The following is a 72,089-nucleotide window of genomic DNA, read 5'->3' on the forward strand; positions in this document are numbered from 1 at the left end:
CACTTGTTCTTGTAATAGAAAGAGGCATAACTTATGATATATTTGCACAATGTTGTTAGTTGAGTTCATAGATTCTTCAAAGTAATCTAAAGAGGCTAGTTTAATCCTTGATTATACCAAGTTAGGAGGATAATCGAAAGAGGTTCTCCTAAAGACCAATCCATTACGAATTCTTGCATATCTTCACCGAGCTTTAATTGGTTCATATTGTGAGGTTGAAACTTAATTGAGAGAGCAATTTCTACTAAACATTTGTATTGATAATTAATTGAATTAAAGAGACTCACTTGAACATTAGAAGTGAATTATCTAGAGTTAGATCCAGAACAATTATCTTGTACCTATCATATCAACCCATATTTTCTCCCATTGATAACTTCCTTGCTTACCTTTGTTGAGATTGTCATTAGTCAATAGCAGTAGATTTAAGATTATTAATTATATAAACCTCAATTGTTGATTCTCCTAGATAGAAATCGAGCTACGAACTACGATAATACTGTTTAACTCCAATCCATGTCGATACGATAATTTTACTATACTATCTTTGACTAGTGAGCACAATTTAAGTGTGTGTTTTGCACTGGTCAGAGGCTAGGCTACTGGGTACTGATTTAGTTTAGGATGCTTTGAAAAAGGTTAAATTGATTCAGGATCGACTTCACACGGCGCAGTCTAGATAGTAGCGTTATGCCAACCGGAAGGTTAGCTAAGTTCATTACATGGTAGGAGAGAAGGTACTACTCCGAGTTTCGCCTATGAAGGGTGTTATGAGGTTTGAAAAGAAGCGCAAGTTGAGTCTTAGATATATTGGACCTTTTGAAATACTTAAAAAGATTGGAGGGGTGGCATATGAACTTGCATTGCCACCTAATATATCAAGTGTTCATCCAGTGTTCCATGTATCTATACTCGGGAAGTACGTCGAAGATCCGTCTCATGTTTTGGATTTCAGCACAGTGCAGTTGGATGGTAATTTGACTTATGATGTGGAGTCGGTGGCCATTTTGAACCGGCAAGTTCGAAAGTTGAGATCAAAGAAAATAGTTTCAGTGAAAGTATAGTGGAGAGGCCAACTAGTTGGAGAAGCTACTTGGGAGACTGAGCACGAGATGCGGAGCAAATATCCACACCTATTTGAAACTCCATGTATGATTCTAAACTCGTTCGGCGACGAACGTTTGTTTAAGAGGGGGAGAATATAACGACTCGGTCGGTCATTTTGAGTATTACAACAATGTTACCCTATTTACTACTCAATTTATGCTTTACAGTTGTTATGTGACTTGCCGAGGTAATTGATTCGGGTCCGGTGAGGTTTTGGAATGAATTGGAACACTTAGTTCCAAGGTTTAAAGCTTAAGTTGAAATAGTTGATCGGATGTTGACTTATGTGTAAACAACCCCGTAATAAAATTTTGATGATTCCAATAACACTATATGGTGATTTTGGACTTAGAGCATGTCCGAAAAATCTTTTGGATGCCCGTAGCTAAATTAGGCTTGAAATGGTAAAAATAGGATATTTAAGTTGGAAGTTTGACCAGGGAGTTGACTTTTTGATATCGGGGTCGGTATCTGATTCTGAAATTTAGAATAGGTCTGTTGTGCCATTTATGATTTGTGTACAAAATTTGAGGTCAATCGGACTTATTTTGATAGGTTTCGGTATCGAATGTAGAAGTTGAAAGTTCTTAGTTTTATTAAGCTTGAATTGAGGTATGATTCGTGGTTTAAGCATTGTTTGATGTGATTTGAGGTTTCGACTAAGTTCGTATGATGTTTTAGAACTTGCTGGTATGCTTGGTTGAGGTCCCAAGGGCCTCGGGTGAGTTTCGGATAGTTAACGGATTGAATTTTGGACTTTGAACTTTGCTGGAATTCTTCTGATGCACAGTCCGGTTTCCTTCTACGCGATCGCATGAAGAGGGATGCGATCGCATAGGCCTAGATGGGGCAGTGGAGAATTGTTCTTCGCGATCGTGTGAAGATGGATGCGATCGCGTAGCTATGGGATTTTGTGATTCGCGAACGCATGGCTAAGGCCGCATTCGCATAGAGGAAGTAGAGCAGAAGTGGAGGTCATGCATTTGTGCTTTGCGATCACGTGGATGAGTCCACGATCGCGTAGGTCTATGAGGTGGAGTTTCGCGATCGCGTGGACATGTCCGCACATTGTGTGCTACTGTGCCCTTTATTTCCTTGTGCTTAGACTGCTCCTTTTTTTAGTCGGATTTCATCTGGGGGGGGCCCAACTTCCAGCGTTCCTGCAATTTTTCACACTTTCATTAATTTCGGGAACACAATTCAATAATTTTAGACTAAAACAAAAGTTAAAAGGCGCTAATAAGTAGTCAAAATTCCCACTTAACAGGTTGTTACCGCCATTCCTTCAAAAACATTTGGCAAGGTCATCCTTACTCTGTTGAACCGCGCTAAGAAGTCCCTCAGCCCTTCCCCTGGGGATTGCCTGACGGCGAAGATGTCATTTACCCTCGTTTTGACCTTTTTGGCTTCGTCATGAGCCGTTACGAACTTGTCTGCCATCTCCTCGAATGTTTCTATGGAGTAGGCCGACAACTGCGAGTACTACGTCAAAGCTCCCATGTTGAGAGTTTTGCCGAACTTTTTTAACAAGATGGAGGACACCTGCTCTTTGGTGAGGTCGTTTCCCTTTACCGCGGTGAGGTAATGGGTCACATGGTCTTTAGGATCAGTCGTCCCTTCAGAGATTCTAAGGTACCGGGGCATCTTGAAAGTTTTGGTATGGCATGAGGAGCTGCTTCTTCCCTGAATGGATGCTCTACAAACCTGCCAGAGTCCCTTTTTGGTATTAGTTTGGGGACGCCTGGTATCTTGTCTACCCATTCTTGGTGCTCTTTCATTTGCTCCTTGAATGCCTTGTTCTTGTTCTCCATCTCTTCCATTCTTTTTAATACGGCAATGAGGGCATCATCACCTACACTGTTAGCAGGCATGTAGGTATTACCTGAAGTTAGAGCATTTAGTTGGTCATCATATCCACTCCTTTGCTGGGCTGCGGGGGTCTTTAGGGTTTTCATGGTCATGCAGGGGACCTGCTTACTCATCACACTGACCAAAGTGTCAGTTAGCCAAGCCTCTAGGATTTTTTATGGCAGGTGGTGCTCCTTCCTTCGTAGACGTGAAAACTTCTTTTTCGTTGTGTTTGGTCATACTACAGAAAGGTGCCGGCGACTTCCTTAGACTGGGGGGGTGGCATAGGGGTTATCTCTTCATCCTGAGTTTCGTACCCTTCGTCGATAGCACGCATTAGATTAAGCAAGATGTTATCCGTCGTTCCAGCTCCCTTTCCTCGGCCGATTCTTCCCTGGTTACCTACCATGGAGTCTTTGTATCAAATAAAAAAGGGATAGCCTTACAATATACTAGGTTATCAAGTTATAAATGTTGTCGATCTGAACGAAAACTAATACGTTTGACTATGAAATTCCCACATACGGCGCCGAACTGTATGAAGGTAACCCGACAATAAATGATAATAAATGACTTCTAAATAGTAAATGATACAAAGATAACCCAACAAGGATGAGATTTTCAGATGTATTTTCTGACGATGATGGATGATGATAAGCATTCGTATATTCCGATCCTTCTTGGATCAGGAGAGAGGGATAAAAGGAGGGAAGTATAAAGTCAAGCTTTGTTTCTATTCAATAAAGTCAGAATCTTGTACAGAGAATGTTGATGAATTTCTTTGCAAAAGATCCAATCCCCTTTTCTGATCTACGTCTCTTCCTATTTATAAGAGCACATGGGCCATAAAACCCTAGATAGTACAACATGAGGGAATATCTATTAGAATATTCTCTAAGGAATCTAATTCCTAAGACTAGTCATCACTTCGTACTGAGTATGGATGTCCGTCCTCGTCTCCATCTTATACCAAGCTATTTCGACTCGACACCGCTTTATCTTTCACATCTGACCTCGACCTTTTGGATTCATATTGACACAACACAGCCATAAAAGGCTTTATTACCGTTGACTAGGTCAAACACATAAAATGAAGTTTTCGCCCATACATTGTATGCTTCGATTAAAAGTAATGCCTTTGTTTTGACTTCTGCTTCTGGCTATTGAAACATGACTCTATTGTTGCTAAAATATTCTATTTTTGCTATTCAGGTATTCCCTCAACTGCCATTATAATTTTTGTCCAAGAATCAATAAGATAAAAGATGAAGATTTGAGCTCTCTTTAATTCGTTGTGCCTTTTAAAGCATTCCGCTCTTATATGATTCTGTATTTGGATAGTTGAAGTTTCAATTTTTCTTTATACTCTTACAATGCTTCTAGTTTGTTGTTTAAAAATTCATAGATTTACCTATTTGCATTTTATACTTATATCTCTTTTATAATTAGTCATTAATATTGTATAGTGACTTTTTAATCAAATTATTTAACATATTTTACATGTTATTACATAAAAGTAATTTATATCCTCTAGGTTAGTACTACGTCGGCAATTTTCCAAAAATCTTATTTTGATATGTGTTTAGTAACTAAATACTAGGATCTCGAAATACTAATTTAGCGTTATTTGACCATATTCATATTTTAATACTAGTAGCGAGTACTATTAATTTTAGAACTTAAAAAAAATATTAAAAAATTTAGCCGTATTTGCAAAACATATTATCTTTTGTCAAGTATATTTAATAAAACCATCTTTTGTATTTATCAAACGTGCATCACACGTGCAACTCGTGTCAAATAAAACGATGCAAGTCAAATAAAAAAAAGTAAGAATATCATGTACATTGTTAAAATATGTGTGTGAGTTATAAAATAAAAATTTAAGAAAAAGTGCTAGCTCAAAATAATGAAAGGTAAAGCTATTTATGTTATTTGTACTATTAAAACACGTATTTTTTCGAGTGATGAAATCGACAAACTCTATCAAGAAATTTTGATAGAATCTATCAGTAATTAAAAAAGTATCGCATATTAAGCAAGTTATCTAACTAGAGCATTAGTCTACAGTGGTATAGTTCATATGCTTTGAGATAGGGAAGCTGAGCTGAACATTTTCAATTCTTAAGCTAAGATAAGGGGGATGTTCATGGCTGCTGCTAAAAAACTCAATGCATGAGCAATAAGTTTATGCCCTTTTTTCCTCCACCTGAACCTTGTCATTCGTGGTCTGTAGATTGGCACAACAGACCATGGATGTATATGCAGCTAAGACATCCACGTAGTCCTCATAATCGTTAAATAATATTGCCACATTTTGGCACATTGCTGCATTTCCAAGGCCTCCCATGGATGTATTTGGATCCTTTGGTTCAGTCTTAGAAATGGTTGAGTTTGCCGTTGGTGTGCTTGACAAATCTATGGATGGGTTTGGTTTCAACTTCAGAAATATCAAAATTATAATGATGATCACTGCCGTTGTTATCATTATTTTTTTTGTCTACTATTTTTCTTTGCAAAGCTTTGAACTACAAAGAGACCTTTAATTTTTGGTTGACAAAGAGACGTTTTGGTTTCCAAAACCTTTTGGTTTATATAGAATTAAGTATCTTAATTTTCTAGGTTAATTATTCTTTCTCCAACAGATTTTGAATGAAACAAAGAGTAATTATCCTAGAAAATTAACACGCTTAACAAAAAAATTCTACTGCATGCAAATCCATGTGGCAACACATAATACATGCACACACACAAACCACAAATCTGATGCCATAATACTTGGTTTGTTGTTTCATGTACATAATTTCCAAATGATTGAACATAATGGCTGAATGTATATGTGCGTGTTTGTGTTTACATGGTAGTAGTGGTAGTAATTTAATTCTCTAGATAACTACAACGTGGGGGCATTTCCAGGAATCTTATTTTTAAGTGTAGTCTAGAAATTTACCAAAAGCCAATTCTATTCTCAAGTGCAAAATGGGTTACATTGTTATGGCATAAACCTCATTTCCTCTATCAATTCATTAATCAAAAGAAAATGATTTCAAAAATTCGGTTACGATAAGTAAATCAGTTTATTCTTTTGATGCTATCAAAACTAATAAATAAATTATGAAATCCACAATAGCAGTAAATACCTAATTTTTGCATGCTTTTAATTCTCCTACATTTTTAGTTTGAGTTGATATTTAGTTAATTTCTAGCTACTTTCCCTTAATATGTGCACTTTAATTGCATTTTTATTCCACAAATATAGCAAAATATTTTTCATTCTATGTATATTTTAGGATTAGTGGTTTATTATGATTTGGTTTTAATTAAGGCAAATTTAGAAAGATTAAGGGATTAGGCCTTTTCTCCCAGAATCTGGCTGGATTAGGCCAAAGTTGAAATGATTAAGGGACTAAAAATGCAATAGGCCACTCCATAAATGGGCTGCCAGGAGAGGAGCTCGGAACTACGTAGTTTCGCGATTAAACTACGTCATTTTGGTTGGTTGATTCAATACTTTCTTTGATCCAACGGCCCAAAATCGATGTCATTTGAGGTATATAACTTTAGAAATCAAATTTTAATTTTTGGCCATATTCTCACTCTCAAACCCTATAGCCATCTCCCTCTTCCTCTTCTCTCTCTTTTTCTCCTCTGCGACGTTGTTCCCTCCCCCCCCCCCTCCGAAAATCGCCATTGGCGGCGGCGAAGCTCCAATCGACCTCAAAACTTCACCATCTCCTCATCTCCCTCTCCTCTTTCTATATCTTCAACTCAAATCCTCCAAAACCTCACCAATCCCCACCAATAACCAAGAACGCAATAAAATCTCATAAGTGGGGTCTGAGGAGGGTAGTGTGTACGCAGACCTTACCCCTACCCCGAGGGAGTAGAGAGGTTATTTTCGATTGACCCTCGGCTCAAGAAGACGTAAAGAGACAATATATTAGTACCATCAACAGAAACCATAGAAATAATAACAACATCATAAGAACCAGGAAAAAGATGAAAAGCAAAAATAATAACCAGTAAATTAGGCCCAGCACTATGCAAATAAAAAAGTAGTATGAACACAATATTGACCACTAGCAGTCTAAGACAAAATCCTATCAGACTAGGGTCACACTGGTACAAATTAGAAATATGCTCAACTACATCTTAACCTACAACTTAATGCTCGACCACCACAACTTCCTGTCAAGAAACATGTCCTCGGATATCTGAAGCCACACTATAACCTGCCTTATCACCTCTCCCAAATACATCTTAGGCCGCCATCTACCTCTTCTCGTACCCACCAAAGCCAACCTCTCGCACCTCCTTACAGAGGCATCTGGGCTTCTCCTTTGTACGTGTCCGAACTATCTGAGCCTCGCTTCCCGCATCTTGTCAACCATGGGAGCCACGCCCACCTTCTCTCAAATATCTTCATTCCTAATATTATCCATCCTAGTGTACCCGCATATCCACCTCAACTTCCTCATTTCAGCTACTTTCATCTTCTAGATATGTAAGTTCTTAACTCGCCAACACTCAGCCTCATACCTCACCAGTCTCCACAAATAGGCAAAAATCTAAAACCCTAATCCCTTATATTTTCCCAAATTCGTGAGCTTTCATGCCACTTCACCCCATACCACTTACATGGACGTTTAGAACTTGCCTCAAATCAATCATTTGACGTTGGTCTTGGAGCCGAATTTTGATAGCCAATTTTCGGTGAACTTCTCCGGCGGCCAATCACTGCCCTACAGCCATCACCATTGTCCAAACATTCTCTATTTGCCTCCATTCCCACATCGAGCAAGGCTCTATTATTCATTAAAACTGAAACCAACCTTTGGATCATTGGATTTTTGGTTTCGTAGTATATCAATGATAAAGGTTTTTTCGAGCCTCTCGTCGTCACCCCGAGCAGTTGTAAATCTTGGTAGTTTCGTATCCCTTTTCTTTTCTTTTTCTTCTCTTGGCAGTTAGTTCCATTAACATTTTTGTTTTCGTTTATAATTACATCATTCGTTTCGTGACTGTTGCTAGTTATTAGTGTTTGAGTGTGATCGTTTGGTTGTTATACTCGTTGAATTATGAATTTGATTTCTCGACCTAGCAGGTCGAACGTTTAGTTAATTAGCTGTTGAATCTAGTTAATAGTTGTTGTAATCCTGTAATTCGCTTGCGACCTAGCCGGTCGATCATTTGTTCGTTCGTATTTGTTTAATCTAAATATTTGATTTGGTGCGACCTAGCCAGTCGATTGTTCTGGTTGATTGTTGAATGTACTTACGATTCAAAGTCTTGTTTTTGCCTTGTCAATTCACTGATTGGTTGAGTTTGAATGTTTGAGCTTTAAATTCAGTCACTTGTTGAATAAATCTAAAGTTAAAAGAGAAATAGTACAAGATTGGTAGTTTTTACTGTTTGTGCGCTATTAGGAGTACAATACTCCAAAAATTCTACTTATATGTCACACCCAAAATCCGCATGTCATGATGGCGCCTATCTCAATACTAGGCAAGCCGACAACCTCAATAAAACACAATATCTTTTAAGTGTAAATACATAATATTTAAATCCAGTGGAAAAATCGCACAAATACATATATAAAACACTCCCAAAATCTGGTATCACTGAGTACATGAGCATCTAAAAGATAACAAATTCTGACTGATAAAACACTGTCTGAAAATATAGAACAGTACAATAACTAAAAAGAAGAGAGTCAAGGTCAGCGGATGCTAGGCAACTACCTTGATAGTCTCCAACTGATAACACTCTGATATCTAACAACCGTTGTTTCCGGAAGCACCTGGATCTGCATACAAGGTGCAGAGTGTAGTATGAGTACAACCAACTCAATAAGTAACAAGACTAACCTCTGGGCTGAAAGTAATGACGAGCTCCGCAGGTACAGTCCAGTATAGAAATAATGGTACAGAAATGAAAGTATGCTTTCAAGTTCAACAGTTAAACTCAGTACAATTAAGATAAATCAATACTGCATGATATGAGGAATATGACATCTCAGTGGAAAACCTCGTGTACTCATGATCACTAATAGCTCGGTCACTCAGTATTGTTTATGGCCAATCTAGCCCAGGGATATTCCATATATATATATATATATATATATATATATATATATATATATATATATATATATATATATATATACACACACACACACACACACACACACACACACACACACACACACACACACACACACATTCAGTATCGTATGAGGCCAATCCAGCCCTGGGGCAATTTATCCCCAAATGTAAATGATTCGGACAAAATCCATGTCCAGGGATATTCATCACAATTATAAATAAGTAAGGCAAGTTCATGACTTGGGAAATCCATCCCGTATATATATCATCTACGCTCACTGTGGGTGGTGCAGACTCCGGAGGGGCTCCTTCAGCCCAAGCGTGATATAAAGTCGGTATGGCCTGCTGTAGGGGGCAGCCCCTACTCATACAATGATAAAACCTATAAGTCATGCTGCAGGCGGGTAGCCCTGATCCATAGAATAATAATATATATAAAGCCAATATGTCCTGCTACAGGCGGGCAGCCTCGATCTCATAAATATTCTCACAATGGATGAACATGGTTGAGTATGACATGTATATTTTTAAACAATTAAATTCAACAGCAACACGACCCTATGGGTCCCAAAATATCGGCACATAGCCTAAACATGATCTTTAATACGAGTCTCAGCTCAATTTCCCAAACACGTGCTGAATATTCGGATAATAACATGATTCTTTAATTTTACAACTCCACGAAATTTATTTAAGTCACAATTTCTATGGTGCATGCCCACACGCTCGTCACCTAGCATGTGCGTCACCTCCAACATTTGATATAACACAAAATTTGGGGATTCATACCCTCACAACCAAATTTAAAAATATTACTTACCTCAAACCGTGTAATTCTTTATTTCGCTATGCCTTTTCCTCGCGAATTGGCCTCTGAACACCTCGATTCTAGTCACAATTAATTTGATTCAGTCAATACGAATCATTGGAATTAATTCCATATGAAAATACAAATTTTCCAATAAAATCCAAAAATTAACTCAAAAATCGCCCGTGGGACCCACATCTCGGAACTCAACAAAAGTTATAAAATATGAACGCTCATTCAACCACGAGTCTAGCCATATAAATTTCACCAAATTCCGACATCAACTCGACCCTCAAATCCTAAATTAAAGTCTTTGAAGATTTCTACCATTTTCAACCCAATCTTTACCCATTTGAACTCAACAATCTTTCCACAAACCTTATTGGTACATGTATGAATAAATAATACTCTCACACCCAAGAATCATACTCCTAATCTCTCATCTTTACCCAAACTCGAAATTGAAGACTAGGGTTAGAACCTTACCTTTTGGGTGAAGATCTTGTGATATTTCTTGTTGGATTTCAAAGCTTGAACAAGATCTTGATGACCAAAGCACTTGAGCTTCTTCCTCTCTCTAGAACACTCTCACTTCTCTCTAAAATATCAGATTTTTTCCTTCAAAATGAGCCCCAAAGGCTATTTATCCCAATAGGGTCGGGTTATAAAAACCAGAAAATGAAGCTCCGGGACAGGATCTGCGGTCGCATATGCGACCACATAATGCATCTGCGGCCCACAAAATGGGCCGCAAAATGGACCTTGGGAACTGGGCACATACTGGGCATATTGTGCCCGAGTATGCGAGCATTCTACGGTCCACATACTGGACCGCACAACACTTTTGAGGCCGCATAATGGCCCAAAATTTTCTCGAGTTTTCTCTTCGTTCTGCGGTAAATCTACGATCCAAATAACGTTTCTGCGGTCGCAAAATAGACCGCAGAATATCCTTCTTTTGTCAAAAATTTTTCTCAACACTTAAGTGCATCCTACAACCTTTGTACTAATTAATCTACCTCGACACCATAAAACCTTAATTTCCTTAGCAAAAATTTTTCGGGGTCATTACACATAGGTCACCATCCAGCCAACCTTTTCAACTTAAGTTTTAAACTTTGGAACTAAGTGTTTCAATTCATTTCAAGACCTCACCGGACCTGAACCAATTACCCCGGCAAGTCATATAACAACTGTAAAGCATAAATTGAGCAATAAATGGGAGAGACGGGATTGTAATACTCGAAATGACCGGCCGGGTCGTTACATTATAGTTAGTAAAATACCGTCTATGGACAGATTTTTGGCCAGAGAACTGACCATTGAATAGTTTAGACAGATCTTTGGTTAAAAATCTGTCACTTGAACAGATTTTCATCATTAATTCAAGGCCCTCCTCTCCTATAAAGAAGAGTTCTTTCCTCACTTCAAAGGATCTTTTTTTAACTCTACTACACATCTTCCACATCAATTTTTTGATCACACAATTTGAGAGCGAAACAATCACCTGAATACATATTTCAAGCATCCTTTGGTAACTAAAAATTGAGAGAAAAAACCTTTCAAAAACATAAAGTTGGTAAGTCATTTCTGAGTTTTTTGTCCTTTAAGTTGCTGATTTTCAAGGTGTTGGTTTGTTGTTGTCTTTTGCTGAGTTTGTTTTCCACTTCGATTAAAAGTAATGCCTTTGTTTTGGCTTCTGCTCCTAGCTGTTGAAACATGACTCTAGAATAGCTGAAATGTTTTGTTTCTGCTATCCAGGTATTCTCTCAACTGCCATTGTAATTTTGGTCCAAAAATGAATAAGATAAAAGATGAAGATTTGAGTTCTCTTTAATTTGTTGTGCCTTTTAAAGCATTCTGCTCTTATATGACTTTGTATTTGGAAAGCTGAAGTTTCTATTTTTCTTTATATTTTTACAATGCTTCTAGTTTGTTGTTTAAAAATTCATGGATATACCTATTTGGATTTTATTCTTCTATCTCTTATATACTAAGTGATTAATATTGTATAGTGACTTTTTAATCAAATTATTTAACATATTTTACATGTTATTACATAAATGTAATTTATATCCTCTAGGTTAGTACTACGTCGGCGTTTTTCCAAAAAACTTATTTCGATATGTGTTTAGTAACTAAATACTAGGATTCTTAAATACTAATTGTAGCGTGATTTGACCATATCCATATTTTAATATGTAACGATCCGACTGGTCGTTTTGAGCATCTGCACTTCGCTCGGTAGTTTGAGGTCTTGGAATAGAGTTTCGTTAGTTCCGTTAGCTCCGTTGGGCGATTTTGGATTTAGGAGTGCGTATGGATTGTAATTTGGAGGTCCGTAGTCGAATTAGTCTTGAAATGGCAAAATTTGGATTTTTTTTTAAGTTTGACCGGGAGTGAACTTTTTGATATCGGAATCGGATTTCAATTTCGAAAGTTGAAGTAGGTCCGTAATGCCAAATGTGACTTGTGTAAAAGATTCGAGGTCAATTGGACGTGATTTGATAGGTTTCGGCATCGGTTGTAGAAGTTAAAGTTTCTAAGTTCATTGATTTTGACTTGAGGTGTGATTCGTCGTTTCGAGGTTTATATGCGTGATTTAAAGCTTCGAGTAGGTTCGTTTCGTCATATGGAACTTGTATTCAAAATTTGGTGCCATTTGGAGTTGATTTGATATGGTTCGGACGCTTGGTTGCGATTCTAGAAGTTCTTGAAGTTTCCTTTGATCTTCATGCGTTTTGGCATCCGATTCATGATTCTAGAGGTTATTTTGATGTTTTGAACGCTCAAGCAAGTTCGTGTTATATTTTTAGACTTATGTGCATATTTGTTTTAGAGCCCCGAGTGCTCGGGTGCGTTTCAGATTGGATCCGGAATGATTTTTTTCATGATTTTAAGTGCTGGTACTGGTATCATCGCAATTGCGATGTTTTTGTCGCAAATGCGACTATCGCAATTGCGCAGCAGCCTCACATTTGTGAACTTGGGTTGCTGGGGACTGGATCGCAATTGCGATGAAGTTGTCGCTTTTGCGAAGCCTGAAGAGTTTCCCATTTGCGAACTCTGTATCGCATTTGTGATGAAGGCATGGTCTGTCAGGAGTCACATTTGCGATGTTTTGTCCGCATTTGCGGAGGTCGCATTTGCGAACTCCCTGTCGTAAATGCGACATCTGCAACCTGTGAAATGCTGAGAATTCCGAGATTTTGCTTCATTTTGTTATATTTTGAAACCTAGCTTCGATGAGAGGCGATTTTATGAAGGGATCTTCATACCAAATCATTGGGTAAGTACCTCTAATCAATTCTCAACTACATTTCATGATTTTATATAAGATTTAACATCAAATTCATGAGAAATCTAGAAAAAAAATTGGGGATTTTGTCAATACTTTGAAAATAAAAATTTTGGATTTGAGAGTTGTGGACTCGGGTTTGGAAACAAAAGACGTATTTGGACTTGTGAGATTGTGGGTAGTCAAGACCTACCCTTGGACCCGTGTTTCAACCGGGCGGGCCAGGGAGTTGACTTTTTAGAAATTGAATAAAAATCACAGCTTTAATAATTAAAATTATTTTCTCTTGCATTGTGTGATGTATTTAAGTCGTCTTTGGCTAGATTGAGCCGAGCGGAGGCGAATTTGTAAAGGAAAAAGCTAAATTGAATATTGAGTTAGCCGAATTGAAGTAAGTGTCTTGCCTAACTTTGTTGAGGAAATTTTTTCTACTATTTGACATTGTTTGTTACATGCGGGGGTGGTACATATATGAGGTGACGAGCATATATGCATGTGCCAGGGTTAACCATGTTCGGGGGTAAATTATGTTATAAATTGTGTCTTGTAGAATTACTTGACCTTCTTGTTTCATGCCTTACTTGACTCCTAGATACTAAGATCATAGTATTAAATGTTAGGAACTAAGAGTTAGCTTGTTATAACTTGATCAAATTTGATGGACTTCTGAGAACACATTGATGTGTCTAATTCGGTCATCATTATGCATAATCATTAATACATTGCTACGACCGATATTCTTGAGATACTAGATTCTATACTTGTGTAGTGGATCATTTGTGAGATTTGTTGGAATACTTGAATAATAAAGTTCTAGCGGGTTTATTGAACTATTGTTGGCTTGGAAAGTTGTGATTAGGATTCATTTGGAATATTCGTTTAAATACTCTCCTTGATATTATTTATGCTTCCTGCCTTATTTGTCATTGATATACATATGCCTGGTAAGGAAGAGTGTAAAGCACGAAGGGTGATGCCGCGCCATTGTTTATACATTATCATGTGAGGGAGAGTGTAAAACATGAAGGGTGATGCCGTACCATATTATTGAGAGTAAAAACACGAAGGGTGATGTCGTGCCATGTTATGTGAGTAAAAGCACGAAGGGTGATGTCGTGCCATGACATTTATATTATCATGCTTTTGTGTTATTGCGAGTTCATGGCACGAAGGATGTTTCCGTGTAAGTGAGGACGAGGGACATGCATTATGTTGTGATATCCTTTTCTTGCAGATATCTTCATGTCTTTACCTTGAATTGTTATTGTCGTACTTACGGTTCTTATGTTCCTTTGTAAAGGAGGGAAAATCAAATTTTTATTTTTCCCTTCCATTCCCCATTCACCTCATTTTAAGCTAAATCAAGCTTAAACCCAACAAATATTAGTTCTGGTTATGTATCATTTCCCCGTTGAAGGCTTCATGCTCGCTTTGGGTCTGCAATAGCTTTCTTTCAAAATGGCAAATAAACTCACATGATGTTAACTAGCTTTAAGTTCTATATGTGATTGCTTGAAGTAACTTAGTTGGTAAATCATTCATTCACTTAACTGATTAATCTGCATAGCAATAACCAAAGTTGGTCCCCTTTAATTGCCATTTGAAAACCTTCAAATTTAATAATGGGCCAAATAAAAATAATTTCAGCAGGCCCAATGTTAATAAAGTTCATAAGTTGATTAATTCTTCTTCTTTTAAATAATGGTTGGCCCAATGACAATTAATAAGATGAGGCCCATAATTTCTTTTAACAAACTGCTGGCCCATTCTTTTCATTTAGCTATTAGCCCACTTCCTCTTTAGTATCAAAGCTGGCCCAATGCCATAATACCTAACTCAATACATATGTAGCAACCAATAAATATCTCCTTGGCCGTAATACCATAGTTGGCGCTAATTTTTAGTTACTAGTTTAGTCAAAATAATTACTAAGATTTAACTCTTTTGTACTAGTACTTATTTAAAAAAAAGATTTTTTTTTATAGTTAAAATAATTTAATCACTCAATCACAAATAATCATGACTAACTCAGAGGTAATACGCCACTCGAAGATAAATAATTTTGTCTTAACTGATGTCGGGAAGATTCGCTTCGGAATAGAGAATAAAACGAAAAGGTCGTGAAGACACATTTTGTTAAATTTTTTCAAATAAATAAAGTTTTTTATTTAATTAAGTTTAAGTAGGCTTTAATTTAAGTGTGGTACACAACCTAAGGTCGGAAATACTCATCTTGGTTAGTGTAGGCTAGGATCGGATATACTCGTCCTAGTTGAGATAGATAAAGTCTTCAAGAGTTAAAAGCGGACTTAGGCAGAATATGAAAATCAAATGAAACACAACTTATTTAAAATTAATTCAAGCCAAGTTTAAGTCATTAAAGCGATCGCGCTAGAACTATGGGATTCAGGGAGTGCCTCACACCTTTTCCCCCGTCAACAGAATTTCTTACCCGGTCTCATATTTTCGCAGACCAATAAAAGTAGAGTCAAACCTTCCTTTGACTAGGGATCAAATAAAAGGTGATTTGGAACACTCAAAAATCAATTTCAAGTGGCGACTCTGTAAATAAAATAATCTCTATTTAAATTTGTCACTTTAATTGAAAAAAATTTTAACCCACGTATCACACGTATAATATATCTTTTGGGGTAAAAAATGATATGACAGTAGCAAAATTATGTAATAAGAATTTTTCTAAGCATAAGAATTTTTCCCTTCCCTTTCCTTGTTTCGTTTTGGTTAATTCATTAGTTGGGGAAAGGAAAAATCTACATTTTGGTACCAAACGATTTATATCTTTGAATAGCCGCGTTCAATTACCAGCTAACTGAAATAAAAGAAACAAAAAAAATTAGCGTCTCTGAAATCAAGATCATATAATGATAATTTTCACTATGTTCGTATAGCTATGACGTCATGGAATATCTTTTAAAACATATTCTAATACATAAATGATACATGTGATAATATATGCATAAAGGTATTAAATTTTGCATTCCGTGACAGTAATGTCCATATGCGTTAAATAGTGAAGAAAATGTATCAATCAATATATTATAAGAAGAACATTTACGCATAATCAAATACTTCTAGATTTTTATGATTTTTATTTATTTTTGTTGAATCTATTACGATTGATCATAACTAATCAAAAAGGCATACCCCTATGAACAACAAAATTTTTATATATGCTAGTGAAATTATTCACTCTTCACGCTATTGTTAAAGAAATCGAAAAAAGAGAGCTGATATCTTTCATTTACTAGATTCTTCTTTGCGCATTTCTACTACTAATAATAACAAAAATAAAAAGAAGTGATGCACTGCTCATGAACTATTGTCATAAACAAAGGTAAAATTAGAAACTTACAAATAAAAATGTAAAATAAAATTCAACTAATAAGTTCCATTACCATCTAATTTAAGAATACAACATAAATTAATAGCTTAATTAGACATATTTTTTATAGTAAATATATGAGAGTAACGATAATCATTATCGTAAATGATCGCAATATTAAATTGAATCGAAAAGAAAGTTTATGTATGAAAATCCTTGTGACAATGTTTTTCTCATATTGATCCATCCCTAATTCCCGGGTAATCGCATACCAATTTAAGTTGATTATGCTAATTAATATTACGGAATTAAATTTTTTTCGCTTGTACTCTATCAACAATGCTTTTCCATGGAGATGCTTTAACAAAGCACAAAAATGTGAAATCGATCCACTAACAAAAGTCAAATAGAAAATGGCCGTAAGTTTATTTTTAGTTTCATTCCACATATTATCGATCCACTAACAAAAGTCAAATAGAAAATGGCCGTTACGGTTCCTTTTTCTGCAAAATTGCCACCCTTCTTCTTCTTTTTTGGTTAAAAAAATAACTATTTATATTATGTTAAGGGAATGAGTATAGGAAGCATGTAAACACAAAGAGAGTGATTGTCACGAACCGAAATTCCCACCTTCGAAATCATGATGGCGCCTAACATTTCACTTGCTAAACAAGCCAGCGTTATAATATAATTAATCATTTTAACAAAATTTTAAATTAATTAATAACAAGGGAACAAATGCGGAAATAAAGTCTGAAGTAAAGTAATTAATCCATAATAATCGTGATATCTAAATACCATCTCAGAACTGGAGTCACAAGTGCACGAGCTTCTAGAATAATACAAACAAGGGTCTGAACGAAATAAAGTTATCTGAAAGAAAGCACACAGCTAAAATAAAGTAGAAGGGGACTTCAGAACTGCGAACGTCGTGCAGTTATACCTCAAGTCTCCACTGGTAGCTGAATCCGAGCACACTCTACAGTACGCCGCTAGGACCAACTCTGAAATCTGCACAAAAAGTACAGAGTGCAGTATCAGTACAACCGACCTCATGTACTGGTAAGTGTCGAGCCTAACCTCGACGAAGTAGTGACGAGGCTAAGGCAAGGCACCTACAATCAACATATACGCAATAATAGTAATAACAACAATAATATAAATAAATCAGGTAACTCATTTTAATAGTTGAAGCCAACTCAGCAGTCATAACCAATTATTATTTCAATCAATTTTCGTTGCGGCGTGCAACCCGATCCCACAATATATTCATATTCAATTCTGTTGCGGCGTGCAACCCGATCCCAATATATCTTTTCAATATATTCTATTGCGGCGTGCAAACCGCTCATCCAATATATTCATTTCAATCAATTCTGTTGCGGCGTGCAATCCGCTCCTCCAATATATTCACTTTCATTTCCGTTGCGGCGTGCAACCCGCTCCTCCAATATATTCATTTACCAATTCTTATAAAAGAAATTACTCCAATAAATGCAATAATTAATATGAAATTATAAGACAATAAGCATACAATAATTATGATTTATTAGAAATAAGTGATGACAAGTAGCAATTAATTGAGGAAATTAAGGATGTAATAGGTATTTTAATAATTAGTATGCTAAACATCAAGTGGCAATCAAGTCACGTAAATCAAATAAGTATGTAGCAATTATATCATGGATTCAAGGCATGATATTGATCAAAGAACACGAGAGAAACAATTAATATAGTAATTAATTCATAATTTAAAACGATTTATGATTTTTTAAGTAATTATGCAAACAATTAATTTGATGACGTATAGACACTCGTCACCTCGCCTATACGTCATTCACATGCATTTCACATAACAATTAATTTAAGGGTTCTATTCTCTCAAGTCAAGGTTAACCACGACACTTACCTCGCTTTGCAACCAAATTCAAGAATCCAATAAACTTTTGCCTCGTGAATTCGTGTCCGAAATCCTCAAATCTAGTCATAAACAATTCAATATACTCAATACAAATCGTAGGAATTAATTCCATATGAACTTACTAATTTTCCGGATTAAAATCCGAAATTTATCTCAAAACTCATCAGTGGGGCCCACGTCTCGAATCTCGAAAAAATTTATAAAATCCGAACACCCATTCTGAGACGAGTCCAACCATACAAAAATTATCAAATTCCGATGTCAAATGGACTTTCAAATCTTAAATTTTCGTTTTTGAAAAGTTTTACAAAAATTCGAATTTCTCCCATCTAAATCCGAAATAAATGATGAATATAGACTTAGATTTATGAAATATAATTACTATATGATAAAGAACACTTACCCAGTTCGAAATCGTGAAAAACTCCTTTGAAATCGCCCCTAAACCAAGTTCTAATTGAGGGTTTGTGAAAAATAGGAAAAATCTCGTTTTGGTTCTGTTTTAAGGTCTCGGCGTCAGGCCTTCTTCGCGTTCGCGAAGGGCCTATCACGTTCCCGAAGGCTTCTCCCCCCTGGCCTTCGCGTTCGCGAGCCAATACTCGTGTTCGCGTAGAAGAAACAACGATCCCCCTCCCCAGATCACAAGCCTACGCATTCGCAGGAAGCTGGTCGCGTTCGCGAAGGGTAAGGCCCCCCGTTGCTTCACGTTCGCGATGAAAAAAATTCCTCTATCCCAAATTCATCTTCGCGTTCGCGATGAAGGCGTCACGTTCGCGAAGCACATGACACCAGAAACCATCAGAAGTCCCAAAAACCAGATTTTTCAAAGAATTAAGATCTATAGGCTATCCGAAACTCACCCGAACCCTCGGGACTCCAAACCAAATATGCACACAAGTCCAAAAATCTTGTACGAACTCGCTCGCACGAACAAAATACCAAAATAATGCCTAGAACTATGAATCGGATACCAAATCAAATGAAATTTTCAAGAAAACTTTAAAACTTCTACTTTCACAACAGAACGTCTGAATCAGGTCAAATCAACTCTGTTTATCACCAAATTTGACAGACAAGTCATAAATAACATAACTGTCCTATGAAAATTTTCAAAACTTAAATCTGACCCGGATATCAATAAAAGACAATTTGTGGTCAAACTTTAAAATTTTTAAGCCTTTAGGCTTCTAGTTTTCGCCAACTGGCGATAATTCAAGCTAGGGACCTCCAAATTAAATTTCGGGCATACGCCCATGTCCCAAATCACGATACGGATCTACCGTAACTATCAAAATACTGATCCGAGTCCATTTGCTCAAAATATTGACCAAAGTCAACTCAGTTGAGTTTTAATTCTTTATTTCATATTTTAATCAATTTTTCATATAAAAACTTTCCGAAAAATTATACGGACTGTGCACGCAAGTCGATAAATGATGAATAGTGTTTTTCGAGGTCTTAAAACATAGAAATAATTATTAAATTTAAAGATAACCTAGGGGGTTGACCACTTGGGGGTCATTACGTAGGGGGGTTCGGGGTAACTAAAACTACTACTAGTGGTTCCCGTATCACGGGATAAACAAAAAGATGGTCCAAGAGGACTTTGCAAACTGAGTGATTGTGGTACGGTTTGTGAGGGAAACCTTCTGACAAAAAGTTTGCATGAGCGGTCGTCCTCCAAAGCTATTTGGATAAAGGATGGAGGTTGTGCAAAAACACTTTCCGAAAAAATTTACGGATTACATACGCAAGTCGAGGAATGATTAATAGTGCTTTTTGAGGTCTTAGAACATAGAAATAATTATTAAATTTAAAGATGATATTTTGGGTCATCACATTCTCCACCTCTAAAACAAATATTCGTCCTTGAACAGAATTAGAAAAGTACCTGATGTCACGACCCAATTTCACCTATAGGTCGTGAAAGAGGACTTTGCAAACTGAGTGATTGTGGTACGGTTTGTGAGGGAAACTTTCTGACAAAAAGTTTGCATGAGCGGTCGTGCTCCAAAGCTGTTTGGATAAAGGATAGAGGTTGTGCAAAAATAGTGATGTCAGTTATGGTGTCCATGTTTCATCAAGACTTAAGTAGTATATCAGCTACTTGGTTTTGCTCCCTATAAGTGGAACATACAGTAGGATCATCCAGTCTCGCGAGGAGCCACTAGTACGATCCGGCCGGACGTTTTAAGAGTTATAGTCCCGATTTCCTGTTTACTGCTTTCCCCATATCTCTTTCTGCTTATGTGAATTGCCGGGAGGTTGTTGTTGTAGTTTCGGAGTGAATTGAGACACTTAGTCCCTAAACGGAAGCTTAAGTTTGAAGATTTTGATCATAGTTGGAACTGTGTGAAGATGACTCCGGAATAGAGTTTCGTCGGTTTCATTAGCTCCGTTGGGTGATTCTGGACTTAGGAGCATGTCCGGACTGTGAATTGGATGTCCATAGCTGATTTAGGCTTGAATTGGCGAAAGTCGATTATTTGGAGATTTTGACCGGTAGTGGACTTTTTGATATCGGGGTCGGATTCCTATTCCGGAAGTTGGAGTAGGTCCGTAAGGTTGAATATGACTTTTGTACAAAATTTGAGGTCAATCGGACTTGGTTTGATAGGTTTCGGCATTGATTTTAGAAGTTTGAAGTTTCAAAGTTCATTATATTTGAATCGGAGGGTGATTCGTGTTTTTAGCATTATTTGATGTGATTTGAGGGCTCGACTAAGTTCGTATGGTGTTTTAGAACTGGTTGGTATGTTTGGTTGAGATCTCGGGGGTATCAGGTGTGTTTCAGATGCTTAACGGATTGAATTTGGACTTAGGCTAGTTGCTGAAGATTTTCTGGTTTCTGGTGTTTTCGCACCTGCGGAGGGGAGACCGCAGGTGCGGAAGGAAGAGCGTAGGTTCGGTTTGGTAAATCTTGGTCTGTGAGCACAGGTGTGAAATGGGAGCCGCATCTGCGCATTCGCAGATGTGGAGGATTGACCGTAGGAGCAAAAAGGGGCGGCATGGCTAGAGTCGCAGATGCGGAAGGTCATCCGCAGAAGCGGGCCCGCAGGTACGTGCCCTGGTCCGCATAAGCGGATCTTTGGACATTAATCCATCTCCGCACCTACGATGGAAATTCCGCAGGTGCGACAGTAGGTCCGCAGATGTAAAATCGCTGGGCTGAAAAGATCAAGTTCGAGGGTTTGTTTTCCATTTTCATCTTTGGGACCTTGAGAGCTCGGTGTGAGGCGATATTTTGAGGTTTCTTCTAGGAAATTATTGGGGTAAGTGATTCTAACCCAGATTGTACTATATTTCATGAATCTATTACTATTTTCATCATCTAATTAGGGATTTGATTTGGAAATTCGAGGAAAAATGGTATAAACTTCCTAGACTGAAAGTTTGAGTTTTGAAAGGCGATTTGAGGTCGGATTCGAGTAATTCTTATATGGATGGACTCGTGAGTGAATGGGTGTTCATATTTTGTGACTTTTACCCCATTTCGAGACGTGGGTCCGGGTCAACTTTTTGGGGCGATTTTCTAATTTCTTGCTTTAGCTTTGATTCATTAATTAGATTAGTTTCTTATAGTTGTATTTATGGTATGTAATTGATTTTGGCTAGATTTGGGCCATTCCGAGTAGGATATTCGTGGAAAAGGCATTGTTACCGATTGATTAAGCTTGGTTCGAGGTAAGTGACTTATCTAACCTTGTGTGGGGGAAATCCCCTTAGGATTTGGTACTGTTGTGATATGTGAGCGTCGTGTACGTGAGGTGACGAGTACGTACACGGGCTATTTGTTATAAAACCCGATTTATTTTACTGAGAGTACCAAATATTTTTCCTTTAATTTGAGTTATACCGTTTGAATAAGTATTAGTATGTTATCATTCTTAATTGAGTTATTCCAATATGTGTAGTTATCCTGTTTAGCCTAATATCGCATGTCTACGTGCTTTATTAGACTTCTTTTATTAGACTCTGGTGTATATAAATACTAGTTTCCTCCTGTAGCTTGTGACTTACGATGTTCCGGATTTTGGGAAGACTGTGAATTTATAGAGTATTGGTTATGTTTATTCTTGCTTTAGCTTTGATTCATTAATTAGATTAGTTTCTTATAGTTGTATTTATAGTATGTAATTAATTTTGGCTTGATTTGGGCCATTCGGAGTAGGATATTCGTGGAAAAGGCATTGTTACCGATTGATTGAGCTTGGTTCGAGGTAAGTGGCTTGCCTAACCTTGTGTGGGGGAAATTTCCTTAAGATTTGGTACTGTTGTGATATGTGAGCGTCGTGTACGTGAGGTGACGAGTACGTACACGGGCTATTTGTTATAAATCCCGATTTATTTTACTAAGAGTACCAACTGTTTTTCCTTTAATTTGAGTTATACCGTTTAAATGAGTATTAGTCTGTTTTCATTCTTAATTGAACTATTCCAATACGTGTAGTTATCTTGTTTAGCCTAATATCGTATGTCTATGTGCTTTAACTGCTTATTTGAACTCTGTGAAGTATGCCCAGTTGATTTCCTGCATTTCCTTGTTCTTTACTAGTATAACTGTAGAAATCTTGTTGTTAACTATTGTATTTATCAGTTTGAGTTGTGTGTTTACTTTTGAGACTACGAGGCGGTTCCTCGGGAGTTCTCCCTGCACATTTACTTTTGAGACTACAAGGCGGTTCCTTAGGAGTTCTCCCTGCATATTTACTTTTGAGACTACGAGGCGGTTCCTCGAGAGTTCTCCTTGCACATTTACTTTTGAGACTACGAGACGGTACCTCGGGAATTCTCCCTGCACATTTACTTTTGAGACTACAAGGCGGTACCTCGGGAGTTCTCCCTGCACATTTGCACATTTACTTTTGAGACTACGAGGCGGTACCTCGAGATTTCTTCCTGTATATTTACTTTTGAGACTACGAGCCGGTACCTCGAGAATTCTCCCTGTATATTTATTTTGGGACTACGAGACGGTATCTCGGGAGATCCCTTTCTTCTTGCCCCTGTGTGTCGTATTGTTGCCTTGCTGTATTTCCTTTTGTTAAATTTTAGTCTCTTATTATACTGTATATTTTCCTGCATTATTTATTATTTACCAGTGGGCCTGACCTGACCTCGTCACTAATCGACCGAGATTAGGCTTGGCACTTACTAGGTACCATTGTGGTATACTCATGCTACTCTTCTGCACATGTTTTCATGTACAAATCCAGGTTCATCATACCAGCCTCGCTTGTTGTGTATTTGCGGCTGTTCCGGAGACTTCAAGGTACATCTGCTCTCGTCCGCAGACCTAGCAGTCCCCTTTTATTCTCCCCTGTGTCCATTACCTTCTATACTTCTTTTATTAGACTCTGGTGTATAGAGATACTAGTTTTCTCCTGTAGCTTGTGACTTACGATGTTCTGGATTTTGGGAAGACTGTGAATTTATAGAGTATTAGTTATTGTACATGCCGAGCGGCATTGTTACTAGTTATTTAGTTATCCACTGTTGTTAGTTGTCAAGTTTTACTTTCGTTTTTGTTATTTTCCGCAATTTGTTAAGCTTACCTAGTCGTAGAGATTAGGTGTCGTCACGACATTATATGGAGGGAGTTTGGGTCGTGACAGCCACCCTTCTTCACGCATATTCATTCCCATCTCCCATCCAAAATCGTCAAATCCCCATATTTTTACTTTTTCTTAAAATAGTTTTTTCTACTTTTTCAGCACCTCATTACAGTATCCAGGAAAGAGGAGCAGAGAAGGAGAGGAAACTGTTCACTGAACTTCTACAGAAACAGATTGAGGAAGAGAGGTCTAGAGTTCCCAAAGCAATTCCATATCCTTACACAACTGACTACCCTGTGGTATGTAAAACACCAACTATTGTAATATCCATTTTGTGGGAAGACTTTATGTGCACTCAATTTCTTATGTTTTATTGCCAGATTCCACCAAAACCAGAACCTAAGCATTGTACAAGACCAGAACCTTTCCAACTGGAGAGTCTGCTCAGGCATGAAAGGGAGATGCAGAGGGAATTAGAAGAACGGCAAAGATTGGAAAAGGAAGAAGCAAAGATGAGGACTTTTAGAGCGCAACCAGTCTTGATCGAGTAAGAGACCTCAAAGAATGAATCTTTTATCTACTATCTATTTTCCTAGTGAATCTGAAAGATGAATAATGCTTTCCCACCCTTTAAATTGTGTAGGGATCCAATTCCAGTTCCTGAGAAAGAACGTAAACCACTAACTCAAGTTGAGGGATTTAATCTACATGTAGATCACCGTGCTGTTGGTAGAGCTGAGTTTGATAAGAAGGTAACACATTTTACATTTGCATGTAACTTTCTCGGGGAACTAAGCCTATAGCACTCATGTTATAAGTTGGTTTGCAGATCAAGGAGAAAGAACTAATGTATCAAAAATATAGGGAGGAGGCAGAAGCTGCTAGACTGGTATTGCATATTCTTGGTGTTATTTAGAGCTACTATAACGATGTGCTTAGACTAATTTTTACTTGAATTTGGTTAGATGGAGGAGGAGAAGGCCCTGAAACAGTTACGGAAAACTTTGGTGCCTCATGCAAGACCTGTGCCTAAATTTGATCATCCTTTCCTCCCACAGAAGTATGTAAAATCCTGCTGCAAGACCTTTATTCATGTTTTTTTTTTTAAAAAAAAAATTCTACCATGTTCTTTTTTCCTCTTTTACAAATTGGAACAACTACTGAACCTTTTTTTTTTTGCACGTCTATTCACAGGTCTTCCAGAGCAGTGACAAAACCAAGATCACCCAAGCTGCTGATAATTAAGAGGCAAGAAAGGAGAAAAATGGCGTGTCCCTATGCAGCAGCAGTTTCTAGTGCTGCCTCCAAGATGAGGTGAACTAGTAAATTCTTAGGAAGACAATGAAAGAGAAAGATGGTCCCCAATGAGGTTGAAAATGTTTAAGTGATTCAAAACTGGGGATGAATTGTTCAAGAATCCTTGAACCCCATGGGCATACGAGGGACAATGCTACCAAATGGCTGGAACCGATAATGTGTTTGTCTGTAAAAGATGTGCCCTTTCTTTTGAGAACTGAATATACAAACCAAATAGTTTATATATATTAACAATAGGCTTTTTTCCCTTTTCTTTCTTTTGTTTGGTATTAATATATCAAATAAGAAAGAGGAGGAAGCAGGAAGTAAGAGTAGTAAAACCAATATATAATCTATTAGTGTCTGTTTCTGTGAATTGGTGGTGTTCATGAAGATAATATCAAGTCGGAATCTCGTTGAATAAATATTTCTTGTATAGCGTTTTGTATTACACTTGGAAAAAATGAGAAGATGGAAAAAGCATTGAAGATTATATCAAGTCGGGATCTCCTTATAATAAATTACCGTCGCTCTATAAGGAGATCAAACATAATCTCAATGCTTGTCAGTGAACAAACCAAAAAATTTGTGTAAAAGGAAAAAGGAAACAAAACACAGAATTTATTATACAAGAAAGATTATATTCTGCAGAATTAATTGGAAACTAGCAGACTATTGCTGTTCAGGGAAAACTAAATATAGGTTCCACATGTTCTCCAATGAACAGACGATCTTCTTTTCTCCTCTGCACTCATCCTTCTACAAAGCCGACTCAAGGAACTCACATATCGGCTGAATTCTTTTGCACGTAAGCAAGGATCTGAAACAACAGAGAAAGGATTGTTCAAATGGGACACTAATGGAAACATGAAGTTTATAAGACAAAACAATTGGACTTGATTCCTCATTTGTATTTCCAACTCACCAGATTCTTATTTAATGGGCAACTTGAATTGATTCCTTCCAAAGTTTCTCGCCTTTCCAAGTTTTGCAGAGTAACATCGGACCCCCTGACAAATCGGGCTAGCATATTTGATGCATCCATTAAGGTTGAATGGTTAACAGTGGTATTGTCCTTTATTGCCAGTAATTCAACATCTTTTGCTTGTGATTTTGTCTCCTGAGCAACAAACTGCACTCAGAATATCATCACCAAAATTGTCATTGAGGGAAAACGGAAAAATAAACGGCCTGCAAGTACTATGGAAGCAAAATCTTTCTGAAAATATTTAGGCATAACCATAGAACAACAAACATGTATCATCAGCATTGAGACATTATAGCTGAATCAGACGTGCCTATAATTATGATCAGGAATAAGATAATGCAGCCCAAAAAGTTTGAATTTGTCTTGCAGCTAATATAGAGAATTCCATGTTTTAGGTCACTAAGGATTCCAAATGATTATGTTTCATATCTATTTTTGACAAGGATACTGGAAAGGAATTTTTTTTCTTCTTAATACAGTATGGTGGAAAGGAATTCTTACTTCGTAGAGGTGTTCAACTGATGTACTTGGCCTGCAGCAGAGATGGGGCTTTTTCAGACTTGGTGTTGTTTGTTTGTCCAATGGAATAAGCTCAAGATGGATATTTAACTGCAAAATAAGAACAGTAATTATGGACAAGTGACCATTGAGAAAGAACCAGACATAGCTCATGCTCATTTGAGATGTTATAAGAGAAGCTAGGACAATATCATTCTTGAGACAGATGAACAAGGATGCAGAGAATCTTATAATACCTCACCATCATTTGTTCGGACACTTTCAAGATAATCAATCAACTTAGATATTCGAGTGTTACGAGCATTTCTGCTACTGCTGGCACTGCCGTGTCGACTGTGACTTCGAGCACCACCTCTTCCCCAAGTAAGTGTTTCAGGCTTCAATGCAGGTCCAGGAGAACTGCCTACTGTTTCTCTGGGTAGTTCTGCTGCGGTTTCAATGTGTCCACCGTCTGGACTTGCAGCTGAAGGAGAAGTCGGGGTGGCCGGAGCTCCTTTGCGCCTCCGGCGCTTCCTGAACTTGGTTTGTGTTCCACGCTCATCCTTGGCGGGTGAATCTTTGTTCCTGTCATGATCATCATTTTCACTCTCATTTGGATCAGATCGCTCAGGTTCAGCCCCCTGACTGTTTCTTCTTCTTCTCGAATAAGCATTGTGATAGTTGCGAGGTGTTCTTTGTGCAGAGGAAGCAGCTATGTCTTTACCAACTTTGCGCCTCTTAATTAGTGCTTCAGATTGACGTTGAGAAATTTGGGCAATGGATGCTTGAATCTGTCCAATAAAACACAAGGCATGTATCAGGTCTATATGTCTAGCCCCCGAAACATATAGTGAAGTGTCAATCAGAAAGCAAGAATAAATATAGCTCTATACCATTTTAGTTAAACAGCTTATGTGCACGGTAAAAGTATAATCTACTAGGTAAATCATGAAAGTAAATTGGACTAATGGATAGGCATATTTTATCACACCTAAAAACACGTGTTTCGCAAACAATGGTAAAAAAGTCTTTCATTTCATTCTCAGATTCTCAAATAAAAGGAGAACATAACCTTTTAAAAGTTGGAATAACAAGTGTGTCAATAGGACACTTGGAGTGAGATATCGAGCTTAGACGGACACATTGAGATCTTCATTTTCTAAGAACACAGCATGTGATTTGGACGTAGTAGCCTTCTCAGTTTCCAAAATAAGAGTTTTTTACAGCATGACATCTTTTAGATCTCACTTATAAGGGGGAAAAAACAGAATCTATAACATTTCAAAGAAAATATCATCAACAGATTCAGTTCTATTATTTCATAACTATTTTCAACATGCATGGACCTGTAATGACTATGCATAGATCACCTTTATATGTATGTTCTATTCCAGTAACAACGTTGACACACACACATATATATATATATTATCCTCACTGTAAAGAGAAGAGGATACACAAAAAAACAAGAACTACTAACATGATAAGTGTAACATATGCATGTCTATTCAAGAATGAGGATTTCAGACACTTCTTTAACTGACCTGCTCATTGAGTGCACGTTCCTCTTCAAGAAAGACAAGCTCCTGAAAAAAGATAATGCACAAACTAGCAAACAAGCTTCATCTAAAGGAAGAGGAAAGGAATAGAGGCCTCTAGTGGTCTTGTATTTCTTCTTTTTCACATAATGCCCCTTCTTTTTTATTTTCATTTTGAAGGCAGGGGAGAGGATTCATTAAGTTGCAAAATATTAATTAAGGGCATACCTCCTCTTCGTACTTCTCAACATCTGGATATATTGCCTCAATTAAGGTATCAAATCCAGGATCATCTCTCAATGACCGTCGGCTAGCACAATGTATGCGGCATGCAGGGCATTCATTATTCCTGTAAAAGGGCGATTACAAGTAAAATCCACAATAGTCATCAGGTAGTTCTTGGCTTCTAATGACTAGTTGAATCACGAATCTGATTTATTGCATTGCATACCCCAGTCTCATTGATTTATCTATGCATTCTCTGCAAAAACGGTGTTGGCATCCCATCACAACCCGAGTTCTCTTGATAATACCTGTGCATGCAGGCGGACACCCAATGGTAAAAAAACTAATGGACTTTGTGGTCTTCAATCAACACATAGCAAATTAGTAATCAAATATAGTATTAAGCAGTGAAACTTCAGTCAGCTGTGATTGATTGATGTAGAGCACCATAGAGACTAAGCCAGAACTGGAAACAATTGGCTCTTCATAGTATTTAGGAAAAGGTAAGAGCAGGAATACAACGTGGTTAATTGAGAAGATTATTGTCATTTTAGTTGTTCGTAAAGTTACCTAAGTCCAAAGAGTAACCAGCAAATATTGATGGGGAAAAAAAAGAAAGTAAACATATGAAGCTGTGTTTGTTAGTTTTCCTTTTCCTATGAAGGTATTTGGTACTTATGCTTTTCCAATATTTTGCAGAAAACATGAAACACTAACAATTGCTGCTTGAGGAGGAAAAACAAAGAAGTTATTTTTGAAGATACTGCTGATAACGAGTCAATCCAGGAAAGTTCAAGATGATGCTGAAGCTGGAAACATAGAAAGGATAAGAAAATGAGATTTCTCAGGTGAACCAGCTGAATAGTCAAGTAGTGTTCAACTTTATGATAATATCAGGCACAAGAAAACACACTTAAGAGTTTATCCCTCCTATGTAGAAGTTAGAACTGTGGTGGAAGACAATTGCACAAGTTACCATGATAAAACTCAGGGGAGAAAGGATAGAAGATCATATTGAGAAGTTCCCTTGTCAAAGCTCTAAACGGAAAATGAAGGAATTCTTTTTGGGAGAAGAGCCTGGATTTGTTTTTAATGTAGCAGAACTTCCTCATATTTTACACGCCCTTCAGAGAAGTAAAATTATCAGTCTTTTCAAGTATTCCCTTTGTCACAGTAAACTGAAGTTAAACTCTCTGACATCTTGAGAAACTTCCCAGAAAAGGAAAGAGATTATAGATTTGTGGCAGTTTTACAAAATGGCATACTCCATTCGTCTCAGCAAAAGCACACAATGCCCAGGTGCCATTGCCAGGTTCGACGCTAGGAAATGGGAAATGAAAGAGAGTGGAGGGAGTACGATTATAACCAAATATCAAGTTATTGGGATAGCAGCCATGTGGCGGAAGTTGCTTATTCATTACAAGGAAATAGAAGCTACAGCTTTCAAGTCTCTAACAAGTTTTCACTCCACCTTGTATATACATTCACATCTAACGAGGGTATCATCTCCAGAGTGACGTTTTTGGTGATCCTTAACTTTGCCTTGATTACACGGCCAGTTGCAGAAACGGCTTTGGGAGCCACCAGCACAAGCTTAAGCTTGTACCACACCAAATTGTACAGTATCACTATTGATACTTTCTTTACTCGCGGACAACCAAAAGAAAGAAAATCCTGACATCACTACTGTAAGCCCATAGATGATTCTGATCACTTCTAAATTCAATCAGGTGCCAAACACACATAATTTACCTTAAGCATCTTGAAGACATTCTCAACAAAGTATAATCGAATACACATTTCATCCAAGAATGTTCATGCTTGTATCTTACTGGATATTTGAGAATAACTAGAACAAGAATCGTGAGGATCAAATGTGAATGATTAGCACAATTCTAGCCTGTGACAAAAATTGCCCAACTAACATGACTAGCCTGGTAAATATTATAACACGAAAAGTTTCAAGATGTCTTCTTTTGATCCCTTTTCTTCCCAGTGCTTAGATGTCATTTGTTGCATCACCATACAATTAGAAATATCCCAATGCCTGTCAAGTTTCATGAACTACCTATAATATTTTATAACTCAGATATTTGCCATTTCTTTTTAAACTGACAGTTCTAAGAATTACATGCAGATAGACAGGCCTTCAACTAAATGATGGTGTTTCACTAGTCCTGGATCGATCCCAGCACTAGTGATATGGCAAAGATCCCAATTGAAACAATCAACTTCAATGGTGGCATTTGTTTTCTGAAAACACATAGGTGACCTTTATACTTGAACTTGTATTTCTTAATGAAATTGTGTAGAAGTGGAAGCAGTAGCAACATCTACAATTCTAGAGCAGAGAGAGACTGTTTTCGATGATAAAATGATAATAGTAATTACATGAGAATACATCTTAAAAACATTAATAGAATTGAAGGAATAGGTAGAAGCATCTTAGATCTACAAACAAGCATAGTTTTCTTGAAAAGAGGACCAGCAACAGTAAGCCTTCCTGATAATTTATTGTGCAACCAAGTGCAGCCATTAATACCACAGAAATAGTCAAACTTCCAAAAGCTTCAGAAGTGCACCAAAGTGACAAGATGCAAATATTGGCCATACAACAGTGTAATTGGTTTGCCAAGGGTATAGAACTGTACACATTTTTAGAAAAACAAATATGCATATACTTGAAGTATAACAAGTGAATAACAATTTGATATGGTTGTCTTGTCCAAAAGAAAGAATTGTATATGTTTGTGATGTAGACAAGAGTTACAAACGCTTGTCATGGAGGCTGGAGAGTTTAGTTCGCACAAGATATGGAAAATTCACACCTGATATGTCTTTTCAACTTTTAACTTTGGGGAAATATCAGCTTTTTCCCATAATCTTGAATTATCCACTGAAGTCTAGGGATGCAAGAAAACGAACAAAGTGATATCTTGAGGAGCAAACTTCTGAAAAACAAACTTATGTGTGAAGAGCAAAGTCAAATGATAAAATACGGAATATTTTAGTGGTGGTAAAGGGGGTTCAAAAGTTGCATTAGATCACATGTTCAAATCCCAACTATGGCATTTGCACCTAGTGATCAATGGAGTGGGTGCAAACCTTGGAAACCAGGGTTCAAATTTTAACAGAGACAAAAAACACAAGGTAATTTCTTCCCATCTGCCTAAGCTTTACTAGGCAAAGTCACCCAGTACTTGTGCTGGTGGGAGGTACACGGTACCATCGAGGTGCACTGAAGCGGGCCCGGACACCACAGTTATATAAAAAGGGGTAAAATTCACAAATATCATAAAGCTTTTTGGACTGGATAACCAAAATATAGAACATAAAAAAACATAGAATGATGTGAAAGCAAATATACCTAGACATATTGAACATTCTACATCTTTACGAACTTGAAATAATTGTGCGAAAAAACTTCTCTCGTCGAAATCCTAGCAAAAAACTCGAAGCTGTAAATATTCAAATATGACAAAATAAAATAATAGAGAGTACCTAAGCATATAGGACATTGTACATTGGTGCGAATCTCAGATCGTGACACAGCGATCAATCTGCAGACAGGCAAAGATTATAAAGTTATAAAACCACATTAAATAACGAGAAAACGGAAATGCTGCATCATGCAGATCATTCTACCAAGAAGACAATACATTAAAGATGCCATTTAGAATCTCTTGATAATCAGTGAGATAAATAAGGTTCTATATTCTGGAGAAGACTGATTACAATTTGTACAGTTTAACTTTCAATTCAGCATGCAAAAGGACAACCTATTTGAGTTTTATGTAATTCATACTCACAAGTCTTACAAGGCGTATTCCCTGTATGTTCAACAGAAGTATTGACTTTATATTGGTGAAAAATAATGCCAGCATAATCTGGATATGTTATTGGCCCATCTTGAATTGAGAAATGTGTACCCAGCAGAAGCTTTTCCTTTTCCCTTTCAGATGTATCCATTTTAATCCGGCAATTGAAAATCGTAGAAAAAATGGAATTTCCACCGGAAGAACCCAGGGTCAAGCAAAATCCTTAGCCACCCATTATCAGTTTCACAACCAGCTAAACTACTGATCCTGAAGATTACTAAAGTAAAAGACCGAAGAACTGAAATAGGCGATTCAGGTTTATAGAAAATTCATGACCAATATTTGAGGTCAGATTTGAGAGGAAGGCAAAATGAATGATGAAATCCAATAGTCTCCCACACCTCAAAGACAACAGCATGAAACCAAGAAGTTGGGAGTTCTTTAAATATACTTCTTACTAAATGTAGAAAAGGTTTTGTTGAGCTAAAAGATTTCCAAAAGCTACTTCTTTTATTCCTTTTGCACAAAATATTTCTTAAAGGGATCCTCTAGAGTGTCAAGGGCCAAAAAAGGTGATGCTGCTTTAACCATGGACCAAATAGAAAACACTCACAGGACATGTTTACAAGAAAATGGTGTGTTTCCTCTATACTGGTAATCCTCTAGCATAACTACATTTTCATTACTAAGTAAACATGACCAAAAAAAAAAGTAAACATGACAAAAGTTAACAAGTTAAGTATTTCATTGTGAAAATCGAAGGAACCTTGAACTAGTAACTTTCACTGCATAAGTATGAGACTTTTTTTCTTTGGATAAGGTAAGATTTTATAGCAGTATCAAGGGAATACTGCAGCAAACACAAAAAACTAGACTTGATCACATTACATCTCTATGAAATCTAACAAGCCTAGCAAATCCTGAAAATTGAAAAAAGAGTTTCCATTCATCCAGTAATACATATTATAAATACATCAATATCTCACAGAAGTATGAGACTTCTGTGAATTCCAATTCCAGTTCAAAGATGTTGAGACAACTATTCCTGTCACTAAACGACATATATACTCAACAATAAAATATCTTCCACACATATAGTACAGATAACTTATTTGGTTGTTAACACGATGATAGCAGAACCTGACAATATATTTCGTGAACAATTATATAATTGAGCATTATATAATTCATACTCACAATTCTTACAGTAAGGCAAAAGTATTCCCTGCACGTTCAATAGAAGTAGTGTCTTTGTATGGGCGAAATTTAAACCTTGCATGTCCAAATACAGATATAATCGGAAAATGACCATTCGGTCGTCTGGCAAATTGAGTGTCTAACCTTCTTGTCTAGATAAAGGTTAAAAGTGACATGTCCCTCAAGGGGACCAATATGAAGCACTACGTAAATTAAAAGCAGTGTTTTAAAAGGCGTTTTCGGGGCGAGCCCTGGGGCGCCGCGCACCAAAAACGCCCCGAGGCGATGGTGTGGGGCGAAAGTCTCAAGAGGCGTACGCCTAGCAATTCGGGGCGTACGCCCGGGGGTTTGAGGCGCGTTTTTTTAGTGAGGCGTAAGCCCAAGAGACTTTTTCAAATTAAAACAAAATTTGTTGAATAAGTCCTTCATATAATACCCAAATTCTCAAAAGTCAGCTTGTTAATTACTCAAAAGTTTTAAAAAGAAACTGAAATGTATTAAATTTAAAAGTAAAGACCTTTTTTATTGATTGAAGCCCTAATTCATGGTCTTTCCCAATTCTTTATCTTGTCCGCTAGTCTGCTAATATCTCCTAAAAGCAACGAATATTCAATTATTTTTACAAATACAAAGAGAACTACATTCTCCTTCATAGCAGTAAGTTCAAAGTTCAAATTGCAGGTTAGTCATCCTTTTTGTTCCTCCATGTAGAAAATTTTATTCTTTTCGACTCAAGTTACTTGTGCTTCTAAGTAGCGTATGATAGATTGTTTTGACTAGTTTTTTGTGGGGATGGAGCACATCTATATATATATTTCACATATTTATAGTTTTCTTCAATTTTTTATGTAATTTTACCTTTTTATAAATATTTACTGTAATTATATTATTTTATAAAATATTAAAAATTAAATACCTATGGGGCTTACGCCCCGTGCCTCGAAGCTTAAGCTTCGCTAAGGCATATGTAAAACGCCTCGCCTTACGCCCACGCCTTTTAAAACACTGATTAAAAAGCAAACATAATCATTAAAAAACCCATCTTGAATGGCCTTCAAACAACTAAATCTGGCAAACTAAAGTCAGAAAAAGGTGACTACTTTAATGTCTATGATATTTACATGAAATTGTAGGTAAGTTCAAATTGAATAATTGTGGATAAACACAAAATTATGAGCAGCAATGGCCTGCTAGAACAAGTGAAAGGTCAAAAGTTTTCAAAAAACAATTCTCCAGACTCTTCAGGACGTCCCGGCAGTTGTCTTTTGCTGAAGTTAAAAACCTAATTTCACACATCAGATTTTGAAAAGTCAAGCTGCGACGAATCTCTTCCTAAAATGACACAACCAAGACCATTACCATGCTCCATGAAATGGAAACGTCTACAAAGACCAGTGACAGGGTCAAACGTCTAAATAAAAGGCCACTGAAAGAAGAATTATAGCATCTTCTGGCTCAAGCAATAGAGAAGATACCCAATGGACAATCAAGATTGCATTGGTTCGGCTGATAAGGTCATCTATCATAGGCTTAGATACCACTCAAGGACAGTGAAGCACAATAGCTTGACAAAAATACATGCATGAGCTTGCTGACATGCATGCACGACACTACATGATTACATCCTTATAAACATACTGTAAATCTTTACAGTCGTTTTCAAATTTGAAAGACGTTCATTTGAACAAAATTACTGCTTTAACTCGAATTCTTACACTTGGGGCAAGGTCCAGATACCTAAAGATTGAGAATACAAGTAAATGTAAAAGTAGAGCTTCAAGAAATGTAAGGGAAAAAAAAGGTAAGACATAAGTGTGATTAAGCTATAAAGATGGATTCTTTGCAGCTAAAAAGCAATACCCCAATAGCATTTCCAAATTCACAATCAGTACTCTACTTATAGAAAAAGTCTTCTTTTAGAAGTCAAGATAATAAACTAATGAACGGCATGCAGCAATGTCTTGCGCATTAAATCAAGCAGCACAAGTGCATTAGAAACTTAGCCAAAATTAAAGTATAAAATCACAATCAAATAAGTTTAAAAGTAAAAGGCAACACAAAATTAAACATGCAGAGAATTACTCATCAAAGGCTTCAGGGTCAGTGCCACTTCCCTCAGAATCTGCAACATAAAATCAAGCCAAACAAATCATTAAACAACAAAAGCAGAATAACGAAAAACATTAATGCACGGTAAAAGAACACGCATTCATAACAGTAAAAAAAGGCAATGTTAAACACAGATTTGGAATTTAGATACGTAACCATCTTCAGACGATTGATTAATTTCCTCTTGATCATCATCATCCTCATCATCATTATCTTGGGCTTGGGCTTGGTCATCTTCCTCTTCATCCTGCTCATCTACTTGTTGCTCTTCCATATTAGCTCGTGTTTGTTCGCCGGCAACACGTCGGGATTGTTTCCGCCGGCTGTGCTGATGCTGGGGGGAGTTCTCATCATCGTCTTCGTTGTTGTTATTGTCATCTTGATAATTCGACAAATAGCGTTTCTGGGCTGGCATTTTTTTTTTTTTTTGTTATTGAAAATTTGTTGGCCACCGCTTGGTTATAAGTTTCAGAATGTGTTGGCTTTATTGGGTGTTTGAAATTGGGAGAAGATAAAGCAGAGTGTTAAATTGAATGAAAGCATAAATTTTTCACTTTGTAGCAAAAAGAGAGAGAAAGGGGGTCTGAAGAAGAGGAGAAGAGAAGAGAAGAGTGGACTGGGGTATGAGAGATTTTCAGCTGCCTTTTCTTTTCCTTTTTAGGACTATATATTCTCTCTCTTTTTCACATATACATGTTCTTACAACTTTGCAACTTTGTACACTACTTCTTCCTTTTTCTTTTTAATTATTTATTATTTATTTTTCAGTTCTTTTTTTTTTATGGAGGGCAGATGCTGAAAATCTATTTTTTTGTATGTTTTGAATAATGTTGAATGTAATTATAACGTTTTTCGAAAAGAGAATATATTATACGTGTTAAACAGCTGGACAGTGGAGATAAGATGTCAAGATGTCGCTCTTGTTTTTGTTCTTTTTAGTTAACTTGAAACGACAACGTTTAGATACATACTGCATTCACACGAGAAGATTATAATTTTTATTAATGATTGATGTATTTACTAATTAAGATCATGTGTCAATTATGTATAGAATTGTAAAATTTTATCATAAATGGATGGAACGATCTCAAATAGGAATAAGCACATTCACTATTTTCACATTTCTTATAGCAAAGAGATAATGAATTAATATAGTGTTATGAACTTATACCTAATTACTTAAAATCTTAAATTCACCTCTTACTATTCCTTACAATGCTTTTACAAATCGTGAAATCGAAATAGTTTCATCTTGTGGGCATGCATATAGTAGTTAGAAGTATTACTTTAAAATTCAAGTGCGTGATCATATATATCCCCAATATGTAAGAACTTCAGAAATCTTTGAATAGACCTTTTGATATACTGGAGTTTCAAATGTTGCATAATTGCAATTTGCATGGATCAGTAATATACTCTTGTACCATTTCGTCAACTAATTTGACTATAAAATTGCATGAGAAGGCATCACTTTTTCTGTGCTCTTTCCTCTGTTTTTTCTCTTAATGCTATGACAAGATCAATTTAGTCTACGAAAATAAATATAAAAAATAAATAGTTGTAAATTAACCATTGTTCGGACTTCGGAGCAATTTAACGATTGCAACATAAATAGTTTGTACCAACCAATAGTCCATGGTTATATAATTAAAGGAATAGGATACTGGGCATTGTATATTAGGAGTACAAATTAAACTTACAACTCAGAGTTAAGAGCTCGTGATCATACTCTTTTTTTAAACTTCTTACAATACATCCGGAGGACACCATATAATATAAAAGTGCATTACTGACTTCCCACCATTTTGGGGGAGAAATTTAAAAATAGTCAGATTTATAAGTTGTAATTGAAAAATAGCTACATTTTTAAAATTAATCGAAATTTAGCCACTTTTCATGTAAAGATAAATCTGAACGAAAATACTGTTCAAAATTCAGAAAATATTCTAACATAATATACTGGAGTTCCAGTATAATATATCGGTCCAGCATAATATGCTGGAAGTTCATACACAGGTGCTCCAATCTCCAGTATATTATGCTGGAACTTTTCGCGTGTTGGAGTTCCGGCATAATATGCTGGAAGTTCATACACAGGTGCACCAATCTCCAGTATATTATGCTGGACCGGTCCGTGTTGCAGCAAAATAGTGGCTATTTTTTAATGACTTTGCAAACGCTGGCTATTTTTCAATTATCAGTCCGAAAACTTGCTAGCCCATGCTATTTTTACCTTTTTTGTTTTGGAAAAAGTACAGAAATAGCCAAAACTCAAACTTACCAACCTCTAGCCCAAAATTAGACACTTACCAAAAGTAGCCGAAAATTAGAGATACACGCAAGGAAGGATTCTTCCATCCGAGAATCACGCTAAAGACCTTCATTCCTTCCCTGTTTTTCAAGCGTATCAATTTCACAGAGACCTACATTCTATAAATCACGGCATTCTCTCCCAAAAAATTCTCAAAATGAGCTCCAAATTTCACTCAAAAATCGATCAATTTCACTGTAGAAACAACAATTTTCTTTCGCAATTTCTCTGTAGATACAGCTTTGATGAAGGAACTACGAACTACAATCAAAATCAATCAAGGAATTAGTGAGTTTTGACCTAATTTCAGCTACTTCAATGGTAAATTTACCAATTTTTATTCAGTATGGTGGCCGATGGAATGTTGATAACATTTTTGTAGATTACAATGCCGATGTTGTAATAGTTACTCCAAATATAAGTTTTGAAGATTTTATAGACGTGATTTCGAAACAATTTATGATAGATACTTCATTGAATGTTATTGAAATCAAATACATTGTCCAAAACGGTTCTTCACCAATAGTAATACATAATAATGTGGGTGTATGTGTATATCTTGAGTTGAAAAAAAGCTCGAAATTTACAATGTATCCCCTTTATATAACATTGAGTGAAAAGGATATGGATATGATCTGGTACAATTCAAATTCTGTTGTGATTACCTCAGAGTGTGCACAAAGCTCAGTTATACAGGAGAGATACAATGGCTATACAATTAATATGATTGAGTTTGGGAATGGAGGAGGCTGGCAGGATACAGAATCTGATGAAAATACAATAATAACTGACCTTCAACACATAGATGTAGAAGAAGGTCAAATTTATAAAGACAAGGCTACGATAGTCAAAGTCATGAAGTACTTGGCAATAAAGGAAAAATTTCAATTTAAGGTACATAGATCAAGTGAAAGCAGGTATCAAAATATTTACTGTATAATTATGTATCTCAATGTATATCGTAGTTGATGTTAGAAGCATAATTATGCAAAAAATAAGTTGTTACTTGTAGCTTCAGAGAATTATGCTTCCTGGGAGTATTTTTTGCGAGGTTCAAGGATGCATTTAGGGAAAGTAAGGGAATGTGCATAGTCTCGAACATGCATGAAGGCATTAAAAATGCAACGACAATATTGTATCCACAAGTACCTCACTGTGTCTGCATATGGCATTTATGGAATAAAGTAAAAACAATTACAAGAGAACCATTTGCAGCTCAAAGACATATTCTTTGCTATGGCGAAAACATACACAGTGAGAAGTTTGATTACCACATGGCATAGGTAGAAAGAATTGATAAGAGGGTCAAAGATTACTTAATCAACGTTGGGTATGAAAGATGGTCCAAAGCACATTCCACTGTCAACAGAACATTGACAATGACTTCAAACATTGCGAAGTCGATCAATGCAGTGCTCAACGCTGCTAGGGAACTCACAGTACTACCTTTGTTGGAGTATATAAGGCAATTGATCGGACGATGGAACGTTACAAACCAAAAGAATACAATAGAGTCATTTACTGATCTTGGAAAAAAATTATGATACAATGATGATGGACAATCTCAAATTGTCACATCGGATGAAGGTATGACTAAAATCTATAGATACTTGTGCATATAATATGTAATCATGTTGAATTCATGGATCTGTTATATCTTGAACCCTTTATGTGATTCTGTTAAACTAGTGTCCACCTGCACGACACAGGGAGACCAAATTGATTAAAGCTAATGTTTTTTAATATTCATTGTTTGCACAAAAGCAATATTATAGTGTTCAATTAATTGAGGGTCTTGTCCCGGTTACCCAAGGCTTCAGGTTTTCTGTTTCTTTTCAAAGCTGGTTCGTCTACCTCTATTCTCTGTTTCTTCTGAGGCATGCAAGAAATTAGTCATTATGTAAGCAAATTGTTCAACTTTTAGGTGACTACCAGCATGTATATAAGGCTTTCAATTTAATGTAGCATCTATGCCTACCCCACTGCTGAATATTGATTGGTTTGATATGATATTAAGCTATTTGAATCTTGTAGGCTCTCCAGTATATGTTTTTTGAGGACATCTGCTTTGTCACCACTAATGATAGTTGATAAATTTTGTAGGTGACCCCCTCGACGAGTTACTTATATTCAGTACTTGACAAGGGTAAGCAGAGAATGGTGCTCCTAAACGATCGAACTTGCAACTGTAGAAGGTTTCAGTTGGATGAGCTGCCATGTGCACATGCTTGGGCAGTATTAAAATACAAATACATTGATCACATTGAGTATTGCTCGGCGTACTATACCAGCAAGTACCTATTGAAGACCTATGAAATTCCAATTTATCTGGTTCCTGATGAAAGCACATGGAAAATTCCTGCATAAGTTTTAGATGAAAATCTTACCACCAGATATGACTAAATCAATAGGAAGGCCAAGGAAGGGGAGGTGCAAGCCAATATCTGAAAGGGAATGAAAAAAGTCTATTTCATGTGGACAGTATAGAGAACAAGGTCACAACAAGAAAACTTGTATAAATAATCCAAAGAGAGGATGAAATATGTCAAACTTAGTGTCACACCTCCTTTTAAAATTAGGTGCTCATACTTAGAATTACTTGTTATTTTACTTTACTGAATATCACAAAGATTTAGAAGAATCCAATATATCAAGAACTGTATCAATGCAGAATGTCATTTGAATTTTAGATATAAATAAATATTTTATCTATCATTTAAAATCGTGTTGTAAATGTATTTTTTAAATTATACTTCTGTTTGATTAAAAAAGAAGTTATATCAGCTATGTATCATATTTGTATCATTTGTGTATCACCTATGTATCTCTGTGTATCAGCTCTTACTCATATTTGTATTTGTGTAATAACAAAACTAACTAATGGAAAACAATCGTAGCAGCTAGAAAACTATGCAAATAGTTTTAGAAATATAAGAGTGTGGCTTCATCAATACATATTTCGAAACCAAACAAACTGCAGAACTCATTGTGAAGAAACTAACTGTGCAGTAATCCAAAATGACTGTATCATGTATGTATTATGTGTGTATCACATATGTATCATATATGTATCATATGTGTATCATGCATGTATCTAGAAGAGATTGTATCACAAACTACCGTATATTTTTCATATCTTGAATTCACAACACAAAATCAAGGGAGAAAACACCAAAATAAACTAAACTGCAACACTTCAATATTGTGCTGAAACACATTAAACCTTTATAACAGAGCAGACATCTCATTTGCCGTACAAATCTTAAAAGTATTCATAAAATTCAAACATAAACAAATCTGATCTGTCTTACAACAATGACAACATAACAGAACACAATACAAAACAAAATTATTGAGTTCATCCTACAACAAAGACAAAAGTAACTACTTTTTCCGCTTTCGCGGCTTATTCTGTCGACCAATAATCTCATCATTACTTTGCGCGTTCAGTTCCATCTTCTTTCTAGCATAATCCCACAAGAGAGCACCAAATCTGCGCCGGTGTGCATAGGAATTGAATTTTTTAGGAGGCGTCTTGCCCTCAATTAAATGCTCAAAAAATGATGCCGCAATCACTACAAAAATAAAAATAACAACAATTATCAAACTGCAGAATCTAAAAACAAACAGATTGTGTTGAAAGAAATTCATACGCTTCGACTTGTTGAGGCAGTCCTTCAACCAGTTTTACATCAAAAGAGGTAATCAAGTCCTTTGATTTGTAGACACCAGTGCGCCAATTGATATTTTTTTTGTTTAAATAGAAACGTGTGTGCACGAAAAAATGAGGCAGCAACACAGAATACTTGCGCATTGTGTTATGAACTTTGGCTTGATGAGCAGCTCCATCACGCATAGAGTCATACACATATATGCACATATCCTTGAAGGACATCACAGCCATTATCCAATGCCATTGTTCCGCAACATTAATTAGCATTAAGACGTGCTCAACAGTGTGCCATGGATCATTGGCATCCAAGACATACCCCTGAATATACTTTGCAATGACATGTTTCGGATTGCACACTTCACTATCTCCATTTGTATCAATAAACGCCTGCCACAACTCATTAATTTTCTCGTCGAAGTACTAATCTGTGGTGGTGAATGTTACAGGTAAGTCTTTGTCATATTTCCCCTTCTTCCTCAAATAATAGAACAAAACATCAATGTGCTGAAACAAAACATAACAAATAATTAATCACTGAAGGCTCGTTAGCTTTAAGCAGCTACACTTTTTCAAACCAAATTCACAGAAAGCAAAGGAAAATGAATGATCACTACTTCTCTTGTGCCAGACAAGATAGCAATTAATAATTTGTTCTAACTTAAGAGGCCTGATCACGTGTACACTGGCTAAAATTAAAAAAAAAACTGTAAAAGTAACTTCTTACGTACCGAGTCATCCAAAGGCTGACCATTATATGCCAAAGTGTAAAACTATTTTTTGTCTTCAACATGATATACACCAAGATTATAAGCATGATTGAGTTCACTAACATGATTTGGGTAAATTTCATTCCTGGTAACAAATATACACAAAAGCGATACAGTGATTTGATATAAAATAATGCTACAAATAAAAATATATTAAAATATAAAACTGAATAAAACTCAGAAGTTGAAAACATACTTCTTTCTGGACTTCCCTTCTTTGACCCAAGCAGCAAATACATTCAACAAAGAGTGGTTAACGCCAGTTCCGATTTTGTTTTGAAAAGGATGCTTAACAGCATAAATTTGCTTTTTTTTCTTTCGCTGCAATAACACCAAGACTGGATCCTGAATCAAATATAGTAATGAACGGAGACTACACGGCCTTTGCAGGACATCTTTTTCTTTTTTTCATTTGCGGCAAAACTTCATGAAGTAATTAAGGCTGGTACAGAACAATCTGAGATTCAGGAACATCTTTCTCAGATTGTTCCTTCATCTCTCATGCCGCCTCATCAACACTTGCAGTCACACAAACAACGCCAGTCTGAGATTTGGGAACCTTTTCTTTCTCAGATTCTGCCTCCATCTCCCCTGCCGCCTCATCTGCAGTTTCACCAATAGTGCCAACATGCACTACATCTGGTGTGAAAGTTACTTTAGCAACGAACATGTTAACTTTCACACCAGAAGGTTCTTCCATGATATTGACACCTAACTGATCTGCTGCATCGAGCACAATGTTGTTACGATGATGCACACTGATATCTCCTTGAGAATATGGAACATCTTTGCCTTCACTTTCACCGACCTATTTTTTTTTAAAAAGAATCAAATTATCAAAAACAACAAAGAAAAGAAAAAAGAAAAGTGCAGAATGCACAACTAAACACACCTTAAAACCATCCATGTCAACATCTTCATTGCCACCAAACTCCATATTGCTCACAAAATCATTATTGTCTTGACGACCACTGGTGTCTTCCTCTAGATGTGCACCATATTTGTCTTCGCTTGCACCAAACCATTTTTAAAAAATAGGATACAATATGTTAACTAAAAAAAATAAAAGAAAATGCACAATGGAAAATAAACACATACCTTGGAATTTATTAACCCAAAGACTTCCTTGAATTTATTAGAAGCATATTTCATGAAGGATTTTAACTGCTTATGGAGCTACAAAAGGAAACAAATAAGAAAAATAATAGACTTTGAATATACATTTTTAACAAAACTTTCAAAAATTATATATAAAAACCCAATACAAACCTGTTTAACATTAGCTTTCAACTTCTGCAACTCACGGTCATAATCAACAGGTTGGACACCCGGCATCTTTTTTGGTGGGACAGGCTCCTTAATCTGTTTCGGGGGTAGCGTGACAAAATCATCGTTATCATAAATAGGAAGTTTTTCCCTGTTACGTGATGTCAAATATTTTTGATACTCGTTATTAACTTCAACAGGCAAAATAAATCTCCTTACCTCTTCAGTTGTAGGAGAAATATTTTTAAACTGCAAATGTAACAAAAAGTGCTTCAGTCCTAGATGTATCAAAGATGTATAAAAACTGTATATTTGATGTATCACAATGAATTACAGTGTATCATATATGTATAACCCATCAATACATAAAAGCTCGTACCTTATTCCCTGTGATGTTGAAGAAACCAGTAGAGAAGTCCTCACGCGTTGCCCTGTCTGTCATTTCTAAATTTAATATGCATGGTGTATGATCTCCAATGCGAACAACAAACTTTTTATCAACTACAGTACAATATTCATAGAACCACACCTATAATGCAAGAGGAAATCCACCAATCCTATAAACTCAAACTTTCCCCTCAACATGTCCCTCACCGACTTCACTAAAGCTCGAAATGCAATCTTACCCCAGGGAAAGGACACATACTCACCACTCTAAAAGATGAAAATCACGTTTACTTATAAATGTCCTATGAGCATGAGTGGACATTAGAAATGTGTTTATGAAATAAATGATTGCAATCTTAACTGCGTCTTTATCAGACTGCCATTTCTTCTTCTCAAAACAATCAATAAGCGACTTCTTTAACACCGCTTCAAAACTAGAAAAATAAGTATCCACCAACCTATTGGGTCAACTGAAGTTACCCTCAATATTTTTATTGCCACAACAGTTTAAACCACTTACAACACCAAATTACCAAAGACCAAAACGTAAAACACATTCGTCATTCAATTTCACATAAAATTGATCACACTTTTCTTGAACCAACTCCCTAAACATTAAAGAACGAATCAGTTGTGCCTGGATAGCAACTCGAGGTAAATCAAGGAAATAGCCAAAACAGCTTTCCCTAAACATCCGAAGATGGATATCAGTCAACTTTGACTGTAAAACTGATATAATGTCCATATTAGTGTATGATGTCCAATGAGTAATAGGAAATGGCTCACCAACTGGAATAAAGCTTCTAAGGCTACAAATAAATGACACGAATTAAAAATAAACAAATACAAACTAAATCCAATTTTAAAAGAAGATTTAACAATAGAAAAAAAATATAACTAAAATTGTATGTACCTTACAAACTTTGTCAGGAATTTTAACTTTTTCTGCCTTCTGAACCTTACTTTTTTTTGGTTTGACACCCAAATTCACTTCGTCCTCTATGACACATTTTCTCTTGCCTTCAACAGCATTCACTCTAACCCTTTTGCTCTTCTTTTTCTCAGATTGTCCAACAACATCCTTTCGAGATTCTAACATTTTAACACTGTTAGAACGATTTTGTCTTCCTATATTTCGTTCATCAATCGATTTCTCAACTAAAACCGGGGTTTGAATGAGGAGATAAACTCATCGACCTAGTTTCTCTTCTCATGTTGCTCGATTTCTCAATTGAAACCGACTTTGAATAAGGTGATGAACTCATCGAACGAGTTTGTCTTGTCATATTGCTCTGCTTCACAATTGAAATAAGGTTCAATGAGAAAATTTTAAAAAAAATTATACTAACAAATGGTTACAGAATTTTATGAAGAAATTGATATAAAACTCAACCAAAACTAACAAAATCATCTATAACAGATACCTACGATGAACTCTAACTAAATAATTCAGTTGCAAAAGCCTAAAAAAAGTAACATCGCTTCTCCAAAAATACACGCAATCCGAAAAAATATACAAAACAAGAGATTTTCTACTCCAAATTACCTGGAATCAGACGAAAATTACCGCAAATGTATCTTGTTTTGTCGTCAATTTCAGCAATTTTGGTTCAATTTAGCAAAAAATCGCATATATATATATATATATATATATATATATATATATATATATATATATATATATATATATAAAAGAGGGAATGGGCTGTATTACAAAAATAACGGATACAAAAAAATGACATTAATTGAAACTATTTGGGCCCAAAATGACATTTGGGCCTTTTTTAGTACTCCCTCCGTTTCAATTTAGATGAGGTAGTTTGACTCGACACGGACTTTAAGGGGAAAAAAATACTTTTAAAATTTGTGGTCTTAAAAGTTTAAGAGGTAAAATCTTTGTGGTACCATGACATTTGTATGGTTATAAAAACTTCTCATTAAGGGTAAAATGAGTAAAATGAAGAGTTTAAAGTTAAATTATTTCAATTGTAGAAATGTGTCATTCTTCTTGAAATGTACTAATAAAGAAAGTGTGTCATCTAAATTGAAACAGATGGAGTAGATATTTTGTTTTGGGCTATGTTTGGTTGGAAAAGTTTATAGAGTGACAGTTTGAGTAACTTTTATTTTTTCATCCGATATTTGATACTTGCATTGTGTCACGACCCCAAATTCCCTCCGTAGGAGGTCGTAATGGCACCTAGTCTCTAAGACTAGGTAAGCCTATCAATGCGGAATAATCATAAATATCTGAAAATAAATAAACTACAATTCAAATGATTACAACTCCCAAAACCCGGTAGAAATAAATCAAAAGCTTCTAAGAATTTATTCTCAATGTCTCTATATGTCACGGTCTAAATAAAATATAAGAAAGCAACATAAAATGATAGAAGGGGACTCCGGAGTCTGCGGACGCTGGCAGATATACCTCGAAGTCTCCGTGCGCAGATAACTCACTGACGTCTAGGCTGGTAAAATGTACCTGGATCTGCACAAAAAGATGTGCAGAAGCGTAGTATGAGTACACCACAACGGTACCCAGTAAGTGCCAAGCCTAAACTCGGTAGAGTAGTGACGAGATCAGGTGAGGCCCTACTGAAATATAATAATGGCATGGTAAAATATTTATCAATATAGTAAAATAAAATGACATTGGAAATGAATCAAATAGTATGTCACATTTAATAACAACAAATAATTACAAATAATATCTCGTGGAATCAAAACAGAATTTCCTTCAACTTTATGAAAATCACAACAATTAATCGAAAGCAACTATGGCCATAAATTAATATCAACAAGGGCACTACCGAGGTACCGCCTCGTAGTCCCAAATTATAAATAATTTCACAATATCTCATTTTCTTATACCACCGCGGGAGCCTTCACAATTTATTTAAAGAAAATATTTTTCTCGAAATAGCATCCCGCATTTTAGCCACCATTATCACACCGCATGACTTCTAGTAGTCACCCCTACTAGCCAAGCGTATCAAGCCACCCTTATCTCACCGCATGCATTTCAATACACATACCTTATACCACCGCATGCGTATTAATATCACAATATATCACAATTTGCACCTCAAGTGCCCAATATTTCAATTTTTCACAATAAATCAAGAACAATATTTTTCAATAATAAAGAGCTCACGGCTCATGCTAGAATAATCCAACAATAATATTATTTCCACAATAAAGAGCTCACGGCTCCATCACAATGAGTACCCAAAAAATAACTTACGAAAATATTCAAGAGCAAATAATTTAGGAAAATAATATTTCAAATTTTTAATACGTTACTTCAATATCAAATTTAGAAATGTCAAATACTTCATATTAATAATATTTTATTTAAAGAGAATCAACCTTCAAATAATGCACAGTATAAAAAAAATCGAGTTTCAATTAAACAGGTAAAACAATTAGCAGAAAAAAGGCAAACAAATTTAAAATATATATCACAGATCAATGATGAATAATATAATAAGATAAAATAATTTAATAAATGCGCAACAATGATCCACACCATTTAAAAATATAATCCTTCACATTTAGCCCGTGTACACACTCGTCACCTCGTATACAGGACTTTCAACACATTTCAATAATCACATTAATATCAATTCTAGAGGTAATTTTCCCCACACAAGGTTAGACAAGTCACTTACCTCGACTTGCTCCAATTTAACCAAGTATTATGCTTTTTCCTCGATTTTTCGACTCCGATCGACTCGTATCTAGTCATAATTAATTCGATACAGTCAACAAAAATTATAGTAATCAATTTCATAAGAAAATATTATATTTTTCAATAAAATCCGAAATTAGCTCAAAATTTGCCCGTGGGGCCCATATCTCGGAATCCAGCGAAAGTTACGAAATATGAACGTTCATTCAACCACGAGTCTAACCATACCAAAATGACTAAATTCCGATAACGATTCGACCCTCAAATCCTCAAATCTATCCAAGAGGGTTTTCAAATTTTTTCCAACTTAAATCACCAATTAAATGTTAAAAATAGTGATGGATTCGGGTAATCTAACCAAGATTTAGTTAAGAACACTTACCCCAATATTTTTTCTTGAAGATATATCAAAAATCTCCTCTACCCAAGCTCCAAGTTGTTAAAAATGGCGAATGGGACGAAGCCCCCCTTGATTTTATATCTTACAAATCTGTCTGGGGTGACCTCGATCATGGGGTTCGATCCTGGACCTCGATCATGGAGTCCGATCCTGGGGAGCCCGATTAAGGGTAGTCCAATCATGGTCCTCGATCATGGACCTCGGTCATGGCCTTCGATCAGAGCTTCGATCATGGCCCTCGACCCTGAGGCTCGATCACAATCATCAATCCTGGCTTCGATCTTTATGGCCTTCGATCACTGGCCTTGGTCACTAGCCTTCGAGCTTGCCTTCGATCATGGATCTGGAGCCTGCCTTCGATCCTCGGCTCGATTTCTGGGGGCTCGATTGCACATCAGAAGAGAAGTTGCAGCAGCTTTTGCAGCAGCTGTTTAAGTCCCATTTTTTATCTGTTAACCATCCGAAACTCACCCGAGGCTCTCGGGACCTCAACCCAATACACCAACAAGTCCTAAAATATCATACGAACTTATTTGAAACCTCAAATCACATCAAACAACGCTAAAATCACGAATCACACATAGATTCAAGCCTAATGAACTTTGAAACTTTCAATTTCTACAAACAATACCGGAACTTATCAAATCAAGTCCGATTGACCTCAAATTTTGTACGCAAGTCATAAATGACATAACAGAGCTATGAAAATTTTCAGAATCGGATTTCGACCCTGATATCAAAAAGTCAACCCCTCGGTCAAACTTCTCAAAAATTCAACTTTCGGCATTTCAAGCCTAATTCCGCTATGGACTTCCAAATAAAATTCCGATCACGTTTCTAAGTCCAAAATCACCATACATAGCTGTTGGAATCATCAAAATTCTATTCCGGGGTCATTTGCATATAATTCGACATCAGATCACTATTTGAACTTAAACTTTAAATTTTTCATCAAAATTTTATATCTCGGGCTAGGGACCTCGGAATTTGATTCCGGGCATACGCCCAAGTCCCAATTCACAATACGGACCTACCGGAACTGTCAAAACACTGATCAGAGTCCATTTGCTCAAAATGTTGACCAAAGTCAACTCAGTTGTATTTTGAACATCTAATTCACATTTTAATCCATTTTTTACCAAAACTTTCTGGAATTCTTTTTTTACGGACTGCACACGCAAGTCGAGTAATGGTAAATAGTTCTTAGATTACATAATTAATCATTAAATTTAAAGATTACATTTTAGGTCATCGCATTCTCCACCTCTAAAACAAACGTTCATCCTCGAACGGAGTTAGAAAAAAGTACCTGAGTTGGTGAATAAGTGTGGATAACAGCTGCGTATATCATGCTCGACCTCCCAAGTCGCCTCCTCGACCGGATGACCCCTCCACTGAACCCTCACGGAAGCAATGTTCTTTGACCTCAGCTTTCGGACCTGCCTATCTAAAATAGCCACTGGTTCCTCAACATAAGATACATCCTTGTCCAACTGAACCGAACTGAACTCTAACACATGAGACGGATTGCCGTGATATTTCCAAAGCATAGAAACATGGAATATCGAATGAACCGCAGAAAAACTAGGTGGTAGTACAAGTCTGTAAGCCACCTCTCCAACTCTCTCAAGAATCTCAAAAGGCCCAATATACCTAGGGCTTAACTTGCCCTTCTTCCCGAACCTCATCACACCCTTCATAGGCGAAACCCGGAGCAATACCCACTCACCAACCATGAATGCAACATCACGAGCCTTCCGATCCGCATAACTCTTTTGTCTAGATGGGGCTGTACGAAGTCGATCCTGAATCAACTTAACCTTTTCCAAGGCATCCTGAACCAAGTCTGTACCCAAAAGTCTAGCCTCGCCTGGTTCGAACCAACCCACTGGAGACCGGCACCGCCTACCATATAAGGCCTCATACGGAGCCATTTGAATGCTTGACTGGTAACTGTTATTGTAAACAAACTCCGCAAGTGGTAAGAACTGATCCCAAGCACCCCCAAAATCTATCACACACGCACGAAGAATATCCTCCAGTATCTGAATAGTGCGTTCGGAATGCCCGTCCGTCTGAGGGTGAAATGTTGTACTCAACTCTACTCGAGTACCCAACTCACGTTGTACTGCCTCCAAAACCGTGAGGTAAACTGTGTACCCCGATCAGAGATGATAGATACTGGTACACCGTGAAGTCTAACAATCTCGCGAATATATACCTGAGCCAGCTGCTCTAAAGAGTAAGTAGTAATCACAGGAATGAAATGAGCTGATTTGGTCAGCCTATCCACAATCACCCAAACTGCATCAAACTTTCGCTGAGTCCGTGGGAGACCAACAACGAAATCCGTAGTGATCCGCTCCCATTTCTATTCTGGAATCTCTAACTTCTGAAGTAATCCACCTGGTCGCTGATGCTCATATTTCACCTGTTGATAATTTAGACACCGAGATACATACCCCACTATGTCTTTCTTCATCTACCTCCACCAATAGTATTGTCTCAAGTCCTGATACATCTTTGCAGCACCCAGATGAATGGAGTACCGCGAACTGTGAGCCTCCTGGAGAATCAACTCATGCAAGTCATCCACATTAAGCACACATAGCCTGCCCTGCATCCGTAATACATCATCATCTCTAATAGTGACTTCGTTGGCATCACCGTGCCGAACTGTATCCTTAAGGACAAGCAGATGGGGGTTATCATACTGGCATTCCCTGATACGATCATAAAGAGAAGACTGAGAAACCATGCAAGCCAAAACTTGACTCGGCTCGGAAATATCCAATCTAACAAACTGGTTGGCCAAGGCCTGAACATCCAAGGCCAAAGGCCTCTCTGCTACCAGTAAATATGCTAAGCTGCCCAAACTCTCCGCCTTACGACTCAAGGCATCAGCCACCACATTAGCCTTCCCAGGATGATAGAGAATGGTGATATCATAATCCTTAAGCAACTCCAACCACCTCCGCTGCCGCAAATTAAGATCCTTCTGTTTAAACAGATGTTGTAGACTCCGGTGATCGGTGTAGATCTCACAATGGACACTGTACAAATAATGCCGCCATATTTTTAAGGCATGAACAATAGCTGCTAACTCCAGGTAATGTACATGATAATTCTTTTCATGCACCTTTAACTGTCTGGATGCGTAGGCAATCACCCTACCGTCTTGCATCAACACTGCGCCGAGACCAATACGTGACGCGTCACAATACACAGTATAAGATCATGTACCTATAGGTAATACCAATACTGGGGGTGTAGTCAAAGCTGTCTTGAGCTTTTGGAAGCTCTCCTCACATTCCTCGGTCCACCAGAACGGAGCACCCTTCTGGGTCAATTTGGTCATAGATGCAGCAATAGAAGAGAAATCATTTACAAATCGACCATAATACCCAGCCAAACCAAGGAAACTCCGGATTTTCATAACTGAGGACGGTCTGGACCAACTCTACACTGTTTCAATCGTCTTTGGATCTACCTTGATCCCCTCACACGAAACTATACGACCCAAAAATCCCACTGAATCAAGCCAGAATTCACACTTTGAAAATTTTGCATATAACTTCATTTCTCTCAAAATCTGAAGCACAGTCCTCAGGTGTTGTTCATGATCTTCTCGACTCCGGGAATATACCAGAATGTCGTCAATAAACACAATGACGAAGGAATCAAGATAGGGTTGAAATACATTATTCATTAAGTGCATAAATGTTGCTGGGGCATTAGTCAGCCCAAAAGACATCACAAGGAACTTGTAATAACCGTACCGAGTCCTGAAAGCAGTCTTCGGAATATCTGGCTCTCGAATCTTCAACTGATGATAGCCTGAACGCAAGTCAATTTTAGAGAATACCCTGGCACCGTGAAGCTGATCAAATAAGTCATCAATACGTGGCAATGGATACCTGTTCTTCACTGTAACTAGCGATAATCAATACACATCTGCATAGAACCATCCTTCTTCTTTACAAATAAGACAGGAGCACCACACAGCGATACACTAGGCCGAATGAAACCCTTATCAAGCAATTCCTGTAACTGTTCTTTTAATTCTGTCAACTCTGCTGGGGCCATACGGTATGGTGGAATAGAAATGGGCTGAGTACCCGGTAATAGATCAATACCAAAATCAATATCCCTGTCGGGTGGCATATCCGGAAGATCTGCTAGAAATATATCAGGAAAATCCCTTACTACAGGAACTGACTCTACAGTAGGAGTATCAATACTAACATCTCTCACATAGGCCAGATACGCATCACACCCATTCTCAACCATTCGTTGAGCTTTAAGAAATGAAACAACCGTGCTAGGAACATGATCCGAGGTACCTCTCCACTCTAGCTGCGGTAGACCCGGCATAGCCAATGTCACCGTCTTGGCGTAATAATCAAGAATAGCATGATAGGGCGACAACAGTCCATGCCCAAAATAATATCGAAATCCACCATACTGAGCAATAATAAATCAGCTCTGGTCTTAAAACCATTGATAACAATTAAACACGACTGATACACACGGTTCACAATAATGGATTCACCCACGGGTGTAGATACATAAACAGAAGAACTCAAGTAATCACGTGATACGCCCAAATAAGGGGCAAAATAAGATGACACGTAAGAATAAGTGGAGCCTGGATCAAATAAAACTGATGCATCTCTATGACAGACCGGAATAATACCTGTGATAACAGAATCAGATGCAACGACATCTGTCCTAGCAGGAAGGGCATAATATCTGGCCTGGCCTCCCCCTCTAGGGCGACCTCTACCTGCCCGACCTCCACCTCTAGCTGGCTGTGCAGGTGGAGTGGCAACTGGTGCAGTAATCATGGCCTGAGAAGCCTAAGGACCCTGTGGAATAGGTGGGGCCTGAGAAATCCGTGGAGGTGCACCCCTCCTAATTATGGGGAAATCCCTCATGATATGACGAGTGTCACCACACTCAAAACAAGCCCTCAGATGATGTGGCTGTTGGGACTGGCTCTGGCCTGATCGACTAGACTGTCCGCTGAAAGCACCCCGTACAGGAGGTACAGAAGAAACTAGTGGTGCATAATATGGAACCTGAGGTCTGGGAGTAGTCGGAATACCATTAGAAGCTGGAAGTGCTAAATGGATAGGACGGCTCACATAACCTCTACCATGACGGGCTGCAACTGGGGCACGAGAATTATTATATGTTCCAGAATCTCGGGGTCTCTTAGCTTCCCTCTCTTCCCTCTCTCGAGTCCGCATACCTTCCAATCTTCTAGCAATTGACACCACCTGTTAGTATGTGATGTCCATCTCTAGCTCTCGGGCCATACTGTATCTGATACCAGGGTGAAGACCCTCAATAAATCTGCGAACCCGCTCTCGAACAGTAGCAACTAAGGCTAGTGCATGCCTAGCCAAATCATTGAATCGGACCGCATACTCTGACACGGTCATAGAACCCTGGCGCAACTGCTCAAACTCTGTGCGCCATGCATCCCTAAGACTCTGAGTAACATACTCCCTTAAGAACTTATCCGAAAATTGAGTCCAAGTGAGTGAAGATGCCTCAGTGGGACTATCCAACTCATATGCCCGCCACCACTGGTAGGCTGCTCCTCTAAACTGGAATGGCGTGAAAGAAACCCCACTGGAATCTACAATACCCATAGTACGAATGATACGGTGACATTCCTCCAGAAAACCCTGAGCATCATCTGAAGCTAAACCGCTGAAAGTAGGAAAGTGGTACTTTTTATACCTCTCGAGCCTGAGTTGCTCCCCTCTGAAACTGCTGTCCTAATATCAGGCTAAACTAGGACAACTGGTTGCACTGGTGTAACCTCTGGGGCATGGTCAACTTGGGCACGTGGCTCTGGAGTACGGGCGGCAGGAGTCTGCGCTCCTCCCCCAGCCTGAGATGTGGCAGGAGTAAGTGGAATTAATCCTGCCTGAGTTAAAGTGCCAAACATGCTCAAAAACTGGGCGAGAGTCTCCTGAAGTGCAGGAGTAGTAACAGGCGTCTCAGGTGCCTGCTCTCCAACTGGAGCTACTGGTGGCTCTGGTGCAGCAGTTCGTGCAGGAGCTTTGGCTGCACCACGTGGTCTTCCTCAGCCTCTGCCCCGACCCCGGCCTCTTGCGACTCCAACAGGGGGCGTGGGTGTTTGATCATCAGATCCAGTTGTGCGTGTCCTCACCATCTGTGAGAGAATAAAAAGACAATTAATTAAAATTTTGAAGTAAACAAATACGCACGATAAGGAATCAAAGAAGTGAATATTTTCTAATAGTTCCATAGCCTCTCGAAGATAAGTACAGACGTCTGCATACCGATCCGCAAGACTCTACTAAACCTGCTTGTGACTTATAACACCTATGAACCTAGTGCTCTGATACCTGCATTGTGTCACGACTCCAAATTCCCTCCGTAGGAGGTTGTGATGGCACCCAGTCTCTAAGATTAGGTAAGCCTATCAACGCGGAATAATCATAAATATCTGAAAATAAATAAACTACAATTCAAATGATTACAACTCCCAAAACCCGGTAGAAATAAATCACAAGCTTCTAAGAATTTATTCTCAATGTCTCTATATGTCAAGGTCTAAATAAAATATAAGGAAGCAACATAAAATGATAGAAGGGGACTCCGGAGTCTGCGAACGCTGGCAGATATACCTCGAAGTCTCCGTGCGCAAGTAACTCACTGACGTCTAGGCTGATAAAATATACCTGGATCTGCACAAAAAGATGTGCAGAAGCGTAGTATGAGTACACCACAACGGTACCCAGTAAGTGCCAAGCCTAACCTCGGTAGAGTAGTGACGAGGTCAGGTGAGGCCCTACTGGAATATAATAATGGCATGGTAAAATGTTTATCAATATAGTAAAATAAAATGATATTGGAAATGAATCAAATAGTATGTCACATTTAATGACACCAAATAATTGCAAATAATATCTCGTGGAATCAAAACAGAATTTCCTTCAACTTTATGAAAATCACAACAATTAATCGAAAGCAACTATGGCCATAAATCAATATCAACAAGGGCACTACCGAGGTACCGCCTCGTAATCCCAAATTATAAATAATTTCACAATATCTCATTTCCTTATACCACCGCGGGAGCCTTCACAATTTATTTAAAGAAAACACTTTTTCCGAAATAGCATCCCGCGTTTTAGTCACCCTTATCACACCGCATGACTTCTAGTAGTCACCCCTACTAGCCATGCGTATCAAGCCACCCTTATCTCACCGCATGCGTTTCAATACCCATACCTTACACCACTGCATGCGTATTAATATCACAATATATCATAATTTGCACCTCAAGTGCCCAATATTTTGATTTTTCATAATAAATTAACAATATTTTTCAATAATAAAGAGCTCACGGCTCATGCCAGAATAATCCAACAATAATATTATTTTCACAATAAAGAGCTCACGGCTCCATCACAATGAATACCCAAAAAAAAACTTACGAAAATATTCAAGAGTAAATAATTCAGGAAAATAATATTTCAAATTTTTAATACATTACTTCAATATCAAATTTAGAAATGTCAAATACTTCATATTAATAATATTTAATTTAAAGAAAATCAACCTTCAAATAATGCACAGTATAAAAAAAAATCGAGTTTCAATTAAACAGGTAAAATAATTAGCAGGAAAAAGGCAAACAAATTTAAAATATATATCACAAATCAATGATGAAGAATATAACAAGATAAAATAATTTAATAAATGCGCAACAATGATTCACACCATTTAAAAATATAATCCTTCACATTTAGCCCGTGTACACACTCGTCACCTCATGTACATGACTTTCAACACATTTCAATAATCACATTAATATCAATTCTAGGGAAATTTCTTACACACAAGGTTAGACAAGTCACTTACCTCGACTTGCTCCAATTTAACCAAGTATTATATTTTTTCCTCGATTTTTCGACTCTGATCGACTCGTATCTAGTCATAATTAATTCGATACAGTCAACAAAAATTATAGTAATCAATTTCATAAGAAAATATTACATTTTTCAATAAAATTCGAAATTAGCTCAAAATTTGCCAGTGGGGCCCACATATCGAAATCCGATAAAAGTTACGAAATATGAACGCTCATTTAACCACGAGTCTAACCATACTAAAATGACTAAATTCCGATAACGATTCGACCCTCAAATCCTCAAATCTATCCAAGAGGGTTTTCAAATTTTTTCCAACTTAAATCACCAATTAAATGTTAAAAACAGTGATGGATTCAGGTAATCTAACCAAGATTGAGTTAAGAACACTTACCCCAATATTTTTCCTTGAAGATATATCAAAAATCGCCTCTGCTCAAGCTCCAAGTTGTTAAAAATGGCGAATGGGACGAAGCCCCCCCTGATTTTAAAATTTTTTTACATGTCAAAGATCAGATTTAAGACGTACCTGGTGAAGAGAGTCTCGTTATAAAATTTCTTCGATAGTACGAAGACTCTATCCATATCCACACCGAAACCAGTCCTTTTTATCAACTCTTTGATCAATGAACCCGCGAACAAATTGAATGAAAATATTATGTTGAAATTTTTCTCAAAAATCTCAACTCAAAAGTAGAAGAACAAGAAACACTTTTCTTGTAATATTATCTTACAGATCTGTCCAGGGTGACCTCGATCATGGGGTTCGATCCTGGACCTCGATCATGGAGTCCGATCCTGGGGAGTCCGATTAAGGGGAGTCTGATCATGGTCCTCGATCATGGACCTCGGTCATGGCCTTCGATCATAGCTTCGATCATGGCCCTCGACCCTGGGGCTCGATCACAGCCATCAATCCTGGCTATCGATCATAGCTTCGATCTTTATAGCCTTCGATCACTGGCCTTGGTCACTGGCCTTCGAGGTCGCCTTCGATCATGGATATTGAGCCTGCCTTCGATCATGGATCTCGAGCCTGCCTTCGATCCTCGACTCGATTTTTGGGGGCTCGATTGCACATCAGAAGAGAATTTGCAGCAGCTGTTTAAGTCCCATTTTTGATCCGTTAATCATTTGAAACTCACCCGAGTCCCTCGGGACCTCAACCCAATATACCAACAAGTCCTAAAACATCATACAAACTTATTTAAAACCTCAAATCACATCAAACAACGCTAAAATCACGAATCACACCTAGATTCAAGCCTAATGAACTTTGAAACTTTTAATTTCTACAAACAACACCGGAACCTATCAAATCAAGTCCGATTGACCTCAAATTTTGTACGCAAGTCATAAATGACATAACGGAGCTATGAAAATTTTCAGAATCGGATTTCGACCCCGATATCAAAAAGTCAACCCCTCGGTCAAACTTCCCAAAAATTCAACTTTCGGCATTTCAAGCCTAATTCCGCTACGGACTTTCAAATAAAATTTCGATCACGCTCCTAAGTCCAAAATTACCGTACGGAGCTGTTGGAATCATCAAAATTCTATTCCGGGGTCATTTGCATATAATTCGACATTTGGTCACTATTTGAACTTAAACTTTAAATTTTTCATCAAAATTTAATATCTCGGGTTAGGGACCTCGGAATTTGATTCCGGGCAATAGCCCAAGTCCCAATTCACGATACGGACCTACCGGAACTGTCAAAATACTGATCCCATGTCCGTTTTCTCAAAATGTTGACCAAAGTCAACTCAGTTGTGTTTTAAATATCTAATTCACATTTTAATCCATTTTTCACCTGAAAACTTTCCGGAAAATTTTTTTACGGACTGCACACGCAAGTCGAGTAATGGTAAATAGTGCTTAGATCACATAATTAATCATTAAATTTAAATATGACATTTTGGGTCATCACACCTACGAAGTAGGTCAGTGAAGTCTCACATTTGGGGTAAATCGCTCCCTAATAATAGGGAAGGCCGATTCATACCCAATTTCCCACCTTCCTTTTCTTGCACATAATCTAAACATTTCACCATAACTTCACAGATATTGCGATGAGTCATCTATCCTACTACTACTGATACTGTGACCACCTATACCAAGTCTGAAATTTTATCATACTTAAATTACATTGAAATCAAGCATATATCTAACATATAGCATAAGGCAATCATATCAATCTAAAGCCAGGGATGGTAGCTCAAGAGGTATATGTAAACAACTACTCCCCATGTATTAGGGTAGGTTGTCTACCTTATACTCTTTGGAACGTTACCCTTTTCCAAACCCTGCATAAATACAAAATATTTTGTGTACCGGGCTCCCCAACTACTCGACAAGCATACAATCTTGGCTTTTTCTTAATAGTACTATCTAATACATCATCATAATAATTGATAGTCTGTTTCTAGTGCAGATAAAGCCAGTAGTACTAATGGCCGTGTGAGTGATGATTATTTCAGGAATAGAACTTGGAGAGAATGACAGAAGAGAGAGAGCAATTAATTAATATGCAGGCATTTCTTCAACGGAGGTGGAAGTTTTTGAAAGTGGAATTTTCTTGAATTGAAATCTGAATTCTTCCCTTGTCATTTACTTGACCACATATCATGTTAATGTCCTTATTATTGAGTTGCACTGTCCCTTTTCTGCTTGAACTTTCTGCAATATTATGTGACTCTGCAGTTGATGATGAGCTCTTTCTTCGCCTTTCGTTGTGTCCAGCCAAACGCCTTCGGCAACTCCTTTTCGATTCATCAAATTCCGTCAACTCATGAAATCTGCTTCCATATATCACGTATTTAGTCAATTAACTAACCAAAAGCAGAACATCTTAATTATCTCGACACAATTAAGAAACAACTAGTACTACGTACTGAATTTAAATAAGTCCTCGGTTTTAATATTTTTCTGTACTGATTTATGGCTTTGCATAACCATTAACAGAAGTCCAATACCGTATCAAGATTATAGTAAAAGCATTTTAAAGTGTCCATATGAGCTGTGAAAATAATTTTATGCTGGCTCGATCGGTATAATTTAAACTTGTATAGTTATTTTTTTTATCTTTTCAAGTAACTAATTCCACTTACTTTGAAAAATTAATGTAACTAAACTAGTATCTTTGTGACATCTCATGCAAATATCACATTGACAAAATACGAAAGAGATGTTGGGTATATAAATAAACAAGACCCTAAATGTGCGTTTTAAAATCATGCGGGGCTGAACCCAAAGTAGACAACATCGCTAATGTGCAGGGTGTGCAGGGTTGTTACAATCTTTTAGGTACTGACTGTGAAGCTTCAGTGGTTAAGAGGAGAATTTATCAACCGAAAGAGCTCAAATCTAAGCATACCACTTTTTGCTTAATATATATAATTAAGCAGAAAATATCAATCACTATTCACAAGTACCACGAATCAGATCTGAAGTCATGTTTACAAGCACAGATCTGCTCTTATAACAATTATAACGTAATAAATCAATTAAATAACGAAAAGAAAAATATCTAGATTAGGAACGTCAATCACGCATTCATTAACTAAATTGTCATCTGAATACTCCATCACAAGGAACCAACAACGAGATCTTGGCCAAGTATGAGGACTCATAAGATATGTTTTCAATAACAAAATTTTGAAGACAATTTCTATCGGAAACAGTATCTCTATCTTTCCAGTGTAGGGATAAGGTCTGTATACACATTACCCTCTCCAGATTCCACTTTCGGATTTTTGTTGTTGTTGTTGTTAATGCATGAGGATCGGAGAAATGAAAAGATGAGGAACAACAAAAGTAGTAAAAGGGAGAAATACACTAAGACAAAAGATAAAGGCTGTAAAGGAAAATAAAAGAAAAATGCATAGATTAATGCTCTAAACTTGGTGGCATAAGATGCCTTTGTATTTTGTACCCACTTTAAAAAGAAGCTTCCAATGCTATTTTTAGCATCTACCTCAACCACTTTTTGAAACCAAATAGATCAACAGTAATATGATATTAAAAGGACTCATATCAGAAACATGAACTAGTCAACCACCTAGATTATGAAGTCAATCTAGGTAGTAGTTTTTAATCTAATTAAACCACAGAGCTGACACAGAAAATGACATCAACGAATACCCTTGAATTAAGAAGGTGCTAAAACAATTTAGTCACTAATGATTCTTTTAATAGTACTACTATAGTCAGACTCCAAAAAGAAAAATTGTAGTACTACTATATAGTCACATTAAAACTACCAGCTTTTCAACTATCTCACGATTCAACCATTATATATATGGATGAAACGCTAAACAACAAAATCAACGCAATGCACACATATTAAAACAGAGGAATGTAAACCATGCAACAAGTAAATTAATACTCCACACGTTTTATATGACAGTGTTTAACTTAACTAAAAGTTTAAAAAAAGAAATTAAGAAAGATTTTTAGTATATACCAAAAGTGTCCTTGGAACTTGATGTTCTAGCATCTCTTAGGTAAAATGAGAAATTTAAAGTTAAAGATAATTTAAAGTTAAAGATCTATCATTCTGATTAGAATAGACATGCCATGTAATTATGTTTAGAAAAGAAAAGATAGAGGAAGTTGTGATCAAACCGGCTGCATTGTTGACAGAAGCGTTGCCGGAATCCGGCGACGACGACGACTTGAGCCTTTGCATGGTATTCACAGACTTTATGCCTCCTATGGTACTGCTTAGCATCACTTAAATCAGCACTGCACTTCTCAGCTTGACAACACCTTTGAGTAGTACTTGACCCTCCATTATTTAATGACCCTTTCTTAATATGGTTATTATTTGTTGTAATATTATTATTGCAACTGCCTCTCTTCTTCTTATAATCATCTTCACTAGTAGAAATATTATGATGACCAGCTGTTTCCATATTAAAAACTAAAGTGGAAGAGGAATTGAAGAAAAGAAGAAGAACAAAGGATGAAGATGATGATATGAAGTGGGAATTTTGTGAGAAAAGAAGAGGAAAAGTTAGAGAGTGACGTTTAAGGACCACGTCTTCATTCTTTTGTGTGTGTCTTTGTTTTTTTATGGACGTATATATAAGGTTGAGGGTGCATGGGAGGGGTAAAAATGCCATTTAACAAGGGGAAAAAAAACATAGTGTCTGTACATGTGTGCGTATATATGAGAAGCTAAGAGAGTAAATATTGAAAGCAACCTTTGATGCTGAAGGCAACTTCAAATTAATATGTGATCTTGATATTGATGATGGTCCAAATCTCTATTAATTAAACGCATATAATTCAACTATTTATAATTATATTCTCTACTTAAGCTTAGGAAATTAAATGATAACCTTGTGATATAGATTTAAGGACAACGTAAATGGACTAATCAAACATATGGTACGTGCTTTTATGTTCTTTGATCAACTTGATTGCTTCCCCTAGAAGTCTAGCTAAAACCTAACTGATCATGACATGTATAAATTTAAAGAAAATAAAATTATAATCAGCTAGCGAACTAATAAAACGAAAAATTATCATCTCTACTATGCTTATTATCTTTCCCCGTTATTTTCTTTTCCATCATATATAATCTTCTCCTGGCAAGTATTAGAACTGGAATGCACAACATAATTCTGTTCTGCATTATAAATATCATAATATTTGATGAAATTGGTGAGAGGTATAATATTCCATCTTGCTACCAGCTTTATTCCCGAAAATATCGGTTAAGTTCAAATAATAAAATTATTGTGAATCATCCAAAGTTACATACAGTTAAGATAGTAAAATTGTTCGGAAAATATTATTGGGTCGGGTCCATCCATAAATGGTGCTAGATGACCCATAAGCCCATCTTTCATCTTAAATCCTACTTATAATCTATAAATACATCATTATGGTCGAATAGAAAAGAGATTATTCTAACATTTCTTATGGAAAACAAACGACGGCTAGGTTCGATTCTCCGAGGATAATTAGGCTATGGAAACATGAAATTTATTAGGTTGTGAAAACAAGGAGTCCATAATGACCAATAATTCGAGTCGAGTTATTGTAGATGTTCCGGTTTCGCTTAAGGAGGAAATCCGCAAAGTCTCCTAATAGTTTATACTACAAGAATCAAAGGGAGTAGTTTGAGATAGGAACGTGATCGATAGAGGTAATTAGTGTGATATTAGTGGCAATTTCAATGTGGCATCCAAAAAGAAAAAAAGAAACTGATGATAAGAGTACATAGTTGGCATTGGGTTGTCTTAGCTACTCGTGAGTGGTGGCCCCCTACGCAGTTAAATAAAAAGATGTTAGGTTACAATATGTAGCAGACAGGTTTCGAATGGGACGATTCTTTGGCTAGGTTCCTCTAACCTGAGGGAATGTGCATAATTGTCTTGTAAACATGGATAAAGTTGATTGATTTGACTTGCATCATAGTAATACTTTTTAATAATGGTAATGTTCGGATCAATTTACTCTCAACTAGTCCATTAGGTTCATGCTATCTATCATCAGTATACACACATGTTACTTAAAAGGACAAAAAGATAGCTTCGTACACAAAGTATTTTGCGTTTACGCAGGATCAGGTGAAGGACTGTATGTCAAAGGTGTAATGTAAGCGGCCTACTCTGAAGCAAGCATCATACGAAGACAATTTTACCGTTGCTCTAAGATACATTTTACTTTGTCCTTTAAATTTAGACAAATGAAAAAAATCACCTAACAATTTTTATTTCGGCTAGAATTTGAACCGTGATTTTGTCTTTTCACTTTTTTTAGTCTTCAGTTTATATTTGATGCAATCAGGGATTGAAACGTGGTAGTGTTCGTGCTAGCATTGAAGTCTGAAAATTCATGGACGGGTGTCTTTTCAATTGGGGGAGGTACGATTCCTATACGGTGGTGGGGATGGCTCTGTCTGGCCCAATAACCCAATTAAAACATTGGGCCCATTTGATGTACTTTGTACAATGACCGTCCTAAAGCTTGCACCGGGGAAGTGCACGGTTAGCCACTAATTAGAGATGTCTTTACTCTTTAGCCACCGTTTAAAATGTATTAACTTTTTAGCCAGTGCTTAATAATTTTTTTACCCACCCGGACAAAAATACCCCTGCGCTAATATTAAGGACATCATGTCCTTAATTTCATATGTTCAGTGTAAATGTTAAGGACACGACGTCCTTAACTTCATGTGTGTAGTGTAAATGTTAAGGACATAATGTCCTTAACTTGTATTTGCACCTTCTGTTGTTAAACTTTAAGACCTCATGTTCTTAACTTCATATGTGTAGTGTAAATATTAAGGACATGGTGTCCTTAACTTCATATGTATAGTGTAAATGTTAAGGACATAGTGTCCTTAACTTTATGAGTGTTGTGTAAATATTAAGGGCATGACGTCCTTAATTTCATAAATACTGTATAAATATTAAGGACAAAGTGTCTTGTATTTGCACTTTCCGTTGTTAAACTTTAGGACATGGTGTCCTTAACTTCATGTGTGCAGTGTAAATGTTAAGGACATAGTGTCCTTAACTTTATGAGTGTTGTGTAAATATTAAGGACATGATATCCTTAACTTCATAAATACTGTGTAAATATTAAGGACAAAGTGTCTTTTATTTGCACATTCCGTTGTTAAACTTTAGGACATCATGTCCTTAACTTCATATGTTCAGTGTAAATGTTAAGGACACGATGTCCTATTAACTTCATAAATACTGTGTAAATATTAAGGACAAAGTGTCTTGTATTTGCACCTTCCGTTGTTAAACTTTAGGACATCATGTCCTTAATTTCATATGTTCAGTGTAAATGTTAAGGACACTACGTCCTTAACTTCATGTGTGTAGTGTAAATGTTAAGGACATAATGTCCTTAACTTGTATTTGCACCTTCTGTTGTTAAACTTTAGGACCTCATGTCCTTAACTTCATATGTGTAGTGTAAATGTTAAGGATTTCATGTCCTTAACTTCATATGTATAGTGTAAATGTAAGGACATAGTGTCCTTAACTTTATGAGTGTTGTGTAAATATTAAGGACATGATGTCCTTAACTTCATAAATAATGTATAAATATTAAGGACAAAGTGTCTTGTATTTGCACCTTCTGTTGTTAAACTTTAGGACATCATGTCCTTAACTTCATATGTTCAGTGTAAATGTTAAGGACACAACGTCCTTAACTTCATGTGTGCAGTATAAATATTAAGGACACTATGTCCTTAATATTTACACAACACTCATGAAGAAAGGGTAACAACGTCTTTTCGTATTAATTTTAATAGAGTAGTGGCTATTTGTGCTCAACATTAAAAATATTGAATAAAAACTAAATATCATGTTAAAAAGTGGTTATCCCACGCTATTTCTTGTTATATATATGGGCCTGGCCCACTGTTTACTCCTTTTTTATTTTGGGATTTTTACCTATTCATACTACATAACAAACTTATTTACCCTCCCTAATTAAGTTTTAACTTAATTACATAGTCATATATAATTTAACAATTATATACAAATTAATTTTAAATGAGTATCTCTTTATATTAGGAATTGAATAAGGAATATCAGATATTTTCCCATCCCTTTATACATGCTCTCTCTCTCTCCGTCTGTCTCTCTCTCCGTCTCTCTTCTTTACCCAATTGTTCTTATTTTGATGTTCTCTATTTTTTATCCTTTTATGTTGTATATAGTTTTAATTGAATTCATCAATGGATTTCAGTCATTGTACTATAGAGTTTTAACTTAGCAATTTTCTTTCATGTTACACAATTGGTGTTCGAATTGAAATTGTCAATCAATAAATTTTGAAGGTATTAAACTCTCCACCATTGACAGCCACTAAAAATCTTCGAAACTTTGAATTCGAATTTGGGTTTTCAAAAACTATTATTTATTTAGATTGGGTATTGTTACAAATAACTGAGAATATTCTTTGGAGTTTATATCTCAATTTTGAGGGTGTTTGGTGAAATTTAGACTTTATTTTGGCTGAATTTCAGATTGAAACTCGAAGAAGAATAAGAAGAATACATGACACACGATATACTTACAAAATTGTATTAAAGTTATAGCATTGTTGTATATAAATTGTATTTAAGTTGTATTTTATTGTAGTTATATTTTTTTATTTGAATATTGTATGAAAGTTAAAAAATAGTTCTATAGTGTACGAATCATTATATGAAATTTGTATTTAAGTTATAAACACTACCTTTCTACATAAAGTTGTTGTAATATGTATCAAAATTATATTAAGAGAGGAAGTTTTGACTGAAATTTCAAAGAAGAAGAAGAACACACCACATACAAAATATATACAAAATCATAAATAAAAAAAAATACAAAAGATATATTGTATAAAATTTGTTTGAAAAATATTTTTAAGTTGTATGATGTTGTAGTTGTATTTAACTGGGTAAACATGATGTATGAAAGTTGTATACTATATATTTAGTTGTATAAAATTTATTTTTAGTTTATATGTAGTTGTAGATGTGTCAATTTATACGAAAATTTATTTTTAATTTGTATGTTGTTGTACCATACAAATTTATCATCGTCGAATTTCTATTGTTGCTTCTATTGGTAATACATCGACAGAGGTGGAGGCATTGATCATTTTACTTAAATTTCGAGTTTCACGGAGGTGTGCGTCCAGAATTCAATATTCAACTTGATGGTAGGCTATAATCCCGTATTTTAGTCGCTTATTGCACTCTAATTCACTACACCGTACTTGTGTTGAGTTTTAATTGGTAGTGTTTTTGTACTTATTGTGTGTTTTATGACTTGTAGGAGTGATTCCGAGTTATGTAGATATTGTGGAGCTAATTCGAGCTATTTGGAGCTTTGAAATCTGAATAGAAGCCCATGAAATTAAGTGAGGATCACGTTCGGGGGTCGAAAACCAAGTCTGAATGTCAAAAAATGAGAACCAATTCACTCTGAGAAAATTGCACTACCGCCCCGCGCCATGCCCCGCGAGGCACTAGTGCAAAAAGTGGCAAGAAATGAGTTTTTGGCATGTTATGGAATTTCCTACATGGGCACCGCATGGGGCGGCGTGGTAGGACAAAAAATATTAGTGTGATTTTCTATTTCGGCTAAAATGGGTAGTTTCGTCCGAGGATTAATTGGGGATGGCTTAAATACATCAGAAAATACCATTTTCGGTACTTTTGACACATTTTCGACTTAAGGAGGCTTGGGAAGAACACAAGCACAAGGATTTCATCATTCCTTCCTCACTCAAGATCCGGGTTTGGATTGAATTTATGTTTTCTATACTTTAGTTACATTTGTGAAGAACTTCTCCATGTCTATGGAGTAGATCCCTTTGGATTTTGATGGATTTGGTGTATTGATAATTGTTTGTGGATTATAACTCTATTTTTATGTATTTGAATCATTTTTGGAAGATTTAATTGTTGCATCTATATTCACTTGTTCTTGTAATCGAAAGAGGCATAACTTGTGATATCTTTGCATTATATTGTTGGTTGAGTTCATAAATTCTTCTAAGTAATCGAAAGAGGCTAGTTGAATCATTGATTAAATCTAGTTAGGAGAATAATCGAAAGAGGTTTTCCTTAAGACTGATCTACTACGCATTCTTGCATATCTTCATAGTGCTTAAATTGGTTCATCTCGTAAGGTTAAGACTTAATTGAGAGAGAAGTTTTTGCTAAATGTTTGAACTAATATAGAGTGAATTCGAGAGACTCACTTGAACATTGGAAGTGAATTATCTAGAGTTAGATCCCGAATAATTATCTTGTACTTATTCTGTCAAAACCCTATACTCTTCCACTCATAACCTTAATTGCATATTCCTTGTTTCCATAGTCACTAGTCAATAGCTGTAGATTTTAAATTCTTAGTTAAATTTTATTATTAATCATATAAATCTCAACTGTTGATCCTTCTGGATAGCAATCAAGCTAGAAACTACAAGAATACTATTTAAATATAATCCATGTGGATACAATATTATACTATACTATCTTTAACTAGCGAGCACAATTTAAGTGTGTGTTTTGCGCTCGTCAAATTTTGGCGCCGTTGCTGGGGATTGACAATCAATAGTGTTCGAAATAGTTTATAGTGCTAATTCAGGAATTTATTTTTATTTTTACTTTTATTTTGTTCTTCACGGGTTTCTCCTCTGTGTGCAGGCAACATGTTAAGTTTGTGGTATATGACACGATCTTCTTCTAAAGAAGTATTACCCTATAAACCGAAATTGGAAAAACACATGCGACAACTGAGCAAGGAGAAAGAGTTCGCTGTAAAGTTCATAGGGCAACCTTCAACCCAAAAACACATGGCTAATAACGGTGACGACGAGGTAGAGGCCGCTGCAAGAGAGGCAGCGCAACATAGAGAAGAAGCTACAAGGATAGCAGCTGAGGCAACCCATAGAGCTGCTAAGGAATCCGTCGAAGACTATAGGGGTCGAAGATTCAATATAATAGATCCTTGATTGAAGACCAGTTCGAGAATGCGGTACCCAGGCCTGATAGAGCATTGGGTGATTATGCCATACCAGTCTACAATCAAGGATTATTAAGTGTTAGACAACCTTCAATTGCAGCAAACAATTTCGAGTTGAAGCAAGGGTTGTTTCAAACCATTCAGAACTGTTGTGTCTTTAGAGAGAATATAAACGAAGATCCAAACACGCATCTAATGGACTTCGAGGAGATTATGAACACATTTCAATATAATGGGGTGTCATAAGATGCAGTGTACTTAAGAGCATTCCCCTTTTTCACTTAAAGATGATGCGAAGCGGTGGCTTTGAAGCTTGCCTAATGGATCGATTAGAACATGGGAGGAGATGACCAGAAAATTCCTTGATAAATATTTCTCCTCGGCTAAGATGATCAAGTTTAGAAGAGAAATTCATAACATCATCCAGAAAGAGACTGAAACTATTTTTGAAGCATGGTAGAGATTTAAGGAGATAGTTAGAAAGTGTCAATATAGCGGAATTGAATTCTAGATGCAACTCCAGGACTTTTGGTAAGGATTGACACCGACCTCGCGGAGAACATTGAGCAATGCAGTTGGAGGCCCCTTGATGAAGAATACTCCAAAAGAGATAGTTTCAATTCTCGATGAGTTATCTGAAGATGCTAATCACTGGCCTTTTGAGAGTGCGAAAAAAAGAAAATCAATTGGTATTCACCAAGTTGATGTTACTACATCTATACAAGAACAACTTGATGTTATGGTTAAAGAAATACGAAAGTTGACTGTAGCCTCGATGCAAAATGTACCTCACGCAGCTTGTGATATATGTGGAATAACACACCCTACTCATGAGTGTCAAGCCTCAACTGAGGAAACGATTGGTGTAGGAAACTATAATTTTTATGCAATAGGTCATATGCACATCGATTTTTCGTGGAGTTCACCTGGGGGTACTGCAAATGCATGGAAACAAAACAACCCCAGATTCGAGGAATAAAGAGCTCCGGGTTTTCAAAATCAATAGAAGTAGCAATATCAGTTTCCACAATCGAATCAATCCAGCATGGAATATCTTATAAAGGCTTTCATTATCAAGACAAATGGGAGGCTTGATGCAGATGGTGCAGCTATCAAAGAACTGGGCACATCTTTTCGAAACATGGAAAGACAGGTTGCGCACCTATCTACTCTAATGTCTGATATGATCCCAGTAACACTCACGTCTGATACAGAAAGAAATCCCAAAGAAACAATGAATGCTATAACTTTGAGAAGTGGGAAAGTGTTGTAAGATCTCACCCCAATCCAAAAAGATATGAGACATGAAAAAGAAAGCGAGAAGCAACTGAAAAATGGTGTCGAAAATAAGAAGGAAGAAAACTCGAAAAGGGAGGAACCTGAGGCGAGCAAGCATATGTCTACGCTACATTTTCCCCAAAAGCTAAGTAGAGAAAAGTTGGACAAGCAATTCTTGAGATTTCTAGATGTGCTGAAACATGTTCATGTAAACTTACCATTCACATAAGTGCTCTCACAGATGCCTGCTTATGCTAAATTCTTGAAAGAGATCCTTACAAAGAAGAGGAAAATAGAGGAAACCTCAGTGGTCAAGCTCACAGAGCATTGCAACGCAATATTGCAAAATAAACTCTCACAAAAGTGTGGAGATCCAGGGAGTTTTACCATACCTTGCTCTTTAGGAACTATTAATTTTGATAAATCCTTATGTGATTCTGGCGCTTCAATTAATTTAATGCCTCTATCTATTTGCAAGAAACTGGAGCAGGAGATTGGAGAGATAAGGTGTACACCCATATTTTTGCAGCTGGCAGACCAAACGGCTATAACACCCGAGGGGATAGTGGAAGATGTGTTAGTTCGGGTGGATAAGTTCATATTTTCTGTAGATTTCATAGTGGTTAATATGGAAGAGAACAAAGAGCCCCCCCTCATCCTAGGAAGACCATTCTTAGCGACAAGTAGAGCTATGTTAGATATATAAGAGAGAAAACTCATGCTTAGAGTGTGTGAAGAAACTGTGATTTTCAAGATGGATGTAGCAAAGGGTGCACAAAACGAAAAACCAGCTACGAGTGTTGAGTAAAAAGTGAAGGGTGCGAAAGAGAAGCTTGCGGTGAGCAAGAAAGAAAAGTGAGAGACATACCCAAAGAAGGCCGAGAAGAAGCTGTCTGCATGGATGTGTGCATTAGTTCGGGCACGAGAGATGGAGCCCAACTTCGAATCAAATCCCGACTAGATGTTCAGGGGAGTTTTCTTTACCTTTTGCTTTTAATTTGTGTGCCATGGGGACATGTCATAATTTAAAGTGTGGGGTGGGGTATGTAAATATGTAAATGTGTGTTTGTTTTCGTTTCTTGTGTGGTTTTAGTTTCTTATGTGATTTTTGTTTCTTTTGATTGAAATTTTTAAAGTCGAAGAATATATGATGTAGGGCATGGCAGGATATGACAGGACATGGCAGGGCATGGCCATGGCACGACGTCGCACCAAGTCGCACCAAGTCACACCACGTCGCACCATGTCTAGTGCTAGCCAATGCTTAGCAACATGTCAAGCGCAATGATATTGATGGTTGGTGGTCGTAGGTGGCGGTGATGGAAAGTTGCGGTGGTTCGAGCGGTAGTGAGCGGCGATGGTTGGTTGATTCTTGGTGGTTGGCGGCGGTATATATATATATATATATATATATATTATTTTCCTTAGGTAGTGTAATTCCCCTTGATTTTTTTTGTGCTGCGGTTCTTTTCCAAGGGTCTTGTTTGTACTAGATGTAGTTAGTTTTAAAATTATTTTTTAAGGAGTAGGAAACCTTGTGCTATGATTTGAAATGAAAGCAATATCTCTTGACTTTATTATGCCTAGAGAATAATAAGTGCTTTAGTTGTGACGTTTATGCTCAGTTTTTGACTCTTGTATAAGTACCTTTAATTGTATGATCTTAACTTCGCTTAACTGCTTTGACTAAAGTATCTTGATGAGTCTGATTCTGAGTGAGTTATGTGCCATGTGTGTGTGAGGTTTTGTGTGTTATGTGCATTGCATTTGATCACTAGAATTTGCCCTGTATGTTTGCAAAGCGAAATAGTAGTTTGATTCAGTCTAATGATATATGCTTCTCTTTGTTGAGCCAGTTATATGCTTTTAGCATCTTAATTAACACCTTTGAGCCTGTAATCCTGTTTCTTTGGCAACCACATTACAAGCCTTACCTATTTGTTTGAATTGATCATCTATTTGAACCTTTCACCTCTCGTGAGCACTTGAATTTGTTATGAACTTTGTAAAAGTTAAAGTGTGAGGTGTTGGTTTGGCTTTTGAGTGGAACTATTGAAATAAGGAGAAAGGTACACTGTTTTGAAAAAGTAAGAGCCACTTGAATTGAAAAAGAAAATAAAAAAAAGTAGTTGTATTGTTGTGAAAAAAATATTCATTGATAGTGGTAACTCTTGATGTATTTGTGCTTAAAGAATTTGGGAGTTAACATATATTGATGTGAAAGTGGAGTTATAAGTGTGGGCTTTTGAACGGTCAATTGTATGTATTAAAGTGCTTAGGGAGGTGTAGCCACTATATCCAAATGTATCCTACCCGTCCCGCAGCCAACATTACAACCAAATAAAGTCCCACTTGATCCTTGACTGAATAAACTCAATTAGTAGAGTAGTATACTACGGGCAAGCTTATGGTAAGTTTTTTGTGGCACATGAATGTTACTTCTGAGAACGAGTGAATTCTTTTTATCTTGAGTTCCTAATTGTTCTTAAATTTTATTATTTATGGAACTACTCTCTATTGTTGTGTGAGTACACTTGATTCACGAAGGAAAGGTAATGTCGTTGACCTCTGTGTTAGAGTAAGTAAGCGGGTTGTGAAAAATACGTGGTGTTGTTGAGTCAACTCTTGAGGTGAGGATGTTACGGTATTGTGCTTAATCTGATTGATTATTCTTGGTGTGATGAGTTAGGAGAGTTGTTTAAAAAGGTCATATCTATGTGAAATGTAGCATGATTGCTCGAGGACGAGCAATGATTTAAGTGTGGGGTATTGATAGTAGGCTATAATTCCATATTTTAATCGTTTATTGCACTCTAATTCACTGCACTTTACTTGTGTTGAGCTTTAATTGGTAGTGTTATTTTGCACGTATTATGTGTTTTATGCCTTGTAGGAGTGATTCCGAGTTATTTAGATATTGTGGAGTTAATTCGAGCTATTTGAAGATTTGAAGTCTGAGTAGAAGCCCAAGCAATTAAGCCGGGATCACATTCGGGGATCTAAAATCAAGTCTGGATTGCAAAAAATGAGAAATGAATTCACTCAGAGAAAATTACACTACCGCTCCGCGCCATGCCCCGTGGGGCGCTAGTGCAAAAAGTGGCCAGAAATGATATTTTGGCACATTCTGGAATTTTCTACATGCGCACCGCATGGAGCAGCGCGGGGGGGGGGGGGGGCACAAAAATGTTAGAGTGATTTCCTATTTCGGCTAGAAAAAAGGTAGTTTCGTCCGGGGATTA

General features: G+C 36.8%; 3 protein-coding genes across 4 annotated transcripts; 1 reads left to right on the forward strand and 2 right to left on the reverse strand.

Moving 5' to 3' along the window:
• Nucleotides 1-5,339: 5,339 nt before the first annotated feature.
• LOC107777824 (protein TPX2-like) lies at nucleotides 5,340-25,648 on the forward strand. Its single transcript, XM_075227763.1, has 7 exons — nucleotides 5,340-5,388; nucleotides 24,144-24,283; nucleotides 24,365-24,531; nucleotides 24,628-24,736; nucleotides 24,814-24,873; nucleotides 24,950-25,044; nucleotides 25,179-25,648. Exons 1-7 carry the CDS (start codon nucleotides 5,340-5,342, stop codon nucleotides 25,300-25,302), a joined length of 744 nt encoding a protein of 247 aa, XP_075083864.1. The 3' UTR covers nucleotides 25,303-25,648.
• Nucleotides 25,649-25,742: 94 nt separating this feature from the next.
• On the reverse strand, nucleotides 25,743-36,316 carry LOC107777823 (putative E3 ubiquitin-protein ligase RING1a). 2 transcript variants are annotated; one of them, XM_016597969.2, is made up of 11 exons: nucleotides 35,810-36,316; nucleotides 35,627-35,666; nucleotides 32,053-32,089; nucleotides 31,897-31,969; nucleotides 28,756-28,837; nucleotides 28,533-28,653; nucleotides 28,311-28,352; nucleotides 27,024-27,557; nucleotides 26,770-26,877; nucleotides 26,206-26,412; nucleotides 25,743-26,100 (listed from the first exon to the last, which is right to left on the reverse strand). In XM_016597969.2, the coding sequence occupies exons 1-11, from the start codon at nucleotides 36,066-36,068 to the stop codon at nucleotides 26,062-26,064; spliced, it is 1,542 nt and encodes a 513-aa protein (XP_016453455.1). In that variant the 5' UTR covers nucleotides 36,069-36,316; the 3' UTR covers nucleotides 25,743-26,061. The 2 variants fall into 2 exon arrangements, with proteins under 2 accessions (XP_016453455.1, XP_016453456.1); XM_016597970.2 differs by lacking the exon at nucleotides 31,897-31,969 and having other exon boundaries at nucleotides 32,031-32,089; nucleotides 35,810-36,315.
• A 21,822-nt stretch (nucleotides 36,317-58,138) lies between these two features.
• LOC107785538 (squamosa promoter-binding-like protein 4) lies at nucleotides 58,139-61,125 on the reverse strand. Its single transcript, XM_016606866.2, has 2 exons — nucleotides 60,695-61,125; nucleotides 58,139-58,866 (listed from the first exon to the last, which is right to left on the reverse strand). The coding sequence occupies exons 1-2, from the start codon at nucleotides 60,982-60,984 to the stop codon at nucleotides 58,611-58,613; spliced, it is 546 nt and encodes a 181-aa protein (XP_016462352.1). The 5' UTR covers nucleotides 60,985-61,125; the 3' UTR covers nucleotides 58,139-58,610.
• Between the last annotated feature and the right edge of the window lie 10,964 nt (nucleotides 61,126-72,089).

This window comes from Nicotiana tabacum, chromosome 2, assembly GCF_000715075.1.
Source record: "Nicotiana tabacum cultivar K326 chromosome 2, ASM71507v2, whole genome shotgun sequence".
NCBI classification, from domain to species: Eukaryota; Viridiplantae; Streptophyta; class Magnoliopsida; order Solanales; family Solanaceae; genus Nicotiana; species Nicotiana tabacum.

Bases quoted from the DNA above. Each gene is read 5' to 3' on its own strand.
- LOC107777824 (XM_075227763.1), top strand. From the start codon at position 5,340: ATGGTTGAGTTTGCCGTTGGTGTGCTTGACAAATCTATGGATGGGTTT. The intron at 24,532-24,627 runs GTAAGAGACCTC...TAAATTGTGTAG, and splicing joins GCGCAACCAGTCTTGATCGA to GGATCCAATTCCAGTTCCTG. The intron at 24,737-24,813 runs GTAACACATTTT...GTTGGTTTGCAG, and splicing joins GAGCTGAGTTTGATAAGAAG to ATCAAGGAGAAAGAACTAAT.
- LOC107777823 (XM_016597969.2), bottom strand. From the start codon at position 36,068: ATGCCAGCCCAGAAACGCTATTTGTCGAATTATCAAGATGACAATAAC. The intron at 27,558-28,310 runs GTCAGTTAAAGA...TTTATTGGACAG, and splicing joins AACGTGCACTCAATGAGCAG to ATTCAAGCATCCATTGCCCA. The intron at 26,413-26,769 runs GTAAGAATTCCT...TTCTGAGTGCAG, and splicing joins CAGTTGAACACCTCTACGAA to TTTGTTGCTCAGGAGACAAA.
- LOC107785538 (XM_016606866.2), bottom strand. From the start codon at position 60,984: ATGGAAACAGCTGGTCATCATAATATTTCTACTAGTGAAGATGATTAT. The intron at 58,867-60,694 runs GTTTGATCACAA...ATATGGAAGCAG, and splicing joins TTCTGTCAACAATGCAGCCG to ATTTCATGAGTTGACGGAAT.